The sequence below is a fragment of the Callospermophilus lateralis genome, chromosome 8, assembly GCF_048772815.1.
Source record: "Callospermophilus lateralis isolate mCalLat2 chromosome 8, mCalLat2.hap1, whole genome shotgun sequence".
Lineage (NCBI taxonomy): Eukaryota > Metazoa > Chordata > Mammalia > Rodentia > Sciuridae > Callospermophilus > Callospermophilus lateralis.
In genome coordinates this window covers 54,326,461-54,398,549 of record NC_135312.1, presented here as the reverse complement: position 1 = coordinate 54,398,549, position 72,089 = coordinate 54,326,461, and the positions used below count along the sequence as shown (strand labels likewise).

Below are 72,089 nucleotides of genomic sequence, written 5' to 3'. Positions count from 1 at the left end.
TCATCATTATACAAAATACATGTATGAAGATGTGAATTTGGTATCAACATACCTTATATACAATCAGAGATATGATAAATTGTGGTATAAAGGTGTATTAAGAATTATAATGCAAAATAATAATAATAATAATTAGAGCTCATGTATAATGGCATAATTTGGAGTGAACCTACTTTATATACAGAGTTATGAAAAATGCTGTTGTGAATGGATAATTATGATTGTAATGCATTCACTATTGTCATGTATGTAAGAAATTTTAAAAAAAGAATACACTTCCCTGAGAATAGCCCCAATGCAAAACTGAAATTTTTAAAAATAAATATAAATATCTAAATATAACATGTCATTAGTTTATGTTTTATGATAGAAATAATTTCCATTTCACTCTAAAAATGTACATAAAAACTAACATATTACACATATAGAGCATGAATTTTTAATATCTCTGGTTATATACACAGTATATTCACACCAGTCGTGTCTTCGTACATGTACTTTGGATAATGATGTCCATCATACTCCACCATCATTTCTAACCCTAGGCCCCCTCCCCTTCCCTCCCTTCCCACCCCTCTACCCTATCTGGAGTTTGTCTATTCCTCCCATGCTCCCTCTCTCCCTACCCCATATGAATCAGCCTCCTTATATCAGAGAAAACATTTAGCATTTGGTCTTTGGGGATTGGCTAACTTCACTTAGCATTATCTTCTCTAACTCCATCCATTTATCTGCAAATGCCATGATTTTGTTATTTTTAGTGCTGAGTAATATTTCATTGTGTATATATGCCACATTTTTTTATCCATTCATCTATTTAAGGGCATCTAGGTTGGTTCCACAGCTTAGCTATTGTGAATTGTGCTGCTGTAAAATTTGTGCTGTATATGTGTAATATGAATTAAAATACATTCTGCTGTCTTCTATAAATAAAAAAAATTAAAAATTAACGTGTAATAACATATTGCTATGTGATGAGATAATCATATATGTAAATAAATATCCCATTTTATAGAATGCCTAATTTTTGAATAATTATTTAAAATAAAGTAGATTTTATAAATATAAGTTGAGTGCAAAGTATGGGAAATATTAAAAAGACAGAATAATTATATCTCTGTCTTCTCTGCTGGCCTCTCCTCCTGTCCTATTTTCAGAGATAAGTCTTCAGTATCAAAATTAACTCCTTTACCAATGTCAGATCATCCTGTGGCTTTAAATATACTCTCTATACATATAATGCCTAACTTTATATTTCAATCCACTTATCTAACTTGAACTCTGGGCTCCACCTAATCATGAGGATACAAGGTTGGCAGACTTCACAGTAGAGACAAAAAAGAAAACAGGTGCACACAGAGAGAGCTCTTGAGATCAGCAGAGGGTCCCCCTTGATTCCTCAGCTGAGTACTGATCAACATATAGATCCAAGGAAACCACATAAAGGCAGGGAAAATTCCTGGAGTCAAATGATTTGGAAAAAATTCCATTCCTACTAGTTACCATAGAAAACTTTATTGCACATAAGATATCCAATAGGATACTCTGAAAGACTTAGCCTCAACAGTAGGGTAAAATTAGCCCAAAAGTAAATATTTCTTATCCCTTATAATAAATAAAATCAAGATGTAAAAGGGTCAAACTGTTCACTAGTAAAAGAGTATGTCCTCTATAAAACTCAAAATTACTTACAAAAATATAAATATATCCACAGCCAATAAGATAAAATTCACTGTTGCTGGAAGCAGTGGTAAAAGCCTATAATCCCAGTGACTTGGGAGGCTGAGGCAGGAGGATCCAAGTTTGAAGCCAGCCTCAGCCACTTAGAAAGACCCTATCTCAAAGTAAAAAATAAACAAAAAGAGTTGGTGTGTAGCTCAGTGGTAAAGTACCACTAGGTTCAATTCCCAGTACCAAAACAAAAACAAAACCAAAAAGTTACTATGTATGCAAAGAAACATAAAAGTCTGACTCATAATTAGAAACATCAATCAAACCCAACCTAAAAATTATATAGATGATATGATTATAGATAAGGACATTAAAAAACATTATAATTCATATGTTGATGAAGGTAGGATTAAGATGGACTGGATTAAGATAGAATATATTTTAAAGATCCAAATCAAAGTTCTAGAAATGAAAATTGAAGTATTTAAAATGAAAAGCATATACATTGGATTCACAGCATCATAAACACCATAGAAGAAATGAGTATTAAAGTTGAAGACTTATAGAAGGAAAAAATAAATGCAGTATCAATCAACTGCAGGACAACTTCAAGCAGAATCGAAAATTGGACACGGATACAAATATTTGAAGACATAATAACTAAAATTTTTCCAAATTTGAAGGAAACTATAAACTCATATGCCAAAAGTCTCACTGAACCCCCAAAATAATGAAAGTGATAAAACCACACCAAGGCACATTGCAATTAAATTTCTTATAACCTATGACAAAGGACCCAATATTACATATAGCAAGAGAATAAAGACATATACAGAGGGTCAAATATAAGAATGGTTAAAAAAAAATAAGAATGGTAAATAACTTCACATCAGAAATAATGTAAGATGAAGAACATGGAGAAAATTCTTAAAGTACTGAATAAAAAATATCAACCTAAATTTTTATGTCCAATGACAAATTCTGATATCAGAAAAAAATTCTCAAATAAATTACATCAGCTTTTATCTTAAGAAAAAAAATAGAAAATTAGGGGCTGGGGCTGTGGTTCAGTGGTAGAGCACTTGCCTGGTGCATGTGAGGCACTGGGTTTGATCCTCAGCACTACATAAAAATAAATAAATAAAGGTATTGTGTCCATCTGTAACAAAAAAATATGTACACACACACACACACACACACACACACACATTTTAAGAATAGAAAATTAAACCAAAACTAAGAATGAAAGGGAAGAAGCAAGACAGGGCAGAAATCAGTGATTTAGGAAATCACTGACTATCAAGAAAGAAAACAGAAGGTGGTTCTTGGAGAAAACAAAAGTCAATGAAATTAAAAAGTCTTTAGTCAAAATAAGGATAAAAAGAAAGAAGATACACATCAGCAATATCAGAAATGGAAGAGTTGATATAATTACTGATACTACAGGTATTAAAATGATTTTAAAAAGAAACAACATTTATAGAATGAATCTGATAACCAAGATTAAATGAACAGCCAGGCGTGGTGGTGCACACCTGTATTATCAGCAGTTCGAGAGGCTGAGGCAGGAGGATCCTGAGTTCAAAGCCAGCCTCAGCCACAATGAGGTGCTAAGCAACTCAATGAGACCTTTTCTCTGAATAAAATACAAAATAGGGCTGGGGATGTGGCTCAGTGGGTAAGTGCCCTTGAGTTCAATCCCCAGTCCAAAGAAAAAGAAAGTTTTTCAGATAGGAAAAAATAAACTTTCTTTATTTATACACAGAATAATCATCTAAATAGAAAATTCCATAGAATATTCAAAAATGCTATACTGTTTAATAAGTTTTCAGGATATATGATAAATATTTTAAATCCTTTTTAAATTTTATATATTAACAATTGAATAGAGACATTAAAATAGAAATGCCAATTAATGATAGCTTTGCAGCTTCAAAAGAATAAAATACAGATGAACTTATCAAAAGATATGTAAGACCCTACATATTTAAAATCACAAAACATTAAAATAATTAAAGAGCTCTATAAATCAAAAGATATTTTATATTTGTAGCTTGAAAGACACAACATTTGATCAGTTCTCTGAATGTAGGCGGTGAGAGGATGGAAATAAACAAACACAAATATAGAGAAAAGCAGGATTCGGTGGACCAACCCAACTTCTGATGGGAGAAAGACTGGCCATGAACAGGCTCTACACATTTGTTATATAGGTTTAAACATCAAAAGCATATTCAAGAAAAACAAAAATGTGGTTGTACGCAGGACCAGCCCAACTAACAGCTTATCAACTTGCGTCCAAATCTCTTCTACTTCAGGCAGCTGGCATTTGAACCTAAGGCTACTGAACCAATAAATTCTGTGACAAGTACAGAAGTTTTCCTCTTAGCAGGGGCCACTCCAAATGGACAAGTTTCTCAGCACCTTCACACCAGAATTTCCCAAGGGGAGCGTCCAATGTCCAGGACAGTTCAAAGCAATGATTCATTCACCATTCCTGACAAAATCCCACTGTCAGCCCTCCATTATTAAATATAGAGGAGAATTTTCACATAAAATAAAACAAAAAGCACAATAAATAAGGTGACACAAATGAGCTTTTCCACTCTAAAAAATCTGGTGTTCTCTAGCAAGGAAAAGGTAAATGACTCATTGTTGAATTAGGAAGCCCATATCACTAGCTTTTGTGGCAGCTACATAGTATTCTTAATAGAAATTTAAGAAAATCCAAGAATTGACTAATGAAGACAAATGAGCTAGCATAAGCTACTTCTTAGAAAGGCTCAAGAGATAGCTAACAGTTGCCATGTGTAAGGAGGCCATCTTGGCAGGAGTCCATCCAACTCCAAAAAGACTCAAACCTAAAGTGTTAGCTTCTCCACTGACAATGTGGGCACCTGAACAGGACCTCTACTCTGAGCCTTAGATATATCCTATGTAAAGAAGAGAAAACTGAGAACCCACCAGTGCTAGAAACTTCATATTTTATCTTATTTATTCTCATTTTACTCTCACAACAGAAATGATAATAATAACATTATTATTTCCACAAATGAAATTTTTTACCCAGAACTTGAATGTTAATTAATAGCAGAGATGTCATTCAAACCTTCATATTACATCCTCCTCTAAGCCAAGGATGGGCAAATTACAGTCTATGGGTAGTAAAATCTGGCCTGTTTTTGATGTGAAAATTAAGAAGAGTTGAAAAATCATAAAATGTCATGACTTGGGAAAGATTATATGAAATTAAAATCTGGATCACCTGATAAAAGTTCTAATATTTTCATTTGCTGGATCGCATTTCCTCATGTGTTAGAGCCCCCTTTAATTATTTTAACTCCTCTTTGGAGACAGAGGACAATGAAGTCTTCCATTAAATGTCAAGAATAAATACAGTCAAATTAGGCCATTGTTAGATGTACATTTTTTTCTTTTAAAAAAGATGGAACAAAATGCAAAGTGGTTTTGGTAGCATCTAAATGGATGGAATTGATTGCTCCATAGCCAAATTAGTTGGCCTCAAAGTTGTCCTCTGACAATCTTTTGAGACATTAACAGGTACCCTCATTAAGATTTTAATAAATAATTGTTCTATAAAATGATTCTTAGCCATCTTCCTTCTATAATATCTTTATTATATTCATTTGAAATATACTTATGAAAAAATAGCTGTCATATTGATTAAGGCATTTGTAACATTTACATTGGACGGTAAATTAGTTACCATATACTGTAGGCATTAACAGGCTAGAAAAATGATACATTTTTTTGCTCACTAAAGCAGGTAAGAGTTCACAATATTGATAACTCAGTATCAGCTCTCTACATGGCTGAATTTCTGTTACATTTTTAATTTCCCTTTTGAAAATTTTCCTTCTACCATTCTGATATTTCTTAACCTGTGCAGAAAGTAAATCCTCAGAAGCAATTCAAGTCAATTAGCTCAGATTACAATACAGTTCTCTTAACTCAGGCTACTGTTTTCTAAATGACCCTATTTTATTTTTTTGAAGATGTTAACTTATGTGCTATACTTTCCTGGCTCATCTCCATATTACCAGAGAGTAGACTCAAACATTTTGGTTAGTTCAGCTACTTGAACTGTGATTATATCTGTGACAAAAGTGTTGCAAAAGACTCAATTTGGAGGGGATATGTTTACAGATTTGGCTTTGATAGGCTGAGCTTGAGATTCCTTTAACAAATCCAGATATGTGGGTTGGATAATTCTTCACATCAGGCAAATTGGTTGACCATAGAGAGGCTTGGGTGGTAGATGTGCACTTGTGAGTCTTCAGCATACTTGCAAAAGAAGAATTGAGCATGAATGAAGTCACTTGGAGTCATAATTCAAAGTGAGAACACAGAGAACCAAGGCTGAGGTTTAAGTACCTCTAATATTTAATAGCCTGATAGAAGAGAATAAGTCTGCAAAAGAGTCAGAGAAGAGCAACAAGATTAAATGAGCAGTGCTGTGCTGTGTAGTGCTGTCAGTTGAGAAAAGTATGTCAGGAAAAAGGAAGTGCCAAAAGAATCAAGAGTCAAGTGTGTATACGTGTGTGTGTGTGTGTGTGTGTGTGTACATACATATATGTTGTAAAGACCGGGTTCCAAGCACATTTTCTCTGTAATATCCTTGACTTAGTCCACCATCAAATGTAAGGTTCTTATAACATATATACATACATATATATGTATGTACACACACACACACACACACACACACACACACATATACACATATATCAAGCATCATGAGCAATAAGGAATGCACATTTTTTAAATAACCAAGGAATTCATTGGTTGAGAGGGAAAAGGAGGTAAAGAAATGGATATAGCAAAGTATAGTCATTCCATAAAAGAAATTGACTTTCAGAGGAGAGGAGAGTAGGTAACAATTGCTGAACAATGAGTTACCGGCTGAGATTGTGTTTTGATTTGTTTAAATGGGAGATACTGAGTACAAAGTCACTGGGATAAACTGTTGAGGAGAAGAACATGCATCTACAAGAAAGGATGAATGTAAATTCTGTACAAAATCTGAGAAAGTCAAGGACATAAGTAAAAAGATTAGCCTCTACAATGTTGATTACATGACATAGGCAAGGGATATTGCCTACAATGTCTAGCACACTGGAGGGTAGCTATTTTACCAGGAAGGGTTCTTTTGGTTACAAATAATCAAATCTAATTTCAAACTGGTTAAAGCAAAAGAAATTTATTAGTACATATAACAAAAAGTATAGATTGAACAGCCTTCAAGCTTGTTGTAAAGACTGGGTTCCAAGCACATTTTCTCTGTAATATCCTTGACTTAGTCCACCATCAAATGTAAGGTTCATATAACAAAGACTGAAATACTTTCTAGGTTTGACATCCATAAATCTCTTAGGACCATCTCCCCATGGCTCTCACTCTGATTGGTTCAAATTAGGTTACATGCCTTCTCCTGAAACGATCACTGTGGGCAGGAGATTATTTTAACTATGGCAAACGCAGAATTAATTATGCTGGGTGACTGTTTTCAGGCAGGATTTACTAGACAAGGGACCATCTCACCTGATCATAATGATTGCTGCACAATTAATGGGAGTGTGGGGAGGGAACCAGAGCTAAGAAGAAAACCAAATTGTCTACTTTATGCCATGTAATGAACCATCAAAATAGAACTAACTGATCTTTTCTCAAAATAGTGGTATATCATTAGAAGACTTACTTTCCATTTTTAGTGTTGAGAGCCACAGCCAAGTAGGAACGGCCCCTGGCATTTTGCCAGAAGTAATGGTTGAGAGGCGAACCATTAAGATGATGATATTAAGTTAAGCTGTGGGTGGCATTCGGGAGAGTTCCCGGGGAGTGTTCGTGGAGTGCTGTTGGAGTTCAGGCGATAAAGTTTCCTGTTTGAACATACAAGTGCTTTGTGGCGGCTCGGTGATTTGTGCCCAGCCAGACTGTGGCATTTTAGTTCCTCTAAGACAGATTGAAGAAGAAAAAAGAAGGTCTTGTACTTTGACTGAGGTAATGGAGCTGGTAATGTAAAGAATTGAAGTTTTCACTACCAGGAGTCACCATCGCTATTAAAGTTGATGGCTAGAGGCAGCTTTAACAAGACTGTTATTAAAAACCAAAATTAGCATTTGCTACATGAAATTTACTCAGAAAATCTTATGGAAGTGGAACACAATGTCCACATTGGTTATATTTATGTGTTTTTCCCACTAATAAACTTGATAATAATTAGATTCCCAGGGCTTTCAATTCAGTTATTGTTGTTTTAAACACAGTGCATTGCCTCCTGTAACAGTTACTGTTCCAAGATGTTTTCCAAGAAAACATGAGTGATTAATGAAGCTCAGAAGACTGCGGGATCACAGAGTTCAAAGTCAGCCTCAGCAAAGGCGAGGTGCTAAACAACTCAATGAGATCCTGTCTCTAAATAAAATACAAAATAGGCCTGGGGATGTGGCTCAATGGGTGAGTGCCCCTGTGTTCAATCCAAAGTATCCCCCAAAAGATAGTAGCAAGTTGCAAAAGAGTTCAATCTCTTCATTGACTACACAGAGGAAATATATCTATTCTGATCATTGTAATATAGTTGAGCTAGGTTCTGCTATTCTTTTGTTATTCTGCCCAAATTTAAGAGTCTATTCAAAAATCAATTGAGCCTTAAGTTAAGATTAAAAGGGGGTTTAATATATTCCCTCATAGGATTAATCATTTTATTACTTTATCTTTCTGTCTAAAACTCTTACCAAGCTATAAGGACTCATGAATATTTTTTTCAGTTCTTGTTCTTTATTTATTAGCTGACTTGTCTTTTGGCTTGCAGTTCTTTGCATTTCAATATGCATACAGACTGTGCAATCCACAGCACAAACAGGTTACAGAAAGAGTTCTGTTATTCCCTTTAGATCACAAACTACCCCTTTTGTAGCCACACTGCCCACCCAAGCATGATCCCTGGCACACATGATCTATTGTTCACCACTATACTTTTCAGCTTTGTGGAAATCATAAATGAAAACAGAGAGGAATCAAATGTATGATGTATGATATGTCAAGATCATTGTAATGTTTTGAGCAACTAATAAAAAAAGTTTACATCCACTCATGAATATTTTTTAACAGCAACATTTGAATTTCTAATATTCTCAGACATTATTTATTTATATTCTTTATATTTGTTCTATTGACCATCAGGTTTTTTCTTTTCCTATCCTAGCTAAGTGTTTCTCAACTCCGCTGCATATTAGACTCACTTGGAGAATTTTAACCAAAGGAAAGGGAACAGAAAGGGGAATCCCAAATGGGAAAGTAAAGGGAAGGCAGGAAAAAAACAAAAAAACTAGAACCTGGGCCCCAGCCCTGCAGAGACTGATTTATAGATGTGGAGTGAGATGTGGGCATAACAGGAGGTACTGTGCAGTCAGCACTGAGAATCACTGTCCCAGAAGATGGGTCATGAATTGCATTTTCAGACTTTATACTTTGGCCAGTTATTTTTGTTCACCCTATCCTGACTTCTCTCTCATACAGTATATTCTTACAGAAGAATAAACCTCAGATCCTTACTTACAACCTCATCTGACTTTGGAGCCTATTACTGAGTGATATCTAGAAACAGTGTTACCCAAATTAGATTTAGTTGCCTTTGGCATTCATTCACACCAATAACAAATGTAGCCAATACACTGCATCTTCTCTGCTATATATAGAATGATATTTACTGCTCGTTTTATAATCAATGAAATAGTCATTTTATAATTGAAATTCATATTTAAATTTATTCTGACTCCAGGAAAATGGAAAAAGTTTATATAAAATTAAATACTAACAATTTCTACAGAAATAATGTAGCTTTAATACTCTAACATTAGACAAAAATATGGTGCTATAGATAGATAAAATATCTACATTAGGGAAAAACATTAAAGCCTATTTCTAATATAAAAGAATTTCAATGAATTTAAAAAAAATTGCTAGGAAAATGAAGGTTAGAATGTGTAAATAGGAAAGGTACATTGAAGTAGGCCCTAATCTCCATCATGTGGGATTAGGCCCCAACTTCCTTAATAAGACTCCTGTGGCACAAGAATTAAAATCAAGAATCAATAAATGGGATGGACTCAAGCTAAAAAGTTTCTTCTCAGCAAAAGAAATAATCTGTGAGGTGAATAGAGAGCCTACATCTGGGGAGCAAATCTTTACCCCACACACATCAGATAGAGCACTAATCTCTAGGGTAAATAAAGAACTTCAAAAAGCATACACACACACACACACACACACACACACACACCAAGAAAAAAAAATAAGCCCAATCAATAAATGGACCAAGGACCTAAAGAGAGACAATTCTCAGAAGATGATACATAATCAATCAACAAATATATGAAGAAATGTCCATCATCACTAGCACTTAGAGAAATGCAAATCAAAACCACTCTAAGATTTCATCTCACTATAGTCAGAATGGCAGCTATTATGAAGACAAACAACAGTAAGTGTTGGCGAGGATGTGGGGAAAAAGGTACACCCATACACTGCTGGTGGGATTGCAAATTGGTGCAGCCAATATGGAAAACAATATGGAGATTTCTTAGAAAATTAGGAATGGGACCACCATTTGACGGAGCTATCCCTCTCCTCGTTCTATAGCCCAAAGACTTAAAAAACAGCATACTACAGGGACACAGCCACATCAATGTTTATAGCAGCACAATTCACAATAGCTAAACTGTGGATCCAACCTAGGTGCCCTTAAATAGATGAATGGATAAAAAAAAATGTGGCATGTATACCCAATGGAATATTACTCAGCAATAAAAGAAAATAAAATCATGGCATTTACAGGTAAATGGGTGGAGTTAGAGAAGATAATGCTAAGTGAAGTTAGCCAATCCCCAAAACCCAAATGCCGAATGTTTTCTCTGATATAAGGAGGCTGATTCATAGTGGGGTAGGCAGGGGGAGCATGGGAGGAATAGACAAACTCCAGATAGGACAGAAGGATGGGAGGGGAGGGAAGAGGGTCTGGGGTTATTCATGATGGTGGAATGTGATGATCATTATTATCCAAAGTGCAGGTAGGAAGACATGAATTGGTGTGAATATACTGTGTATACAACCAGAGATATGAATAATTGTGCTGTATACGTGTAATAAGAATTGTCATGCATTCTGCTGTCATATATAAATAAAAAAATAAAATGCAAAAAAATAAAAAAGTTACATTGAATTTAGGATGGTAATACAAAAAATTCAAATTGAAACCAGTCACTATTTCTTTATATGACTGTGGTCATGGCCTATGGAAACCACCAAGTGCCACAAAGCTTTATGTCAAAATGAATGAAAGAACTTAGTGAAAGTCTTCTTGAAGGGAGTGTCAGAGACTTCTCTTGAGGGCTCTAGCTCATGTACACAGTGCTGGTTGTATGGTAAATATTCAATTTTTGCTCAGTGTCAGATTGCTCAAGGTCCATGGTTCAACTGAGATGTTCTGTTTGCCTTCAGGTACTGGGAGGGCAAATACAAATTAAAAAGAAGAGGCTAATACTCCCTGTTGAAAATAAGGGAAGAGTCTCCCTACAAACTCTTAGAGCATTTTAGAAAACTTTCAATTTCATTATATGACTCTAAAATATCTGTAAAACTTTAAAAAAAAAAAAAAAGAAGCTTTTAAAGTTAAATTAGTCACTTGCCACTTTACAACTCAGGAATGTACTTCTCTCGAACACCTGGAAATCATCTCTTTGAAATGACTCATCCTAAAAGCACTTCTACCTCCCAGTTTCTGTGAAAGGGTCATGGCCCATTTTCACCGGTGCCTTGCTCCAAAATGACTTCCTGCCATAAAAGTGAGAAGTTTTTATTTTTCTTTAGATAAAGCCACTACTTTATATCAATGGCCATCCCAGTTACCAAGGAAAGCTGAACTATGTGTGACAAATAGTGAGGTCACATCTTACTGGAGGAGTATTTATTTTGAGAACATTCATGTAATGGGTTATCAGCTTGACTGTGTCCAGGGCTAAGATTTCTGTCTTTTGGGTCACTGAAGTGACTGAAGCACATGGCCTCATGTAGGTCACATTCTAGTTTAACACCCATTCAATAATAAAATTGCTTTCTTTCTCTTCTTCCTTTGTGGAGAGGTCTTTTGGACTTGGAGGAGATATTCTTCTATAAGTTTTCCCAACAGTGTCCACTCCAGTCCTTCTCATTGTATCTTTTGTGCTCAAGCATAATAAGGAGACCTTCCTTTGAAGAGCATTTGTATTTTAAGAAAAATTCTGAGGCTATTCCATGATTGAACCAGGATTTTGTGCCCTCTGCCCTTCATCAGGAAAAACTTAAATTGCCAGAGTAAATAATAGCCTTTCATTATTTTCAACAAATCTGATATTTATTTGGCAAAAAATAAAATGCTCTGTACAATTTTCCCAGTACTATAGATACAATAATGAGTAAAGCAAAGCCTCCATTTCCAAAATGTATGTATTTTTCCAAGGAACAAAAAGCAATGATAATCAGGTACCTCATCTTTCATATTTCCAAAACTGGGAGGTCCTGGCTGCAATGGATCTCACTATTAGCCAGGTAGAAGGTAATCATTGCCTGCACATGTTCCAAACTCATCACATCTGGCCATATTGCCATCATTATTGCCATTATACCAAACGAGTCAGGTGTGGTCCTCATAGTGCATGGGGCAAGTTTAATTGCCATTTAAAGTGTCTTTTTAAAAGATTAAACTTGAATTGTCTCTATGAAAAGTCAGGCCCAAAACATAGAAACAAAGTAGAATGGAATAAATTTGTAGTAGTGAAGGAAATATTCATAATGATTAGTATAACCTTGTTTTGGTTTTGCTAAATAATAACCAAATGATTTCTCTCACAGCCTAGTATGGCTTTGAGATTAAGCTCTAGCATTTGGCGGGTTGTAAGCAGAACTATCTTTGGGCAATGTCTAGAACCTTCTTTAAGTGACCTCAGAACATGCCCTCTCCTGTCTCTTCATTCATCTTGCTACGAGGAACATGGATGAGGCCACCTTGGATGATGACAGGAGACCATATAGAGAGTAACAAGAGAAGAAACCTTGGTTCTGATCCATGGGAGCTGTTGACCACCAGAAAAGAATTCATAGGAGAGAAATATACTTTATCTAGATTAAGCTACTATTAGTTGGAGCATGTTGTCATTTGCAGCTGAACATAATCTTAGTGTTACACTTTAGATATGAGGTGTCCCCCAAAAGCTCATGTGTGAGACAATTCCGGATGATGAGATGTAAAGGTGTAACCTAATCAGTGCATTAACCCACTGATACTGATTAACTGGGTGGTAGCTTTATAGGCAGGTAGCTTGTGGCTGGAGATAGTAGGTCCCTGGGGGGTATGACTCTGGGGTTTGTATTTTGTCTCTGGTGAGCTGAGTCTCTACTGCCTCGTTGCCAAGTCCTTGGCTGCTTTTTTCCCACCACTCCCTTCCCCTATGATGTTCTGCCTCACCTGGGACTCAGAGCAATGGCATTACTGACCATAGAATCAATCTCTGAAAACATGAGCCAAAACAAACTTTCCCTCCTCTAAAATGTTCTTGTTCAGGTATTTTGGTGACAGTGATGCAAAAGCTGACTAAAACAACTGGCCAGAACGGGAAGATAGACTGAAACAACAGTATATGTGCAAAGGTCCTGTGGCATAGTTTCCAGAATTAAAAAAAAAAAAAAAAGAATACCAATTTAGGTGAAAGTTAACAAGCAAAGAAAGAAGGGTCCAGAAGAGTGCAGACCACCATGTGACAAGAAGGCAAAAAAAAAAAAAAAAAAAAAAAAAAGTCCCTGAAGAATTAGGAAAGAAATAGACTAAAATGCCCTTTCTAAAAATTAGTCTGGGTGTCCAGTGGGAAATGAAGAGAAGGCAAGTAAGAGGATATACAGGGAAGCTACTAGGAGACTCTTGTAGAAATTAAAGTAAAAAATGACAGGGGCCCAGATTAAGGTCATAGCAAAGAACATTGAGGGAAGTGAATGAATTAGAAATAGGCAAGTTTTTTATCTTCTCAAAGCCTCAATTTTCTTTTCCAGCAAGATTGGGATATATAATACATTCTTCCTCATAATACTTCTGTGAAAATTAAATGAGATTATAAGCATCTTTGGCATAGAAAAAGAGAATAGTGTTAGCTACTGCCATTACTATTACAATGACCTGGCAGTAAAATTATAAGACTTGCTGATGGATTTTATTAAATATGAACTTTACTGTGAGCTGGGTACTGTTCTCATCAGAGGTTCTGCCAACCCATTGATCAGCTAGAGTCCAGGGGAGATAAGCCCATTTTTTTGTACCCATGTTTTGAGCTTCAGAGTGCCCATGCAGCTTTTTTCTGAGATGCTTACTACATTCACCTTTTACAAATAGAGCAGGTATGAATGTTATTCCACTTTCAAAGACAAAAATTTACATAATTCTTTATTTCTCTAGATCCAATCAAATCTGCTGTGGTTCTCTACACTCTGAATCAACCGAAAGTTTATTTTGGAGGGCCCTTCTCTAAGGTTATGTAAATGCTCCAGGGTCTGATTTATCTAAAGCATTCCCAAGGACTGCTAATCAGCCCACAAGGAACAAGCTCTGTGGTCACAGTAGGGAACATGGCTATTTCATTGAGCACTTGGGGCACCATGCTCTTTCCAAGTAGGGGAGTCAGGTCCATGATAAACAGCTATTAATCCCTTCTGAACTTGTGCTACCTCCCTGGGGTACTGAACAAAAACAAACAGCTGAACCCCACAAGTCCAAGCCCAAAGAATTTGAGAATTTCTCAGCTTCTCCGGGGAAAGTACCTAGTAACATCCCTTTCTATCTCCTCTCTAATAATCACCACAACCTAGTTCCTCCCACCACACCCCTGCCCTCACCATACCAAATGCATTACTATTCTGTTTCATTTATTTTTAGCTCAGATGTAAAGGAAACAGTCCGTTTTATGTTCCCCTGGGACTTGGGACCATACTGTGGGGATGGGAAGATTTTTGGCTTGCCATTTGACAAATAGCTTCATCTATGAAGTTACGGGCTTGGTAAACTAGGACTGCTCATTCCAGCATGAGTCCCTTTTATTCCCAGGAGTTCATTCATGTTGTTGAAGCAAAGAAAAAGGAGGAAAGCATATGAAGTAGTCTCCACTTTTTGTATGTTGCAAGAGCCCACCAGAACTTCTTAATCTTGTTTCATGGCAACTTTGTACCCCTGAAACTGTGTGCCTTATGAAAACAAGCAGAGGGGAGCAGCTCCTGAAGTTTGGCCAAAGATTCTCCTAAACATGTATCCATTTTCAAACTCCTCAAACCTGCAACTCTGATTTTTCTCATTCTGCTAAGCCATTCACCTTTCCTTGCCTTCTGCTCACCTCACCCAGACTCAGATTCAAACAGTGGTTTGGCCTTTACCCCCAATAATTCCTGGAAGCAGCTAAGTGAGTTTGCCTCACTTAGGTAAACAAAGATTGAATCCTCCCTTACCGGCATAAACCACAAAACTCCTTACTTTCCTCAGGAGCAGGAGAGGAAGGTAAAATAGCTCAGAACTTGGTTCAATCTTCAAACAATGTAAATGTCTGAACAGAAGAATGGGTACATAAAATGTGGCATATCCATGCAATTAAGTGTTTAAAAGCTGTGAAAAGGAATAAACCAGATTGATTAGTATCAACGTAAGTGAATCTCAAAACACATTGTTTCCAGGGAAGGAAAGTGGTCACTAAAGATAGTGCACAGTGCTGATATTTAGATAGGGTATAGAAGCAGGCAAAACAATAGGAAAATATGACATTAATTGGAGTAAAGAGAGAAGCAAAAATAGATAATAGATAGATACATAGAGAGATAGATAAATGAATTGGTTACCTCAAAAGTAGGAGGATACAATCAACAGAAGTGCTTTAAAAGGATTTTTATGTTACATGTTTATGAATTTTAAATATGTTAACCTCTGAAACTTTTCAACATGTTTGGAATAAATTATAATACAAGGAAAAATTAAGGAAACAAAATCTAGACTTCTCTATCCTATAGATAGGCCCAAGAATGGGGAAATGTGCTAACACATTTCTGCTTCATATTGCACCATTTCACCAGTGGATATTTAAACCATGTTACCTAGCGTGAGCAAGGTTGTACCACATTAACAAACTCACAGATAACGAAACACAAGTTTAAATTGTTGTTCTTGCTTCCTTGTGGTGTTTCTATATTCCACTTGGCTCCAGTCAATATTCATTAATACAATCATAGAACTAAAGAAGAGAGCAGGCATAATTACACAAGCAAATCTCAAGTATTCCCAAGCATGATTATATATGTCACATGGTCATCCCTAACTTTGAGAGGCTGTGTCTTGGAGTGCAGTATCCTCCAAAATTTTTTTTTTTTAAATTAAAAACACTAAAGCAGAACCTGAGTCAAGTGCATTCCTGCCAGTTGTCAATATTGTCAAGTAATCCTAAAAACAGGAATAGTGGGAAGAGTAATAGAAGGAGTAAAAGGCAGTCCCAGGTTTTATGAAGCTATTTCTGAGACTCAATCATGCTCGAACTGCCTCAGAGGAGCCATGTAAAATGTATTCTGAAGGATAAATTTTAAAAAAGTATTTATGTACTTTCCAGCCTCACTGGCCAAGAGTTGACTCAGAGCAATAACTCTCTCATACTTCCTTATTGGTGCACGTATCAGAATTCTTCCACTAATGCCCTACACTTGTTCATAAAGAATCGCCAGAGCAGAAGGCAAGAAACATACAGTGCAGTTGGGGCAAGTCTATCAAGTTGCACCTGTAAGTAGCAGATTGCTACTGTAATTGCTAATATAAAATGGAGAACTGGAGCATGAAGCAGAGCAGAGGAGCTGTCCAATACAGTCTATGGCTTGTACCTCTCAGATCCATTTGTGCCCTACATTAAATACAATATAAGAAGACATAGTGGCCACTACTGTAAACCTGAAAAATAATAAATTACAAGGCTGTAATTTATTATTTTTCTCCTCCATTACACATTTTAGATTCCCCTAATCCTTGAGCAAAATCTCAGTTGCTGCAGATTTCTTGCTTAAGGAGATTATATAGATTTCCAAGAGGAGGCAAAACCTTAGATACTTCACTGTGGTCTACTATGTTGCTACATATACATATCTATATTAATGTCTGAGTGTGGAAGCACCAAGATATTCTGAATTCCAGATGTATTCCTTCTTGTCCCTGTTGTGTAGCATCTCGGCCACAGGTAATCAGGATCAATCATTCCTATTCATATTAACTACTTTATTTGTCTAATGGCTCAGCAGTATGAGAAATTAAAATGAGGTAGTATGGGACACAGAATCCTTATTATACCCTCTGGTAGAAGTATTTCCTGAGGAGAACTAGGAAAAACCAAGGGAAGGAAAAGACAATTCCAAAGACAGTCACTTGGAGTAATGGTGAGCAGGCTTATCTTCACTGCTAACTGTGGTTCCCATAGACACATTTTAATTATTGAGGACAACATTTATCATGGTGTGCCAATATAGAATATTGTTTACACTGTATTCTGAAGGACAATTTCAAAATCACTGGTGTCAGTTAACTGACTTCTTTTCAAGGTCTTCTCTCATTCCTGGTCATATTAAAATCTGGATAAAGGGACGAAAAGTTATCCCAAGTACATTGTATACCACCTCTGAAGAAACTGAGAACTGCGAGTTTTTTTGTGTTAAACTCCAAAAAAATTTACCTATATTACAGTTCTATGAAATGCTTAAGAATTATCCCTCACCCTTTACCACTCATATACCCTTCCAGGAAACCATAGGACATACTAATTTTTATTCAGCATGTTCTGTTAGACTGATGAAATAATATAGTAAAAATTATGATATTCTGAAGAATGTCAAAAAATTCAGGGTCTCTGAAACCTATACTGTTACAAAGAACAGGGGAGTTAATATAACCCTGGGATGGGGCAGAAATTGTTCAGTGAATCCAGGAGATAGGGTCATCTTTAAACTCTGCCATGGAAGGTTTCTGAACTTCACAGAATGACATGAATTGGTAAAGTTTCTAAAGCACTTCACAAAACCCAGCCAAAGCCACAATTAACACTGACACAATAGTGTATGACACTACTGTATGCTGAGGGTTACCACCACCCTTTGGCCTTCCACTGCAGTGGGATTTGATCACTGTGTGGATTACCACTTGCAGGGTGCTGTCTTGAGGTCTATTAAAAATATATGACTAGATCTACTTCTAGTGTCCTGCCTGGTATTTTCCTAGAAGCAAAGCCTAAGGCATAGCTGATGTGTACTTTTTATTTGGTGACATGCTCACACTCTATGATACTTTCCTTAGAAGGATGATTGGGAACACCCAAATTCTCTACTTGTGGTAGAAAAGAATTGTATTAATCACCAACTCTTGTCCCCACTGTCTGTGTGCTTCTTATAGGTGTTATCTTCCTCATCATTCTAACTTGGAATGTGTACAAGTTCCAACAGCAATGTTTGGGGGTGGGAGGAGGAAGGCAGGATGATAGAATATGAGGAAAGGCAAGAGCAGTCTCCAGAGTAAGCTGGGTACTTATAAGGAAAGAAGTCTGAAAATCCTAGATATTATTAATCATAAAGACCCAGACTCCTTTGAATACATAATAAAGTCAGTCTATAAACTACCATGAAGCCATAAGTCTTTATTATAGTAAGCATCAAAAAAAATGAATGAGGGAACAAGTAAAAGATGAGAAATGACACGTTCAATTGAATTCTTAATGGAATAAAATTTAAATACATGTCATCTTACTAAATATGTAGATATATGTCTCCTCACATCAACTAATAGTGAACTAAAATATTTTGTCATGCTTTATAAAACACACATTGTACAGGCAATCAATTTCAGTCATGTCTCGATAATAGACAACCGAGATAAGATAGATTCATTTCGGCAACTTTAATAAACCAGAACAAATATGGGAGATTTAAATCATGAATCAGTTGTTTAGGCAAAGTGAACATGAAAAATATATTTGAAAGGAAGCAGAGTTGGAGGTAGACTCAAAAAATGTATTCAGCCAGCAAACCATGAACTGAGATCCCTGAAACCATGAGCCAAAATAAACTTTCCCTCTTCTACGTTGCTCTTGTCAGGTATTTTGGTCACAGTGATACAAAGCTGACTAACAGAAAATGGTACCAGGAAGTAGAGCTGTTGATGTGACTACCTGTTGCTGTTCAGAAGCCTCTAAGAGTTTGGAAAATTTTGGAAATGCATTCAAGAGAAGCTTTAGAATGTTGTAATGTTGAAATGCAGAATGTTGTAAGTAGAACTTAATGGGTGATTCTGGTGGGAACTCAGAAGACCAGAATGCCAATAGTGATGCAGACAGTAAAGACTATGCTCAAAGGTATCAGAGGAAAATGAAACTCTATTGGGAATTCAACTAGAGACTATTCATGTTACACTCTGGCAAAGAACTTGGCTACGTTTTATCCATATCCTGGTATTTTGTATGAGGCTAACTTTAAAGGTGACAGGCTAATTAATTTGGTGGAGAAATTTCAATGTAATACAGAATTCAGACATGAAATGAGTATTGCTGACTGTTTTTTAGCCAGGTTTACTGTGGGAATCAGGAATGGAAGGCAGAGAGAAAAAATTTGAAAACTTACAGTTTGGCCAGAGATTAAGTACATGTATGATTGGGGCTAAGGAAGGCATGGTTGCTGAAGAGATTTCTGCCACTAAAGAGAAGCTAATTTGTAGCTACAATAGAAAAGATGTCTACTGGGTATCTCAAGCATCATCAAGACCAGAGTCATCACAGTTTCAAGGGTACAAAAGTAAAAACTCATTTAAGAGAATTATGGGCTCTCTGTTTATTCAGGGGTGCCCAAAAAGGAAATTGTTTCCCCAGGATTCATTTCACTGTAATTAAGCTGTCCAGGCACTCAGAGACCATTACTGCTATGGCCCAAAAGGACCTGGATACTGCTCAAGCTAATGGTACAACGTGACATTGTCCACACCATGTTTCCTCTGCATGAATGCAAGATGCTAGAGTTAAAGGATAAAGTTTTCTTTGAGACTTCAAAGGAAGACCTGGGAGGTCATGGTAACATGTGGCCAAGCTCTAATCCTTTTAGGCTAAGCAGGTGCTGTTTGACACTCTAAGAATGAAGCTGAAGCTGGAATGGAGACCCCAGAGATTAATAGATGCCAGTAATGTGGAATGTCTGCTGAGGAAGATGGAAAATGGCTGGCTATGGACAAAGGAAGCCTAAGAGAAGGCCACATGGGCTTCTGTCAGAAAGGCTATAGGAGAAGGGCTGCCCAAAACCATTGGAGCTCAGATATCATGGCCATGTTCCCCAGATGGTGGGCATGGAGCTAAAGGACTTGTTTGCCCAGCTGGATTTTGGTCTCGCTTTGGTTCCATTCTTTCTTTCTATACCCTCATTTCCCCTTTTGTAATGGAAATACTTACTCTGCCATTACATGTTGAAAGTATATAACTTACTTTTGGTTTGTACAGAGGTTCACAACCAAGAGTTTCCCTGGACTCTCAGAGGAGACTTTGGACTTGGACTTTGGGGCATTGCTGGAACTGTTCAAACTATGAGGACTCTTGGAGATGGGCTAAATACATTTTGCATTGTGAAATGGACATGAGCTTTGGGAGACCAGTGAGAGAAAATCATGGTTTGGATATGAGGTATCCCCCCAAAGCTCCTGTGTTGATTCAAGAATACTCAGAGAAAAATTATTAGATTATGATAGCTATAATACAGTTTGTGGATTAATCCATTTGATGGATTAATAATTTGAAAGGACTACTATACTGGGTGGTAACTGTAGACTGGAGGGGCATGACTGGAGTGGGTCACTGGGACCATGCCCTTGGAGATTATGTCCTTTCCCCTTGGCTTCTCCCTTTCTCTCTCTGCTCCTGGCTGCAGTTTTGCTCCACCATGCTCTTCTGCCATGATATTCTGCCTCACCTTGGGTCTAGAGCAATGAAATCAGCCAACCATGGACTGAGACCTCTAAAATTGTAAGCCAAAATAACTTTTCCTCCTCTAGGCTATTCTCATCAGTTTTTTCAGTCAAGATGATACAAAGCTAACTAACACACATATTAAACAAAATTAGCCAGACACAGAAAGACAAGTATTGCATGTTCTCTCTCACATGTGGAAACTAAAGCATAAATAAATGCAGTTGAGCTGAAAGAAGAAGACTGATTGGTAGGTACTAGGAAGAATACAGGGTAGGGGCAAAGTTAGAACATGGGATAGACATAATCAATCACAGTGTATGTATATATGGAACTATCATAGTAATCTCACTGATCTGTAAAATAAATAATAAATATAAAATAAAAAGAATACCTGAAATCTTCACTGTTCTGTGTTCTTCTCTATATGTCAGCATTATGGGTAGTACTTTAAACTTTGCAACTGTTAGGATAGCTATCTAAAATATCAATGGTATCAAGTATTGGGGTGAGGATATAGAGACAGAAAACCCTTGAATAGTGCCGGTGGGAATGTAAATTAGTAAATCTATTAACAAAAATTGTATAGCTGTTTCTCAGAAAACTAAAGGTAGAATCACCATTTGATTCAACAACTCCACCTCTGGTTATATATCCAAAGAAATTGACATATTGGAAAGATATGTGCACTGCTATATTCATTGCAGCATTATTCATAGTAACCAAGATATGGAAACAACTTAAATAGCCACAAATAGATGAATGGATAACGAAAATGTGTTTTATATATACACATCAGAATACTATATGACCTTAAAAAGAAGGAAATTCTATCACTTGCAACAGCATGGATACCTAGAAAAATTGTGTTAAGGAAAACAAGTCAGGTACAAAAAGGCAAATATGATTTGATCTCAGTTATATGTAGAATCTAAAAAACATGCCAATCTCAAGGAAACAGAGTAGAAAAGTCATTAGTGGATGATGAGGATGGGGAGAAAAGGAGACATAGGGAAAGTCTGGAGGTATTATTAAAAGGTTATAAAATTTCAGGTAAATTTGAGGAATACGTTGAGTGATCTAGTGCACTGCACAATGACCACAGTTGATAATAATGCATTGTGTGTTTCAAAATGGCTCAAATGATAACTTGGTAAGGTAACACATTTTAAAAGGAAGGAAAATTACCTCAAGCCATTAACATCCATTTTATTATGTCATGTAGCAGGGAAAGATATTGATAATGCATTTAATAATATAAAGAGAATCTAGCTAAATACAACTTTCAATTAAATGAGGTCCATCTGAAAACAGTCATTTCTACTGCAGAACTGTAACAGAAGAGTTTTAAAGCAGCATGTAGCAGCATAAAAAAATAAAAAGAGACTGCTTTGGTAAAGAGTGTAAAACCTAAGAGCTACTAAAAGGGACAAACAATTCCTGTACAATTCCATGCTTTACATGCTTAAAGAATAATTTTTCTTAAGTATATACTTCTTTAAGAAATTTCCAAGTACCACTAACTGCTGCTGTAACAAACACTGCCAGGTTTGATTTGGTCATTTTACCTATTTCTCGAACTTACTAGATTAATCATTGTCACATGAGGCTTCTCGTTTATGCCAATTATGATTAATCATTTCTGCCCAGTTTTAGACAGTAAGCAATCAAAATCTGAAAGATAAAGAAAAGTCACATAAGTAAGACTGAAAATTAGACAAGTGAGTGCCAATTTTCAGTTAGAAAAAGACAAACAAAGCCAAGAGAATGCATTTGGCCGCTTGTGTGGAGATTTCTCAAGAGGTACCTAAATTAGATGTTGCAATTCTTGCAACATGTAGTTTATAATTAAACAAAAGTGGTGTTATTGCAAAAGCAGAGATAAAGTTACACATTTTAAAAATAAAAGAATGAGCAGGTCTTAAACTAATGAAAATTCATGAGAAATAATCTAAATGTATTTTTGAATGAACTAATCATCATAAAATGATTGAAATACCATTTTTAAAAGATGCAAAAGTATATTTAATATTATCTTTAAATAAAACACTAATATATTAATAGTTCAATGGGTTTCTGGAGTTCTCAGTACTTTTTAACCTTTTTGTACTCACCTAGAATGTATTCCCAAATAATTTCCAATAAAAGTAACATACATTTTTAATTGAATTGAAAAAAAAAACCTAGGAGTCAACCCAAAGGGAAAATTTAAAGATTTAGTCAAAACAATAATATAATCCTTTAATAGCATAAAATTGTTTATTCTCCCCATTAGTGTTGCAGAATCTTCTAAGCTTTACCATGTGGATTTCAATTGACTTTACAGAAATATTTCTTTAATCTTGCATTAGTACATTCTCCAACTAGCTGTACTCTATTTTATGAACCTAACGCTCATATCTTTTCTTTTCTTTTTTTATTAGAGCTTTATGGTTATACATAGTTGTTGGATTCATCCTGACAAACTCCAAACTCACACATGCATGGAAATCAGTTTCAGTCCATGATCTCCCTGTTCCTTCCCTCTTTTCCCTCCCAGTGTCCCTCCCCTCTCCCATTCTCCTTCCATTGTTTTATTAGACTTCCTTTCACTCATCAATGAATTTATATTTTATTGGTTCTTTATATTATCTTGTCCTTCCCTCACCCTTTCCTTTATTTTACTCTAGTTTCTGCATATGAGACAAAATATTTGACCTTTGCGATTCTGAGTCAGGCTAATTTCACTGAGAATGATATTCTCTATTTCCATCCATTTACTAGCAAATGTCATAATTTCAATCTTTCTAATGGCAGAGTAGAACTCCACTGTCTATGCATACCACAATTTCTTAATCCATTCACCTATTGACAGGCATCTGGTTGATGTATTTTGTATATAGTTGGAGGATCTGACTAAAAAATGTAAGTGGTTCCTATCATTAATTGAGATTTGGGGGAACTCTGCCTATATAGTTAATCCTCAGTTAATGAACTGATAATGGAATTCTAAATCACTTATCTGTGAGACCCAGGATACAGGACTGGATTTAAAATCTTCTACCAAGTTCCAAACTTCAATAGTTCCATTGACCTCCCCAATGGTTATAAACTTAGAGATGCAGAGGAGAAAATTGTAATAACAAGAATAAAGGTTAATATGTAAAATTAATGCGCATTACCATATGTTAGGTATTATGGAAAATTCTGCACAAGGATTATCCTAATCTCAAGCAATTATGTGATAGAGGGTACTATGAATCACCACAATGCATGTAAGGAGAATAAGGCTTAGGGAGGTAAAATAAATTTCCCAAGATTAAATAGCAATAAGATCTGGGTAAAGATTTGGTTCCAAAAACCTGTGTATCTAACCTGAACCTAAGCCCTTCCTGACAAGAGGACTAGGGGTTGACCCCATTCCCATAAATGATCACTATCTGTGTCTCTCTGTGCCAGTTACAAAATTTTCCTGGGAGTCAATTCTCTCTTCTATGAAATAAAATTATTGGATTCCATGACCTGTAATACCACTATGAACTCCTAAGTTATATTATCATAAACATATCAGTTGTGAAATATTAGAAAGAACTATCTAGAGGAAATCTACTAATTCATTGATTTGGGACAAGTTACTTACCCTCTTTAGTTATTTTCCTCACTTCGTATGTATACCAGTGCTTCAAAAAGTATGTAATTAACATATAAAGTGCTATACCATCATTTCAAAATTGTTTTACAGCATTGAAATTAGGGATTTAAGGAATTGTACTAAATTGTCTTCTCATTCTTTCTTTCCCTTTTTATTTACAACCTTAGAACTGTGGTATTTGAAGGCAATGATTATTTGTAGTAGATTTAAATAGAGTGAAATAGAAATCACACTTCCAATTTTCCATTAATACATGAGAAAGGTGGAAATGCGCAAAGAAGATAAATAGCACTATGAAGAGGGAAAAAAATGTGTCCCTTACTAATACTGTAAACCAATTCTAGTGAAAAACAACAGTGGAAAATAATCTATATACCTTGGCTCTTTTCAATTTGGACAAGTTAATGATTAAAATCTCCCAGATTTTCCACTACATTATGCCCAGAGTGTCTATTTGCCTGGATTGATGATAATTTTATGTCTTTTGGGCCAAGGATAACTGTCCCTTGCTTCTGTGTAGAGATTAATAATTGATTAGCTCATAGTCAGAAGTCTTAGTAAAGGGAACAGGTAACTTTTGGCTATTGTCTTTTACATAGAAGCCTACCAGGGACAGGAGGTGCTGCAGGACTCCCAGGTGGGAAAATGAAGAGAGTCTTGGTTTTCCTGCTTGCTGTAGCATTTGGACATGCTCTTGAAAGAGGTAAAATTTCTCTTGTTGTGATTAATAAGTATGACGAGTTAAATTTTCTATTACCCCTTTAATAATTATACAAAAGGTGAGAAACAGAAGAATTGGTGAACATGTTGGGGGAGAGAAGAACCAATTAATGAGGGATTTATGCGAGTTCAACTATGCCATATACTATTGAATTGGAATAGCAAAAAAAAGAAAAAATAAGAGTCTCATGAAAGAAAGAAAAATGAAATTATATAATTTATTAACTATCCCTTCACTCTTTTTGATAAATAAGATCTGAAGAGAATGGTTTGAAATTAGAAATGTGTTAACTGTTAAAAGATAATGCAACTGGAGACAGATTCATGACTAGGCATTTCAGACCTCAATATTGATCCCTATTGACAGCATAATATACTATGTCAATAATGCATAAAGTCAGCTAAGAGATTTCTTTGATCCTCCTCAAAGAATCATATACATGCAGTATTTGAAAATGCATTACTATTTTTCAAATACCTCCCACATAAAAATTTTCTGACTATGAAAGAGAACCATAAACAAGATAATTGAAATGTTTTTCATTGAAATCTTTCAATAGTGTCTTCATTTTCAAGCAATCTTTAAAATATTTTGTTAATGATGCAAACATAGATTGTGTGATGTACACAACTTCTTGATTTTCACAGCTTGGGAAACTTCCATATCAGTTTCAACTTACTTTTCTTTCTAGATTTTAATATTTATAAGAAAATTTGAATTCATCCTGCTTTGTAAAATAAAAATTTCATTTAGTCTTTCAGTTAACAGCCTCACCCAAGTCATATATTCATATTAATTTTAGTAATTTATTTAACCAGTGGAATAAAAGGTGTTTCACCAGAAATTATCATTTTTTACCTGTAATATGTATAATCTCTATTTGATTCTTATGCTCACTTTTCCTTGATGTTGCAACTTTCATACAAATTATTTTGAATTTTGTCATATTCATCTACAGATCCTTAAGTAAGTTATAAGTACGTAGGTGATAAAAACAGAATATAATATAAGAAGGTAAAATAAATTGTGTGGGTAATTTCCAAGGAACTCTGAAGACTTCTTCCTTTGCCCCAGAGTTCCCTGGGGAAGATTTGAGCCTGAAAAATCCTGCAGAGGCTGGTTCAGATCAGAATGTATGAACACAATGGTCCAGTAATGGGACAAGTCTTGGAAATACACATGAAGACTAAACCTGGTATGTGAGTTACCATCTTGGACTGCTGACTCAGTATGTGTGCATAGGCTTCATATCAGAATTACAAGTTCTTTGGGTATTTACAGAACATTCTGCAATCTCTATTTTGACATTCTCAGCAGACCTAGTCCCAGATGAGATGGATACTCAACTAAGTTCCATTAACTATCTGAACTTCAGTCTTACCAAGGTCAGATGATATTCTGAGACACATAAAATACATTTGTAAGTAACAAATACAAAGTATTTAGGAGAAGTTCTACTCACCAGTTCTCTGAGTTGACCCAAAGACAAGGTCAGTGATGTACCTGGAAGTTATATGTACTCTTTCCTAGCAGGAAGTTACAAAGTGGACAGATAAAGAGGTTCAGCAGACTCCTGGGTTCCAAGCAGCCTTATAGGGTGAGATCAGTTTGAGTTGCAGTTTTTCTCTGCCTGTTACCATTCTAGAGAGCTGATATCTCATGGGTGTTCCTTTGAATTTCTCATAGCCCATATGGCTTAAGTATCAGATCCCAGTGAAATTGGAATATAATACCTAGTACATATCTTGGGGAAACTGGCATTTTCTACCTAAATGATACTGGCAAAAGGTCATTATTAATTTATTTGTCCAAAAGCCTCTATTTAACCTTACTAAGATAAATGGAGTGCTATTGAGCACTTAATACAATCTAAATCACAAAGCTTAGTACAAAATATCACTGAATGCTTAATACTTATGAAATGTCCCATTTAAATTACAGTTTTTATACATGGCTGATAATGAACTCCTAGTTTCTCAATGGGATTTAGAAAGAAACTTAGAAAATTGTATCCCACTCAGGAAATACGAATCTTGCTGGTACTTTAATATACCAGATAATTGCTATATAATTGTTTAGGCCTTTTTAAAATTTTTTGAGTTTTTAACATAAAGAAATGATAAATGTTGGAGGAGATGGATATGTTTAATTTGATTTAAACATTGTACAATATATATATGTATCAACACCATACCCCACTAGAAAAATTAAAATAAGGTAAAAAAATTCACAAATCTAGTTTTTGTAATTATAAGAAGAATGATTATTAATCTTTAAAGGAATGTCTACCTAAACCCTATCATGCCATGTTTAGTCTGCTGCAATTAAAAGACATTTAAATGGTTCAGGGGTTCTGCTTGACAAAAATCAGGCATGATAATAGAAATATAAATGACTCCTTGCCACTAGATTGCATAATTTATTTTCAGGTTATATAGGTATAACTTTAACAACTATTTAGCTACACACAAATTAATAGGAAACAGTGAAAGAAAATTATTTGTGTGCATTATTTTCTTTTTCTTTTTTTTTTACAAAAACAAATAAATTTAGTGAGCTCAATATGTAATATGATAGTGATAAGTGCTACAGGAAAAAAAAAGCAAGGAAGACAGAGAATAGATTTGTCTTTTTTCTCCCTCCATTCAATTTTTTTTGATATATCATATTTCACACTTTGATTCAAGTGGGATATGAACTCCCATTTTTACCCTGTATACAGATTGCAGAATCACATCAGTTACACATCCATTGATTTACATATTGCCATACTAGTGTCTGTTGTATTCTGCTGCCTGTGTGCATTATTTTCTAAAGATTTTTTAAAGTTATTTTTGATTGATAAATCCATTAATGGAGCATAATGTGACTTTGTTTGTTTGTTTAGTACCAGAAATTGAACCCAGGAGTGCTTAACTACTGAGCCACATTCCTGGCCCTTTTTATTTTTTATTGTGAGACAGGGTCTCACTAAATTCCTTAGACCCTCACTAAGTTACTGAGATTGGCCTTGAACTTGTAATTCTCCTGCCTCAGCATCCTGAGTCACTGGGATCACAGGTGTGTACCACCCCACCCAGCTAAAATGGGATATTTTTTAGGCATGTGCATATACACAATGTAGAAAAATTACATCAAGGCAATGAATACATGCATCATCTCACTTGCTTATCACTTTTTATGCTGAGACATTTGCAATTTACTCTGTTATTTTTAAACATATAATACATTGTTGAGTATAGGTACCCTACTTCCCAAAATATCTCAAAACTTATTCCTCTTATCTAACTGAAACTTTGCACCTTTTGACCAATAATTTTCCATTCCTTCCTGCCCGCCCCCACCATTCTACAGTAGTTACTGTCCACTAGTAACCATCATTCTACTCTTCTATGACCTTGGTTTTTTTAGATTCCACATATAAGATCATGCATTTTTCTTACTGTTCCTGGCTTACTGTAACTGTCTGTTTAGCACAGTGTCTTCCAGGATCATCTACATTATTGTAAATGCCAGAATTACCTTCATTCAGAGAGCTGAACAGTATTCCATTGTATATGCTTAATACATTTTCTTTATCCATTCATCCACTGTGGATGCTGAGGTTATTTTCATATCTTAGCTATTGTGAATAATATTACAGTGAACGTGGGAATACAGAAATCCTTTCAATATATTGATGACAGTTTCTTTCAATTTATACCACAAATGTTAATACTGGATCATATGACAGTTCTATTTTTTATTTATTTTTTTTGAGAGAGAAAGAGAGAGAGAGAGAGAGAGAGAGAGAGAGAGAGAGAGAATTTTTTTAATATTTATTTTTTAGTTTTCGGTGGACACAACATCTTTATTTTTTTTTAATTTTTATGTGGTGCTGAGGATCAAACCCAGTGCCCCATGCATGCCAGGTGAGCGAGGTACTGCTTGAGCCATATCCCCAGCCCAGTTCTATATTTTTTTTTTGAGAAACCTCCATACTATTTTCCATAATAGCTGTTTTAATTTACATTCTCACCAACAAATTACCAAGGTTCCCTTTTCTGTGTATTTTCCCAAACACTTCTCCTTCATATTTTTGATAATAGCCATTCAAACAAATAAAGGTGATATCTCATTGTAGTTTTCGTTTGCATTTCCCTGATGATTAGTGGTATTGAGAACATTTTTCTTATGCCTATTAGTCAAATATACCTATTCTTTTGAGAAGTATTTATTCAAGTCATTTGCCCATTTTTTAATTTGGGGTGTGTGTGTGTTTTATTGAGTTTCATTCTTATTTAGAATTTTTTTGGTTGTTTTGATTGAACCCAAGGGCACTTCAACACTGAGCCACATCCCCAGCCATTTTTTGTATTTTATTTAGAGACAGGGTCTCACTGAGTTGCTTAGGCCTCACTATGTTGCCTCAGCCTCCTTAGCCACTGGGATTACAGGGCTTACCCCATAGCACCCAGATTATATTGGGGTTATTAACCTCTTATCAGATATATGGTTTGCAAATATTTTCTCCCACACTGTAGGTTGTTGCTTTCTTTCCGTTTACTGTACAGAAGATTTTTAATATAATGTAATTGTCTGTTTTTTGCTTTTGTTGCCTGTGCCTTTGAAGTCACATGAAAATAATCATTGCCTAGACAATGTTGTATAATTTTCCCTTGCTCTTTCTTTTATAAGTTAAGCAGTTTCAGGCCTTACACTTAACTCTTTAATTCATTTTGAATTAATATTTTCTGAAGTTTTAATTGAGCTAGATAGTGTATGGCTAGCCATAAAAACAGAATCACCACCAATTCCTATTTATATCACCTCATCACAGGAGTACAATACAGAAATACAACTTTGTCCTCCCTTATTGAATGACAATTTCTTAAGATTTTATAATACATCCTTGATATAGCTTTTAAAAAACTACACGTTGTGTCTAAAACTGTACCAGGCATCAAGAACCTCTAAATTAAATATGACCTTTTACCAGAAAGAACTTGAATAAAAAATAAGAAGTTTTGCTTAAGGGAAACATAATTAGTATTGACTTTCTTTACAAGATCTATCAGTAAATGCCTAGCAAGTATTACTTCATGTCCCTGTCTCTACTGAGACCCAAGAACTTGACTGAGACTTTCAGTCAAACTACTTGCCTTTCCCTATACCAAATCCTTTAAGTTTTTTTTTTCTTTTAATGAGGTGGGGTGGTAATAAAGAGTAACCATCATTATGATTGCTATATGTATAATATAGGTGACTGTATGACCAATATGATTCTGCAATCTGTACAATCAGAAAAATGAGAAATCATACCCCAATTGATTCAAATGTATGAATTGCCAAGATCATTGTAATGTCACGTGTAGCTAATAAAAAATAAAATAAAAGAGTAACCATCAACTTTTCCAGTACTGGTAGTTCATAAATTAAAAGTTCAGAAAAGCATGAATAATGACTCTTGAACACCATGAATAGAATAGTGAGAAATTCCAATAGAATAATTCTCTAACTCAAAGACAAAACATGTTCAAAAAGTTAAGGTTGATTATTTAAAAGTTAAAACACATTTTTCATAAAATTAATTGTACACAAAGATTAAGTTATTAAAGTGCTCAGTGATTGAATGCCTCTGAGTTCAATTCCCAGTACCTCCCATAAAAAAATTTAAAAAAAAAAAGTGAAAGCACCCAAGATACCTATTATTTTTTTTTTTTTTGGTACTACAACTTCAGGATGAAAGTTCCATAAAGGCAGAGATATGTTTCTCCTGGTCTCCATTATATACGCAGGTTTAATACTGAACCCAATTTTTGCTGTGCTGTACATTGGAGGTGAACTGTGATAACGACAAACTTAAAACTGTTTTTGTCAGGATTAAAGGAAAATGTGTGTCAAATATGCAGACTGGTACTCACCAAATTATTGATGCTCAAATGTTAACTGTAATTATATTATTATTTACCTTTATAAGGAACAAGAATTCCTAATCCAAAAATCTGAGCATTTTAGATTCATATTTTCAGATTAGGTATACTCAAATGGCAAAGTCTATATAAATATTCTAAAATTTAAAACACCTTGAAATCTAAAACACATCTGGTCTCAGATAAGAGATACTCAAAAAGTGCTGCTTTACAATCTAAGTACAGCAATGCATTTTAAGTTTCCAAGTCAAGATGCAGCAGAGATTGCGTTCACCCATCCCAATGCAAGAGAGAAAATTCCTCTCCTATCTGTACTCCTGCAAAAGAAATTGTAAATGAGGTTACATAATTGATGAAGAGAAGGAGAGTTAGGACACATATATGAAAAAAATGCTTCTTTGGGGACTTTAATGAGTATCTAAAAGGCAGGATGCTACTTGGTACAAACCCAAGGATGTTAGTTTGAATGAGTCTGTGAGGCTGCTTCTGTTGCAGCTGTAGTTTGGGGGTCACTAACTCATTGACCTTAAGTCTCCTACTGTTTTCAAATTTTCAAAATCTAAAATGAAGTTCAGTTTTTTCCACTGATATAATCCTAAAAGGTAATTTAATTTCCTCTAGATTAGTGAATCTATAAATGTTATATAGGTCTTAAATTTAATCTCAAAAGATTAAATTTCTTTCCACTGAGTCAAACTCAAAAACCTGCACACCTGCTTGTAGCCATCAGTATTAATATGAAACCTCAAATCGATGCTCAACATAAAAATGTCAATGGAGATTTAAAAACTGAAAATTGTAATAAAAAGTGTTAATTCAATTCCCTATTCTTCATTGACAATATTTCTAGTGATATATCAGTCTCCAATAACCAGGGAAGATTTTAAACCAGACCAATGTTTAATTTGTCAAGTAAAATTATTACTCTGAAATCAATAGTATCTAGCCTGATTAGTTTGAATAACAGTGCAAGCTATATTCTTAATAGGTAAATATTCTTTAAAATAAACACTAACATATGTACCTACCTTTTCTAAAAGAGATGAGCATGTCAATGCAGAATAGAAATGCCAAAAAAATGAAATTGCAAAAAGATAGAATACATAACAGAACTTCAAAATCCTGTGATTCTCCAGAACACAAAAGGAAAATAGCAACTTGAGACAATGTGTTAGTCAGCTTTGCATTCTTGTGACCAAAATACGGGACAAGAACAACTTAAAAGAGTGAAAGGATAAATTTGTTCGTGGTTTCAGAGGCTTAGCCTATAGTTTGCAGAATCCATTGCTCTGGGCCCAAGGTGAGGCAGAAACTCATGGCAGAAGAACATGGCAAAAGGAAGCTTCTCCATTTGTGGGGTCTGGAAGCAGAGCTGAAAAGGAAAAAAGGGCACAGGGAAGATGCACCCTTCCAGGATACGCCCCACTGAGCTACCTCCTCTAGCAACATTCCACCTACCTATAATTACTGCTTAGTAAGTCAATTCAAACTAGGATAGACTGATCGGGTTATGGCTCTCACAATCCAATCATTTCATCTCTGAACATTCCTGGATTAACACAGGAGCTTTGGGGGGACACCTCATATCCAAAATATATCTGTTTCTAGCATCCTGTATAAGTATCAACTCAAGTCAATGTTATTTAGGATCCATTTATTGCACCTGATATACAAAAGGCTTTCCTAGAAGACCAGATTAGGTATTAGTGAAAGATTATAATAGTGAATGCAGGGCATGGTGGCACATAACCTGTAATCCCAGCAGTTTGGGAGGCTGAGGCAGGAGGATCACAAGTTAAAAGCTAGCCTCAGCAAAAGCGAGGTGCTAAGCAATTCAGTGAGACCCTGTCTCTAAATAAAAATATACAAAATAGGGCTAGGGATGTGGCTCAGTGGTTGAGTGCCCCTGAGTTCAATCCCTGGTACCTCCCCCCAAAAAAAGAGTGAAAGCACTCAAGATACCTTTTTTTTTCCTTCCGGTACCACGTCTTTAGGATAAAAATTCCATAAGGGCAGAGGTATGTCTCTCTTGGTCTCCATTATATATGCAGATTCAATAGTGAACCCAACACCTGGCTCAGAGCAAGTCCTCAAAAATCATCTATTCCACATATGGGTGAATGCTGTCTGGTTTGTTGGGAAAGGTAAAGTGCATGAAGCAATAAATATTTCCCCAGAGTAAATCAAATTTGTTTTCAAAAGTCCAGAATTAGATATGACTTACCAGAATATTTCACAATACAGATAAAAATTGTTATGATGTTACAAAAAGTAAAACTTTGTGTTAATGAAATTTGTAAACATTTAATTAAATACTGAGTCATGGTAAAAAATGATTTCACAAGAGTCACTAAGATCATGCCAATATTTATTGGTACCATATCAAGATCCAAATCATTTTCTTTATGACTAAATTGTAAAGGACAGAGTATGTCATTTACAATTCACTTGAGACATATTTTAACTATATGAATCAGAGTGAGGTAACTGGTGTAGAAAACATTTACTAAGCAGTATTCAATTGCTGTGGAGAGTCAATATGCAATATTCACATTACAAATTAAGTTCAGTATTTATTTACTGGGTTTTATTGATGTTGCTTTGTTTTTGTTTTGTTTTGTTGTTTTGTTTTTGTTTTTTTTTTGCAAAATGAGAGCATGATTAACATATTTCCCTAGCCTTGTAAGCGAAATATCTTCTCTTTGGATAAATGAATAAAAGGAATTTTTATCAGAAATATGTTTGAGGGATAGTTCATCTGAAATATCAAGATTCAATAGCTTATTTTATGAGCCATTTTTCAATAAGAGCAGTTTATCCTTATATTTGAATTCTGAACTTTCTCATGGCCTCCCTTTTGAGCCTTCCTTCCTTGCTTCCTCTCATGTCCAAGGCTGAATGTTCAGCAAAAATGGTTCTCAAACCACTTTAAGCCTTCTGCAGTCCATCTGATTTCTCACTTTTCTCCCATCAATATGCATTCTAACTAAAGCTGTGCATATGGATATGAATTCTAAAGCACTTGTATGCAAACAAGCAGATGATTTAATTAAAACTACTTAATGAGATAATCTATAGTGCTCATTTATACTCCTTTCTCAGGCACATTGCATTCTCATATCATATGTATGATACAAAAAAACTTCAGGAGAAATGAGAAATCTGAAATCAGAAGGCTAAAAATATTTTTCAAAGTGTTCATTGGCAATAACCCATTTGAATGCAGGGGTTCACTTTGAATGTAATTGAATTGTCCCAATACAAATACCCACAAAAATAATCTCTTCAGTTTTATAGGGAGAGTTTATTAAGCAGTAATCTCATATGCATTAAAAGAAAAAATTCCATTAGAACCATATTTTATAGCTTAAAACACTATAAACTTTTGGGGGAAATTCATAAGTACTGATATATAATCCCTGGGAAATGATCTTAAGGATCATGAGGATACAATCTTCTATTAAATTCAAGAATCATCTTCTTTTTTTTTTTTTTTTTTTTTGGTACTGGGGATTGAACCCAGGGGAACTTAACCACTAAGCCACATTCCAGCCCTTAGCCCTTTCTTATATTTTATTTAGAGACAAGGTCTCACTTAGTTGCTGAGTGCCTTGCTATTCTGCTAAGGCTGGCTTTGAACTTTATTTTATCTAGTTATTTAAATTAATTTTTGTGGGGGGATTGAAAGCTTTTAATAAATCCAGTGACAAACTTTCTTCTTCAAAATGTTGCTATCATTTCAGCTACTCATTAGTCATATTTGTAACAAAGTTTTCTTACATTGACCTAAAAGCTGTTGCTCTGCAACTGCCGGCTATTTTTCCTATTTCTAGTTTAATAACAACATAAAATGTCTCTCCTGACATTCTAAAGTATAGCTCTTCATTAAACAAGGGTAGTTCTAACCTATATTATTTCTATGCTCTAATCTTTGGCCTTTTAGGATACCATCAATGATTAATGAAAAATGTCTGCCTTACCTTTTGAATTCATTACAATATCCAATCTTCTAAACTTATCAATTAATTTTTTTAGAGTACTAGATGCTAATGTTCTCAGACAAACAGGGGTTGGTTTTGAGTGGCCTTTGGATTCTATGGACCATTATCTCTATCAATCCTATTGCCTTGTCCTAGTTTCCAGAATAATGTCAGATTTGAACATGTGGGTCTTTTCTATCTTGCATGGAATATTTTTTAATGTGTGCTAAATTCCCCAAAACTGCAGAACTTAAAGTTTTCTTAAATAATAATAGCATAACCATAGCACTTAGGAAAGACTTAAATCATTATTCTAAGAGCCTGTTATTGTGTTTATTTCATTTTAAAAATTTAAAAATTATTGATGCTTTATAATTGTATATAATTCTGGGATTCTTTATGTCATATTTGTGCATACACATAACATAATTTAGTCAAACTCATTCCCCAGTACCTTCCCTTTCTCTCATCCCTCACTGATCCACCTACTCTCTTCTACTGAACTCTTCCCCTGCACTATTGTTAATTAGTGTAGTACATGACTCATTGTGGTATACTCCTACATGAACATAGCCTAATTTGGTAGATTTCATTCCCCAGTACTTTCCCATTCCCTGATCTCTTACTCCCTCTCCATCTATTTCTTCTACACTGTTAGTCTTCCTTCTATTTTTTGTGAGATCCCCCTTGGGATTTTGATGGTATCCATTGCAGTTGGTCACTAATTATAAAATGCTGCTTAACCACTGTAGGGATGTGACCCAGCAGGAAGCTGAGTGCTACACTGCATGCAATATGGGCCAGTGGGGCAGAGGGGCTGTGGGGCCAGAGTGCAGTAGCCTCCCTAGTGTCTCTAGCCCTCGCACTGGACCACAGCAACAAGACCATGTGGCCAAGCCTCTCTACAACTAAAAGCCAATGTCAGGGGACAGAACCAAATCCTATGAGCTTAACCAAGAGAAATTCCATGCTGATGACAACCTGAAGATCATCTGCTTGGGGCCCAAGGCAGTGGGCAAGCCTAAACTCATGGAGAGATTCCTCATGAATGGATTTCAACTACAGCAGCTGTCCACATAAGCCCTGACCCTGCATAAACACAGGGCCACATCGGACTGCAAGATCATCCTCATGGACTTTTTGCCAAGAACAGTTCCAAGGCATGCACGCCTTCTACTACCACAAGGCCCATGCCTGCATCATCGTGTTCAATATGCAGAGTAAAGTCACTTATAAAAACCTGAACTTCTGGTATACAGAGCTTGAGAAGTTCAGGCCAGAGATTCCATGCATTGTATGACCAGCAAAACTGATATAGACATACATGTGACCCTATAAAGCTTCAATTTTGCCAGGAAGTTCTCCATGCCTCTGTACTTTGTCTCAGCAGCTGATGTTCCCAACGTCCTGAAGCTCTTAAATGGTAGAACTCAATTAGCTGTGTCTTACAAACAGAATTCCAGGACTTCATGATCAAAGTTTTACAGGAGCCTGAGAAATTCAAGTTGGACAGGAAAGAGGAGAATGCGCCTGACCAATATCAATGTGGCAGGATCCAGAGCCAAACCTCCTCCTGATCAGAAGGCTGCCTCCAATGGCTGACTTGAGAGTGTTGGGGGAGGGGGCTTTTGGAATGCCCCTCCAGCTCTGAAAGGAGAACCTTCCAGGCCACCCCTGCTCAGCACCCCCCAACACCTCCACCCCATGATACAGGATGAGGTAGCAAGGCCCACAACTCTGGACAGGTGTGAGGTCCCCCAAACCTGCTTATGACAGAATTATGGAATGGTGTCCTTCACACCCCTCATCCCCACCCCCAGCTTGGCAGCAGAAAGAACCAGGAAACACATTTGTGTGTCTGTTCAGTAAATGGGCATTTAGGTGGTTGTTTTTTTTGGTTTGGAGGATTATTTTTCTTCCCCAAACGGACTTCAGGGACTATTCCTTGCATTTCTTCCAGGAGAATAATTGCTAATCGCTGATTTCTCCCCCACCCCATTGCAGAATGTGTAAGGCCTCTCTCTGTCTTTTTCCCCCTTTAGTCTCCTAGCTGATTTTTTAAAAGATGTTTTTGAGCAGACAGCTTATTCCAAGTTTTTGAGCATGTAAAAATTTCAGGAGCTCTTCTATGTCAGTCAAGATCACAGGAAGAAGTTGGTCATTAAAATTAAGTAAAAGCAGGTGACAAGTCTAACTGTACTTAGTGTTACAAATACACAGAACAAAGTAACAGTACTGTTCATAAAAAATGGGTCACAAAGCCTTGCCACAAGGACGACGATTTGGATTATAAGAAATCAGTTTTTAGAACTGCTGCTTTCAGGCCTCTGTCAGCTCAGGGGTTTTGCTTTCTTTCTCTAGGACATGTGGAACACTGTACCTCCTGGGGGTGATCAAGGACTTTGAAGAAAGAGCTGTCTTGCCACCTTTGTGCCCTGTCTGGTGTCTGGTTTGCCAATGTGCATTTATGATCATCTTGGGCATCAATGCATTGTGGTCCTTAATTTGTTTGGATTGTTTCTGTTTTTTCAGTAAAGATTGAATTACAAAAATACAGCTGAAGAAGGTGTATTTGTTTCTCAATTCTGACTATTGTCACCCTAAAAATATATTCTGGGTTGTCAATCTGAAAAATACGTAGTCGACAGGTTTTATCATAAATCTACTAATTCTACAAAGAATCTTTTACCACAACAAACACAAACAAAAACTCCTAGTTTGTACCCAATCATCACCATCTACACTCCCAACCACAAAGCAAAAATTTCTACCCAGGATTATTCAGAATTCCCAGAACTATAATTGTTCAACAAGCAAGGACATCTTGGGGATAAAATAAATGATAGTGGTTACCAGTATAATCTCTGAGATGACTTTCCCGATGTTTAAGCCAAGAGGATAAAGACTAAAAGTTAAAGACACTTAGAGACAGGTCATTCATATACTTAAAATTTTTCAAAGATGCTGCCTCAAAGGGTGTTGGGAATGTATTTGTATGAATGATGGATTAGGAAAGGAGAATGCTGACTTCCACGTGGCTGCCCTATGACATGTAGTAGGCATATTGAACAAGCAGGACTCATGATCAGTAAAGAACTCATCATTTCCCACTGTGGGAATGTTACTCCCTGGTAATAAGACCGTCATCTTGAATGGACTGATCAGATGTCATGAGTTTTCTGATCATTCCCACTAACAAAAAGGTCCTTCAGTTTTACTTCAGGAAGTAACCGCCTCATTGGCTGCTCCAGTCCTGTGGTAGAAATGGTAGAAGTGGACTTTTGAATCTCTTTTTCTCTGCCTATTCCCCTCTTCTCCTTCTGCCTACTCTCTAGGTTGCTCCTAGCTCCTCTAGGGCTAACACAGGGGAGGGAGAAGTTATCAGGAGAGGCAAAAGCCGGGAAAAGTAACTCAGTGGGCAGCTGGGGAGTGACTGACCTTCCCTCTGGGTATGGACAGGTATGATGCTGATGTGTTCTCTTAGGCAAACTCTCTCCCCTCACACCCGGAGATGTGTCACACCCAGCTGGCATCTTAAGATTTCCTCTTGGGCCCTGATTTTCAAGTCATCTGCTTCTGCACAGAGGTGCCTCAGTGGTGGCAGCCTGCTGCCCTCCAGATAGCATTTGGAGGGGCGGTAATATTTAAGTTGACTCCAGGCCATCTTGCTCGCTTGCTTGGTTTACATCAGATCTACTTTCCATCCATGGCCCTCTCCTTTGTTCCTCAGGTTGCCCAACCAGCTCTCACCCTTTAGATTTCTCTGGCCTTAATTAGACACGGGTCCACTGTAGTCCAAACTTCAAGGGTCACCTAACATGGTATCTGAGCAGTTTCCTTGAAGTCTCTTTTTACACTTGACACAAGTGGAAATACTCTGCAGTGTTCCCAGACTTACCACACTGAAGACTTTCTCCAAAAAGCATTTTGCCTAATTTTCATCTTATTACCAGAGGAATTCTTAGCATTTCCTTAGAGACCCTGGAGGTGGTAATAGACCCAGTGTGGCCATGCTCACTCTCATACACCTCCTTTAAAGTCCTGCATTAGTGGGGCTGTCCCTTCACTTTGGAATTTAAGAACTTTCTGCATTTATTTTTTGTTGTTTCTTCCTTTGAAGCCTTCAGTGAAACTGAGACAACAACACAAAGATGGGAAGGAAGAGATGGGGATAATGGAGTGAGCGAAGAAGGGAGGGGGAGAGAGAGAGAGAAAGAGGAAGCAATCCCATTTTAGCATTGTTATAAAGATGGAATCTGAGAGAATAATTTTCATGTTAATAAATTCTGACTCACTATTTGACACTTACCATTTGAATTATCTGCTTAACATTAGTTTCTTTTATTTCCTGCTGTCTATTAAAATATAACAGCATGCCATAAAATGGTGGCCTATGTTGAGGAAACAGCTAGAAAGTCGTTCCAAAAATGAAACTGCAAATAGATATTGATAAAATGCTACTCTACTATAAACCATGTGGATTATCACTTTACTCAGGTATGTTTAATTTAATATTCATTAAAAGAGAAAAGATACAAATTTTCTATTTCTGGTCCTAGGCCGAGATTATGAAAAGGATAAAGTCTGCCAGGAACTGGCTAGTCTGGGAAAAGATGACTTCAGATCTCTGTAAGTGTGCAGTATGCATTCAGTTCACCCTGGTGGCTTGGTCTAGAACAAAACTGAAGGAGGGTTGAAATGATCTCTGAGAAGACAAAGGACAGAGTCCTAGGCCAATGTAGGCAGGGATGTCAGGCAAATGGAAAAAATTCAAAGATCCCAGTTGAACTGTGATTACTGTGATCTAAGAATTTGTCATCAGTAAGTTTATGAAAGTGATTACAGTGAATAGGTAAGCATAGTTATCTAAGGGAAATTAAAATATATATTTATAACACTTTCTAGGACTCTGCAAACAGAGGCAAAAAGGAACAGAACAGATTCTTTTGGGGGTGCTCAAAGATATAATATCAGGATGACTTAATGGAACTTCCAAGTCCAATTTCTACTGCTTACAAGATACATTTTTTAGAACAAAAACCACTTTTTTAAAAAATTAAATGTTATATTCTTTTCATTACCAAAATATAAAAGTAAATGTATAAAATATTCCATTTAAAACACAAATATACAGACCTCATGTTAATATGTGTCTAAATGCAAAAGAAAATTAAATGCTAACTATATATCGACTTACTATTTTCCTCAGGTCACTAGTCCTATATAGCAGAAAATTTTCCAGTGGCACATTTGAACAGGTCAGCCAACTTGTGAAAGAAGTTGTCTCCTTGACTGAAGATTGTTGTGCGGAGGGGGCTGACCCTGACTGCTATGACACCAGGGTAAGCTTATGTGGCTGGCCCTCCCTACAGTGGCCCAGGGAAGGAAGCCATGGTGGGTCCCTCTGCCATGTCTTAAGGAAACTTCAGGCAGCAAGTTTACCTACACTAAGTCTGGAGGTGGTGGTGGAATATGAAGCCTACTATCTTTAGATCCCAGGTTTATTCTAGCAGAGTTTGTCCATTTTACTCATTCCTACATAGTCCAAATGAGAAAACTGGGCTAAAGTAACTTAAGGACTTACTAAATATACACCATTGGTGAGAAGTAGTTAAAGAATATGAATTCAGATCTTACTCTAAAGCCAGTTTTTTAAATAATTATAAATTTGCACCTTACAAATATCAACTCATGAATCTCTTAAAATAATTTTAGTACATGCTATGCAGCTTAAAAGCCTGCCTATACCTTTATCATCATGTAAGCACTGGTACCACATGCCACAGAATACTTTCATGATGGCCTCAAATGATAGGGGGGTTCAAAAATTGCATACATGCACTTGGTTACAAGTTAACTTTCTCTATAGTATATATGCAGAAATTAAACTTCTGAAATGACAGAGTACAAACTATAAACAATTGAAAAATGTGAAGCCTGGGTAGTTTTAGCAAGTTACTAATAGAGTAATCAGGCCCAACGCAAATTACATTTAGAGGCATTTTCATAAAGGCCTCCACAGACACATTAGTCTCTCTGCTAAGGCCTATTAGCTTGCAGAAACAGTGCTCAAAGATCTGATTGGAACAGATTCTGTACAATAAATATTCTTACTCACAGATGGCTTTATCTGGCTATTTACTTTCTCTGAATTCTACAATAATTTTCTTCCACCACCATGCTCGTAAATAATTGTCACTTCAACCTCACCTCTGTATCGTCTCAAACTAAACAAGCATCAAACTGTCAACCATGGTCAAAACATCACAGCACATTTTAAATTTTATTTCATCTATTTGTTAATGCATCCAAAATTGTGACCTGTCTCTATAGTCCTGGAGCTTAAGAAAACAAGGGTAAGGTTGGCATTTTTTTTGCATGACACCTTTCTTCCTCCTGCTCACTCAAGATATTTAGAAAAATGGGGGGCAGCGGGTGGAAGTGTTGATACTTTTTTACATTCTAATTTTATTTGAAAGGGAATAACTTTTAAAAGGCAAAAGAGAAAAGTTGCCAGGGAAATAAATAAAAAGGAAAAGGAAATGATCTAATAGGAGATATAAAATTTAAAGAGAACCTGATTCTTAAGTTCTGAGAAGCTGATACGGTAGATAAGGATGAGGATGAAGAGTTGGTTAACAAAACTCATTCATCACATTGTTCTTCTTCACTGATAGGAAAGGTCTTTAGAAGTTTTACCTTAAAAAGATGAGCAACATATAAAATAATTATAAAAACATCAAATTATTTTTCCACATAAGTAATTTTTCCATAAAACTATTTCTAATTCTTCTTTTTTCTATGATGTCTAACACTTTTCTATCATTTTAAGTATTAAATTATTTCTAAAAAGAACATGTTCTGTTGTTACAATTGCTTTGATGGTGCTTCAAGCATCAGTTTGGCCATGTTGAGTCAATTACAGAGCTCCCAGAGGTTCTTAACCCATGCTGCACTTGAGAACAAATCTTGAAACTTTGAGAAAACCAGATTTTCAAGTCCTATCTTTGACCTACTGAATCAGAATTTCTGGGTTGTGTAAGCCAGGCACTTCTGACTTTTCCATACCCTACAAATAATTCTGATGCAGAAGCATGCTCCAGAACCATTAGATAAAATATAAACCAACACAGAACTCTAAAGCAGTCAAGTGTCAAGAGTCTGTTCATGTAATAAAGGAATGGAAGGGGGCAGGGGAAAGTCTTCATTTTTAGGGGCATAACCGCAACAGAATACACATGGAGAATCATCAATGGAACTTTTCCAGAATCATCAGTGGAACTTTTCCAAATGACCCTCTCCTCCTCAGAGATGTTAAAATCCCCATGGAGGAACACTGGGCCAAAGGATAAAATTCTAATGACTGCAGTAGAACATATATCCATTTGTTAATGAAGGTTCTGCCTTTTGTTCTACTCTGAGGAGACTCGCTTATTAACATAAATAAGACCCCATACTTCCCTAAAACTATACTTGTGCAACTTTTCATGGTTTGAAATAATCTCTGGAGTTTTTGTATAAACACTTGATTACTGATAACAATTTTTTAAAAATAGACTAAGATGTCATACTGAATGGAGAACTACGAGCCTGTAAGTCTGCACATATTGTGTAAGTTTCTCTTTTTTTCTTCTCTCTTTGCAGACCTCAGCACTATCTGCCAAGTCCTGTGAAAGTGACTCTCCATTCCCAGTACACCCAGGAACTCCTGAATGCTGTACCAAAGAGGGGCTTGAACGGAAGCTCTGTATGGCTGCCCTGAAACACCAACCACAAGAATTTCCTACCTATGTGGAGCCAACAAATGATGAAGTCTGTGAAGCATTCAGAAAAGATCCAAAGGGATTTGCTGACCAGTAAGTTGTTTTCATTATAAAAAGAACTTTGGGTCATAAAAACATCTGAAATGAATTGAATCTAACCAGATACTCTATGCAAACACCTCTTCTAGGAACCCAGACAACTACCAATGATGGAAACTTGACTCTCACCCAAGACAGCTCATCTCCTTGTCAGTGCTGACTATTGTTTATGTCTGTCCCAGAGATGAAATCAACTCTCCCAAACTCCCACCCACAAACCCTAGTTATATTATCTGAAGCAGAATCCTTTGGATCCCCTGTCCAAACATGACATATTTTCCAGCCCCTATTGTGGCTACCCTTATCCTAGAGGTAATCCATACAATCAAAGCAGCTTTATTGCTGTGTCCTTTCTAGATACTTTCCAAGAAAGCATATGAGAGGAACAGCTTTATTTCCCCCTCACTCCTATACATTTCCAGAAACAGCTCACAACAGCAGTTACAGAATACAAGTGGCAGGAAGATTTCTGAGGTTGGTTTATACTGATGTCATAAGAGAGAATGAGAGCTCCCAGTGTCCCTTTCAAGCATCAAGCTCAAATTCTTCATTTAAAGCTCCCCAGGTCCTATGTTCCTAATACCAATTATGTTGATCATGTGGCCCTTTTAAAAAGCTTTTAACAGCAGTGATAAAATGAAAGGTTCCTGGTTTATCCTGAATTCATACAAAGGGCATTGGGAACACGACACATGCACTACAAAAGTAAACATGTGACTTTGACCCTCTCATTGCTTAACATTCATGAGGAGCCAAACTATACTTGATTATGTTAGTTTTAGAAAGTCATAAAAATGTACAAAAAATGCAAAAGACAATTTATGGAAATGAGAAAAATAATATATTGCACAAATCAAAAGCAATGTCATTCAAATTGGTAATAATTTTATAACTTGCTTGCCCATTCCTATAAATTTTCAAAAAGGATTTTGCCGAAGACTTCAGTTTCTTTTTAATCCATGGATTTGTGCTCCTTAAAATTGAAATGATTTCTCTCAACAATTAAGTATGCTTATACATAGCAGTTATCCAGAATAATAAACTGAGGTGAATAAGAATAAATTCGAGTAAACCTGATAAGTACATTCATTGTAATTAATTCAATAAATGGCTTAATAAACACCTAGTATGGATGGGTGATGCACTTGGCTAAGTGAACAAAGTGAACAAAGGGACAAACAGCTCTTTGCTTCAAGCATATCTCATAGGAACTAAGGCAACTAGTTTTTTAAAAATATATATTTATTAAAAGACTAGTGTCTTTTAATAAATATATATTTTTAAAAAACTAGTTGCTTAGTTCCTATGAGCATATGCTTGAAGCAAAGAGACTGTTCTGGTCCCTTTGTTCACTTTGTTCACTTAGCAAAGTGCATCACCCATCCTATTTTCCTCCCATAGGTTTTTGTATGAATATTCCAGTAATTATGGACAAGCTCCTCTGCCACTTTTAATTGGTCACACCAAGAGTTATCTCTCTATGGTAGGAACCTGCTGTACCTCCGCAAGCCCAACTGTATGCTTTTTGAAAGAGGTAGGTTCTGTTTTGCTTATTACATAGTCATGTGCTATTTTTCTTCTTGTAATGATGTTCTTTTAAACCATGGTAGATGTTGAGGTTTTGCACTTATTAAGAGTTCCCAGATGTCTTCTTCACATGCAGTTAATTGGAAAATAAATATGCCACCTCAGGAAAGGAGATATCACTGTTACTTTTGTCAATTTTCAGCTTTCTAGTCATCAAAAAAAATCATAAAATTAACACCTCTGTTTTTGCTATTTGTGCACACTGTTTTCAATGGATCCTGACCATCTGATGAGATTTTGTCACTTTTTTTTTTCTAGAGACTTCATATGAAACAGTTCTCTCTTCTTACCACTATGTCAAATAGAGTCTGTTCACAATATGCTGCTTATGGAAAGGAGAAATCAAGGCTCAGGTAAAGATTAAGTATCATCATCACATTTAGAACATTACTTCTGCACTATCCCTAATGATAGAATTCTCCCAGATGTTGGTGAAATATAGAAACTAGACTACCACAGAACTATGCACATATTCAATGATCTCCAGTATTTCCTTTAGTTTTCCTTTTACATTAAGATAGTGAGTTTGGCATGTAGAACATAGGAATTTATAATATAAAGTCACCAAATAGACATTACTTTATTTACCTTTATTTTATTTTTTTTAATATTTATTTTTTAGTTTTAGGTGGACACAATATCTTTATTTTATTTTTATATGGTCATGAGGATCGAACCCAGCGCCCTGCACATGTCAGGCGAGCGCGCTACCGCTTGAGCCACATCCCCAGCCCATATTTACCTTTATTTTATACATGCATCAGTGTCTAGGAATTTACGCCAAAGAAGTAACATTCAGTCTAAACAAAGATTAAGCTACAAAATATTGCTGCCATATTTTAATAAGAAAAATATTAGTGAATTCATAAATGTCCCTAGAATAAAAAATGTTTGAATTAACTTTGTCAAAATTATATTGTAAAAATTATTTTATGAAAAGTACCAAATAATGGTCAAAGAAATAAAAAAAAGATACAATAAATAGAAAGAAATTCCACATTTGTGGTTTGGTAGTCTTAATACTATTAAAATGCCCTTAGTATTCAAAGCAATCTCTCTCTAAATTATAATGAAATGTTTTTTGAAGAAATAGAAAAAAAAACTTAGTTAACTCTCCATTACAATAATAAATACTTGGAATAACTAACTTATAAAGAGGAAAGTCTTATTTTAGCCAACAATTTTAGAGGTCATAGTCCATGATCAATTGGACCCATTGCTTTGGTTCTGTACTAATATATCATGGTAGGCATACATAGCACAGTAAATTTCTCACTTCAGAGCCAGAAGACAAAAGAGAAATGGTTGGTTGAGGTTCCATTACCCCAAGGAGGGCATATTCCCAATGACATAAAGACCTCCCACTAAACCCCACCTCTTAAGGGTTCCACCATCTCCAGTTGCCACAACCCTGGGATCAAGCATTTAACCCATGGGCCTTTGCGAGACATTCAAGTTCCAAACCACAGCACCATCCTAAAATTAATAGGGAGACTTCAGAAGATCTTAAGAGACTTCAAACAGTCAAAACAATCTTGAAAAAGAACAAAGTTGGAAACTAAAAATTTCCTGATTTCACCAGGCACAGTGGCATACACCTGTAATCCCAGAAACTCAGGATGCTGTAGCAGGAAGATCAAAAGTTCAAAATCAGTCTCTAACATAGCAAGACCCTGTCTTAAAATAAAAAATAGAAAAGGAGGACTATGAATGTGACTCAGTGGTTAAGCACCCCTCAGTTCAATCCCTGGTACCAACAACAACTACAACAAAATAAGTCCTTATTTCAAAACCCACTACAAAGCAACAATAATCAAGATGGTGTGGTACTAGCCTTAAAACAGATATATAGACCAATGGGACAAAACAGAAGACCTGAAAATACACTCTTTTATATATGGCCAAATGATTTTCAATAAAGGTCCCAAGACTACACAATAAAGAAAAGGGTTTCTTCATTGAATAGTGTTGAGAAAACTGGATATTCACATGCAAAATAAAGAAGTTTTATTCTGACCTTATATTATATACAAATACAAAAATGAATTAAATATCTAAATGTAAGAGCTAAAACTATAAAACTCCTGGAAGAAAATAAAATGGAAAATTTCAGGGTATGGGATTTGGCAATGATTCCTTGGATATGACACCAATACATGGACAAGAAAAGCAAAAATAAATAAATGGAACTATACCAAATCTTAAAACTTCTGTTCAAAGAACATAACAAAGAGAGTGAAATGGCAACCTACAAAATGAGAAAAAATATTTGCAAGTCACATCTTATATTGAATATTATCTTATAATACTCAGAATACATAAGGAAATACTATACCACGCCAACAAAAAACAATTAAACATGAATAAACAGTTCTCCAAAGCAAAATATAAAAATGGTCAACAGTATATGAAAAGATGCTAAGCATCATTAATCATAAGAGAATTGCAAATCAAAACCACAATGAGATATTGCCTATACCCATTAAGATTGTTACAATCAAAAAAGCAGAAAATAGAAAATGTTAGAGAGGGTGCAGAGAAGTCAGAATACTTGTGCATTGTTGATGGGAATTTAAAATGGTGCATCCATGAAAGAAAATGGAGTGGAAATTCCTTAAAACCTAAAAATGGAATTACCTGTATGTACAAGGCCCTAGGTTCAATCCCCAGCACCAAAAAAAAAAAAAAAAAAAAAAAAAAAAAAATAGAATTACCATATGATCTAGAAATTCTGGTTCAAGTTATATATTTATTTAAAAGAATTCCAGGAAAGATCTCTAAATGCTATTTGCCCACCCACGTTCATTGCAGCATTATTTACAATAGCCAAGAGATGAAAACAAACCAAATGTTCATTGACAGATGACTTGCTAAAGAAAATGTTAAATATGCATACAATGGAATATTATAGTCTTTTAAAAGTCTTATCACGTGCTACAACATGGATAAATCTTGAGGACATGATGCTAGGTGAAATAAGTCAGTCACTAAAAGATAGTATACAATTTCACTAATATGAACTATGTAAAGTAGTTAAAATCATACAAAATAAAGAAAGGTAATTGCCAGGGACTAGGACCAGAGAGAGATGAAACAGTGTTTAATGGATATAAAGTTTCAGTTTTGCAAGGTTAAGTTGTGGAGATACAGTGCAATGCAATGTGAATATGATTAACACTACTGAAATATAAAAATGATTAGGGTGTTAACTTTTTTTTAGAGAGAGAGAGAATTTTTTAATATTTATTTTTTAGTTTTCAGTGGACACAACATCTTTATTTTATTTTTATGTGGTGCTGAGGATCAAACCCAGCGCCCCATGCATGCCAGGGGAGCGTGCTACCGCTTGAGCCACATCCCCAGCCCCAGGATGCTAAATTTAATGTTGCATTTCATCACAATTCTAAAAAAGAAGTCTTAATGATATCCTTGTCTGTGAAGAATTTTTTTTCTTAGACATCCAACCCCTCATAATACCACTTCACTCCTAAATGTTTTGGTGTGTATTTCCCTGTTTTCTAATAATAAGGAAATCCACTTACTTAATCACCCAATACAATTGCCAAAATCAGGAATGTTGACTTCTATATGATATAATATTATCTCATCTATGAATTTTACTCTGATTTTTACCACCTGTCTCAATGATCTAATATGTTTCTCCTCCTTAGTTCAAAATTCAATTCAGGATCACTAGTTGAATTTGAGTTTTACTACTTTTCAGTCTATTAATCCAAAATAATTCTTCAGCTTTTATTTACTCATTTTTTCATGTTTATGACATTTTTAAGAGTAGAGACCATTTGTTTTATGGAATGTCTCTCAATTTAGATTCTTTCAGTGTTTCTTAAAGATTAAATTCAAGTGATGTTGTTAACAGGAATACTAAATAAGTGATATGTGTCCTTAGTACATAACATTATGAAGCACACAATGTCATTTTAATGGATGCTTTTAACTGTAATAATTTTTATTATTTATTCTAATTTGTTACACATGATGAACAGAATGTAATTCATTTCATATTACACAAATAGAGCATAATTTTTCAAGTCACTGGTTGTACACAAAGTATTTTCACACCATTCATGTCTTCATACATGTACTTCAGGTAATGATGTCTAACTCATTCCCGTATCATTCCTACTGCCTTACTCTCTCCTTTCCCTTCCCTCCCTCCCCTTTGCCCTATCTAAAGTTCCTTCACTCCTCCCATGCTCCCCCACCATCAACATTATGAGTCAGCATCCTCATCAAAGAAAACATTTGGCCTTTGGTTTTTTGGGATTGGCTTGCTTTACTTAAGATTATATTCTCAAACTCCATCCATTTACCTGCAAATGCCATGATTTTATTCTCTTTTAATGCTGAGTAATGCTCCATTGTGTGTGTATGTATGTGTGTGTGTTTATATACAAAGTATATATATATATATATATATATATATACAAAGTTTCCCTATCCATTCATATACTGAAGGGCATCTAGGTTGGTTCCATAATTTAGCTATTGTGATTGTGCTGCTATAAACATTAATGTGTCTGTGTCCCTGAAGTATGCAATTTTTAAGTCCTTTGGGTATAAACCGAGGACTGGGGTAGCTGGATCAAATGGTGGTTCCATTCCAAGTTTTCCAAGGAATCTCCATACTGCTTTCTATGTTGGCTGCACCAATTTGCAGACCCACCAGCAATATATGAGTGTGCCTTTTCCCCCACCTCCTTGCCAACACTTATTGTTGTTTGTATTCTTAATGGCTGCCATTCTGACCAAAGTGTGATGAAATCTTAGTTTTGATTTGCATTTCTCTAATTGCTAGAGATGTTGAACATTTCTTCATGTTTGTTGATTTATTGAATATCCTGTTCTGAGAAGTGTCTGTTCAGTTCCTTGGCCCATTTATTGTTTGGGTTATTTGTTTTTCTGGTGTTAAGGTTTTTGAGTGCTTTATATACCCTAGAGATTAGTGCTCTATCTGATATGCTTGTGGTAAAGATTTGCTCCCATTCTGTAGGCTCTGTATTCACCTCACTGATTATTTCTTTTGCTGAGAAGAAGCTTTTTAGTTTGAATTCATCCAATTTATTGATTCTTGGCTTTAATTCTTACTCTATAAGAGTCTTATTAAGAAAGTTGGGGCCTAATCTGACATGATGGACATTTGGGCCTACTTTTTCTTCCATTAGGCTCAAGGTCTCTGGCTTAATTCCTAGGTCCTTGATCCACTTTGAATTGAGTTTTGTGTGTAGTGAGAGATAAGCTTTAATTTCATTTTGTTACATGTTGATTTCCAGTCTTTCCAGCACCATTTGTTGAAGAGGCTATCTTTTCTCCAAATGTATGGTTTTGACACCTTTGTCTAATATAAGATAACTGTAGTTATGTGGATTAGACTCTGTCCTGTATTCTGTACCATTGGTCTATAAGTCTATTTTGGTGCCAATACCATGCTGCTTTTGTTACTATTGCTCTGTACTATAGTTTAAGGTCTGGTATAGGAATGCCACCTGCTTCACTCTTCTTGCTAAGGATTGCTTTGGCTATTCTGGTTCTCTTATTTTTCCAGATGATTTCATGATTGCTTTTCCTATTTCTATAAGGAATGCCATTGGGATTTTGATTGTATTGCATTGAATCTGTATAGTGCCTTTGGTAGTATGGTCATTTTGATGATATTAATTCTGCCTATCCAAGAACAAGAGAGATCTTTCCATCTTCTAAGGTCTTCTTTAATTTCTTTCTTTAACGTGTTGTAGTTTTCATTGTAGAGGTCTTTCACCTCTTTTGTTAAGTTTATTCCCAAGTTTTTGTTGTTGTTGTTGTTGTGGTTGTTTGAGGGGGTGGTTTCCTAGTTTCTCTTTCAGCAGATTTGTCACTGATGTACAGAAATGCCTTTGATTTATGAGTCTTGATTTTATATCCAGCTGCTTTGCTGAATTCATTTGTTAGTTCTAGGAGATTTCTGGTGGAATGTTTCAGGTCTTCTAGGTATAGAATCATATCATCTGCAAATAGTGATAATTTCAGTTCTTCTTTCCCTATCTGTATCTCTTTAATTTCTTTTGTCTGTCTGATTGTCTGGCTAGGGTTTCAAAAACTATGTTAATTAGAAGTGGTAATAGAGGGCGTCCCTGTCTTGTTCCAGTTTTAAGAGGGAATTTTTCAATTTTTCTCCATTTAGAATGATGTTGGTGTGGGGCTTAGCATAGATAGCCATTACAATGTTGAGGTATGTTCCTGTTATCCCTAGTTTTTCTAGAATTTTTGAACATGAAGAGAGGCTGTATTTTATCAAATGCTTCCTCAGTATCTATTGAGATAATCATATGATTTTTATCTTTGAGTCTATTGATATGATGAATTACATTTATTGATTTCTGTATGTTGAACCAAACTTGCATTTCTGGGATGAACCCTACTTGATCATGATGCACTCTCTTTTTGAAATGTTTTTGTATTCAATTTGCCAGAATTTTATTGAGAATTTTTGCATCTATGTTCATTAGAGATATTGGTCTGAAGTTTTCTTTGATGTGTCTTTGTCTGGTTTTTGAATCAAGGTGATATTCACTTCATAGAATGTGTTTGGAAGTATTCCCTCTTTTTTTTAGTTCATAAAATAGTTTGAGAAGTATTGGTGTTAGTTCTTATTTACAGGTCTTATAGAACTAAGCTTTATATCCATCCAGTCCTGGGCTTTTCTTGGTTGATGGGCTTCTGAAGGAGACTTCTATTTCCTTGCTTGAAATTGATCTCTTTAAATTGTGTACATTATCATGGTTTAGTTTGGGCATATCATATGCCTCTATAAATTTGTTGATGCCTTCAGTATTTTCTATTTTATTGGAGTACAGATTTTCAAAATAATTTATAATTATCTTCTATATTTCTATAGTGTCTGTAGTAATATTTCCCTTTTCATCACGATGTTAGTAATTTGAGTTTTCTCTCTCCTTCTCTTCATTGGCATAGCTAATGGTTTATCAATTTTATTTAGTTTTTCAAAGAATCAACTTTTTGTTTTTTCAATTGTTTGTTTCAATTTCATTGATTTCTGCTCTGATTTTAATTATTTCCTGTTTCCTATTGCTTTGGGGGTTGATTTGTTCTTCTCTCTCTAGGGCTTTGAGATACAATGTTAGGTCATTTATTTGTTGACTTTTTCTTTTTTGAAGGAATGAACTCCATGCAATGAACTTTCCTCTTAGAACTGCCTTCATGGTGTCCCAGAGATTTTGATATTTTGTATCGGTGTTCTCATTTACCTCTAAAATTTTTTTACTCTCCTCCTTGATATCTTTTGCAACCCATTGTTCATTTATTTAGTCTCCAGGTGTTGGAGTAGCTTTTATTTTTTATTTTATTATGATATTCCTGATATGGAAGTGAAAAAATCAAATATAAAAAGAGTATAGAATAATCCCCTTCACACCCTTATAAAATGCTTAAGCACTGCACACCCCAAATATCAACATTTATTTACTCTTTAGTAAAGGGCCAAAGGTCTTTCTTTACTTCTTTTACCTACAATTTCTAAGTAAACTTATAAAACTTTTTGTAAATACTAAGAGGCTATAAAAACACAACATTGGCCTCATGAATAGAAAGATGTGCTTTCTTTACTGCCATTTTAGATCCAGCAGCTTAAAGCCATGCTTTTATTGTGTAGATTGGACCAGAAGAGAAGCTGCCTTTGAGCATTGAAAATCTGAAAAGACTCATGTGGGATAGTTTAATTTTGAGTGTGCAGCTTTGATATGTAGGCTCTAGCATGTACAGATGTGCTCCGTGCATCTGTTGAAATCAAAGAGTTGAAAGTACATTATTCCTCTAGGAAGTATGTACATAATGAAACCAAGAAAACTGAGGATGTGTTCAACTAACAGATTCATTTTCAACTATTTAGTCATCTCATCAAATTAGCCCAGAAAGTGCCTACTGCTGATCTGGAGGATGTTTTGCCACTAGCTGAAGATATTACTAGAATCCTCTCCAAATGCTGTGAGTCTACTTCTGAGGATTGCATGGCCAAAGAGGTAAGGCAATCCCTATTATCTCCATCATGTGCCTAGTAGGGAGTGCTGTGCTCTCCCTGGCAGGCTCTTTAAGCTGCTTTTCATGTGTATTATTTTAATGGATCTTCACATGTATCCTATGTGATATCAATATATTCTTCAGTTTATTTTCCAGATGATAAAACAAGATTAACAAGGGACAAAAATTTGAGACCATGCAACTAATACAAGACAAATTCAACATGAAAAGACATGAGACCTCAATCCCAAACCCTTTATCTGAAGTGTACAGTACAGTAACAGTTAGCTTCATAGGGATACTATATAACTTTAATTTTAACAAAAATTAAATGTATGTACATTGAACATAATTTAAAATTCAGTTCTTTAGTCACACAGCCACATTTCAACTGCACAACATTATAGGACAGAGCAGTTACAGATAAATGTCATTATTACATAAAATCCTATTAGTGCTGTAATCATTATACTATTAGAGGCTATTAATATTTTTACTAACACTTTTCATAACTTGATGGGCATTTCAAATTTTTTCACCACTTTCAAGTTCCATAATTGTCCTGAGCATATGTAAACTGGGATAATTGCTTTATGTGAAGTTCAGTGTTTTAATCAGCTTTTTCACTGCTGTGATTAAAGGATCAACCAGCACAACTGTAAGGTAGGAATAGTTTATTTGAGAGCTCATGGTTTCAGAGGTCTTAGTCCAGAGAAGGCTGGCTCCATTCCTTGGGGCTCGAGGTGAGGCAGAACATCATGGCGGAAGAGTGTGGCAGAGGAAAGTAGCTCACAATATGGTGATCATGAAATAGAGAGACTCCAGCTCCAATATATATACCCTATAGCCACACCCCCAATTAACCACTTCCTCCAGCCACACCCCACCTGCCTCTAGTTACTACCCAGTTAATCCCATCAGGGATTAATTCACTGATTTGGTTATTAAGACTCTCACAATCCAATAATTTCTCCTTTGAGCCTTCTTGCATTATCTCACATGTATGCTCTTGGGGGACACTTCACATCCAAACCACAACAATCAGTCTCCAAAATCTTATCAACCTCTTCAGCAATAGATGCATTGTGTTGTCTTTTTCCATCAAAATGCATGATTGTTTCTAGATGTTTTCTATAATGACATATAATGGCTATATAGGACTCTATTACATATACTTATTATATGTATTACATCTATCTCCCCAGACATACCATATTTCAATTTAACTCTATTATTGTATTTAAGTTATGTTTATTTTCCAATATTTTAAGTAGAGCTGTATTATGTAGCCTTATTTTAAGTCTTCCCTTTGTCCATAATTATTTTCTAAGTATGAATTCTTAAAGACGAAGTTGTACAATTTTTAAAGCTTTTAGTATATATTGATAAATTGCCTTCCCATGTGTTGTGACCAATTTACTTTCTAAGAGCATCACACTTACTTTCCTAAACACGAGGCCTGGACTTGTAAGCCTAAGCCTTATTTGACCAACAAAGAAGCTAACAATTCACAAACTCACCATTACTTTCGTAGCTGCCTGAACACACAGTAAAAATATGTGACAACTTATCCACAAAGAATTCTAAGTTTGAAGACTGTTGTCAAGAAAAAACACCCATGGACATTTTTATGTGCACTTACTTCATGCCAGCTGCCCAACCACCCCAACTGCCAGATGTCCAGTTCCCCACAAAAAAAGATGTGTGTGATGCAGGAAACACCAAAGCCATGGATCAGTAAGTAGAGGTGATGTGAAATGTCTTTCTGTATCAACTTCTCCTGGACAAAATCTCACTGCGGCCAGACTGAGGGAAGGTATGCTATCACTCATTCAAACACAGGCAGTTTTTATGCTTTTTATGGACTTCAAGTATTTATTAATTGGTTTTAAATGACTCCAGAATTGGAAAACTGTATTTTAACAAAGAACAATTGAATTTAATAAAAAGAGTTTGGATAAAAGTTTGGCAAAAGGAACTTAGCGTTCCTAATTCTGCCTCTTCTGATTATCATGCACTGTCAAAAGACCTTTCTGAATCAAAGTCTCGTCTTAATTTGAGAATGGTAATACTTTCTTACTGCTGCACATATTACTTCTAGGAAACTCATCTAGAAAAATTAGTAAGTATGAAAACTTTTTATATAATAAAATATATACACATAAAATATGGCAGTGTAAATGTTTATATAATTATTGGCTAATTTTATCACATGGCATTTATTCGAAGTCACAGATCCAAAGTCTAAAGTTTATCCAATTTTTGGAGAATGATCATTTGATACAAATAAACAAATTTTTTTTTGATCATTTGATACAAATGCTCATTTGATACAAATAAACAAATTTTATTTTTCCCTAAAAGTATTGATATTCACTACCATCAAATGAAAAACAAGATTAAATGAAAAGAAATGGTGCACCTTGGCAGACGTGGTGGCACAGGCCTATAATCCCGTGGCTCAGGAGGCTGAGGAGGGAGGATCACAAATTCAAAGCCAGCCTCAGCAATTCAACAAGGCACTAAGCAACTCAGCGAGACCCTATCTCTAGATAAAATATAAAAAAGTACTGGGGACATGGCTCAGGGAGTAAGTGCCCCCGAGTTCAATCCCCAGTACCAAAAAAGAAAAAAGAAAAGGTAGACCTTTCTCTTGTTTTATCTAACAAAGGAACTAAGGTAAACATACCATGAGTTGCATATGCTATGAATACATGCCTACTAATTGCATGAAAGTATTTTGCAAATATCTTGAAAAGTCCCCATATCAGACAACAGATTTTAGATAGGACCAAAACTCTAATTTACAATTTTCTTATAAATACTGATGTTTTCATCAGTGTGAAGGCAGCAGTGGAATAAGATATACTGGAAGAATTTATACAGACTATTTTTACAAAAAAAGCTGCTTAACTGCCTTGATGTTACCGATAGGGTCAATTCCATTACTTATACAAAATTCCATATGTTTTACATATACTATATAAATACATATTACATGTTTCAAAGTATTATAGCATGTTTTCATGAATATATTTGAATACTTGCTTTGAATTTATTACAAGTATTAATAACTCACATTTTAATAAAAACACTGTACAACCCAAAACCTGTTGCTGTGGAGTTAGTTTGGGATAAATCTTTTATAATTAAGATGCAGAAACCAGGGACTCTGCCTTTATGATAGCTATGTCCTATTCAAAACAAGAACACATCCACACATATCCACATACATCTTAAAAAGTATCATCTTTCTCTCTCACACCAGGTATGCATTTGAACTAAGTAGAAGGACTCACATTCCAGAAGTATTCCTCAGCAAAATACTCACACTAACCCTGAAAACCCTTAGTGAATGCTGTGACTCTCAAAATCCTGCTGCTTGTTTTGTTTCTAAGGTATGATTTTCTGGGTTTTCTTAATCAACCATGAAAATCAAGAGTTGGGAAACTACAACCCCTGGGCCAAACCTGGCCCACTACCTACCTTTGTATAGCTTATAAGTTAAAAATGGAAAAATGGTTCTACATTTTTTAATTGCTTGGGAGAAAATATTAATATTTCATGATGCATAAAAATTCAAATTCAGTGTTTAACATAAATTTTCATTGGAATACAGCCATCCTCATTGTTTACATATTGTTTATGACTGCTTTGTGGAGAGCAGAGTGGTTATAAGTCCATAAATGGCCTGCAAAGCCTAAAATATTTACAATCTGGCTTTACACTAAAAATATTTGCTGATTTCTGGCACATGTCACAGGAGATAGAATTTTGGTATAATGACCTATGGGGCAGTGTTTCAAGATAAGTTTTTCATGCGAATATTGCTTATCTTACAGGGTTCTCTAATGAAGAGGAAACAATCTCTTTTCCTTGACAAGGGACAAGAAATGTGTGCAGATTATTCAGAAAACACATTCACTGAGTACAAGAAAAAGTAAGTGATTTGTTCTGGCTGTGTTCACCAAATGTTTCAATAATACTTTTCTAATATTGTGATTTGAAAGTAAAATTGAAAACTCAGAATGTGTTAAGTGAACAGCAAAACACAAAGGTAAAATTGTTTTAAAAAGGAATTAGATCTAATATTTGTATAAGAAGCAGACGAGTTATTTTCTGGGAGGAAAATATCATATTATCAATTGAGTGACCAATTAAAACATAGACACAAAAATATAAATTATAAAATCCTCCTGCAAGAACTTGAGTCAAAATGGCAACATTAGCACATTCTTGCCCCAGAGCTCTCTGTAGATATTGCTGTTCATATTGAGGAACTATAGAACTATTGAAAAGTACTATCTAACGTCACCACATATTGCCTGAAAAGATGACCCTAGCAATCAATCTGCCATCATTAGCATATGTTCCCTATAAACTGGAAATACAAATGCTAATTATCAATAATATTCAAGCACTTTTTCTCAATTAAGGGGAGTAAAAGGCATTTTTTAAAATAAATAGGCATTAGCACTAAATAATGAAAGAAGTGGTACTGATTTCTTGGGGAAAATTTTCCATTTAGAAGACTTTCTCAGCTTTATGTAGTGAATTTCTCACATCCATTTCAAATCATTTTGATCAGCCCAGGCTTCAAATAAGTACAAACAGAAATCCCAAAGAATCACAAAGGCCATCTCCATCAGTGACCCCCATGAAGTCTACTTTAGCAAAATTCAAGAAGTAAATGGAAATCAATGAAAGCTTCAAGTTTAAAGTGGTTATTTCTCATTTATCAGAAAATTAATTAATTGTATAACCTAAAAGAATATTACAGAGGCAGTTGGATGTTAAACAGATAACTCTAAGTTCTCTGCAAACAGTTACGAATTCCAGGAATGCAAGGAGGCAATTGAGTAATCATTGTTTACATAGTCATGATTCCAGATGAACATGTAGCAGAATTAACATCTAGGGTTATGAAATCAGAGAATACAGAGATGGCTGGGTTTTGATATTTGAAGTCTCCTCCCCCAAATCCAGGCTGAGCTATCCATTATGAGGGTGGAGAGGCTCCAAGACCACAGATTGACCAAACTGAAAGAATCCAGAGGTATGAAGTCCTATCTCCATCTTAAAAGTGAGATGGAAGATTCATTAGTCAAACAGCTAAAAAGAAGGGCCAAAGTGCTTGATTCACATCAGTGAGCATAGTGTGTTGAGACATAGACAAACTGAGGGGTGAAATATGAGAGAAAAGAAAAGGCATAAAGGTAGTATCAAATCGTGTAAGGAAATATTCTTTAAGAGCTTGAATTAACTGGAGAGAAGGTAAAAATGTCAGAGAACATACAAAAGGAAGTCATTTGTGTTGAAATAATGAGCAAATAAATGTGGAAAGATTGGCATTTAAATTCAGCAGCAGTTTCTGTTTCATGATCTTGAAAGAGGTATAGATTTCACCTTCTAATTTCAAATTGACTCACTGAAAATCATTCCACATACATAGAATTTTCTTGAGACAGACAAGTATTTTTCTTTTTTTATTGTATAAGATTTGAAATGACTATCATTTTGCATTAGAAACGTTTACAAAATATATCTAATAAAACCTTGCATAATAAAAATGGTCTTTTAGACTAGAAGAGAGACTAAGAGCAAAAATGCCTAACGCCACACCCATGGAGCTGACAGGAGTGGTTGACAAGATTTCAGACTTTGCCTCCAAGTGCTGTTCCATAAATTCACCTCCTCTCTACTGTGGCTCACAGGTAAGAGAGCACAGCCCTCGTTTATCACTGCAGAGTATGTCAAGAACTTGAGCCCTCAGATTTCTTCAGTATTTTGTTAGTAAAATGTCATCATATGACAGACTTTTCCTGGTGCTATATTATAACTTTGTTGTCTTAGTGAGGAACTAGGACAAATGACTGTTTCCATGTGATGCCCACTTGAAAGCAAATTAAGGCAAAATATAGGAAATTGCATGTTTTAAGAAACAAAAAGGTTTGTGAATACAGGAATGAAAGTACAGTATAGTGTCTTTCAACTGGTAAGTTGTAACCTGGTAGCCACTTATCAAAAGGAAAGAAAAATACAGTACAAATATCAGAGCCCACCTCACACAGTGATGGTAAATATAATTTCATGAAAATTTTATCTTATAATTTCTACTGAACCTACCCTGGCTTTCTCTAAAATAGAAAATGCCTCCTCTGTTCCCAATAGCCGTTCTTTAATATTTTGAAATGGCCTTTTTTTTTTTCCAGTTACTCCTTTTTCTTTTAAAGTCTTGGACTATGAGTGCAATTCTCTTAATGTTTTTGTGAAGTCTTATTTTTTTACTGCCTGATCAACATAGTCTTTTATCAGTTTGACAACTGAAACTACATATTGGATTGTTGAGTTTTTTTCTAACTTTAGAGATTATGATTTCTCATTTCTAAATTTATAACCTACTTGCAAAACTATTTGATAATCTTATTTGTAATGATTTATAAAGTTGGAATTTCAAAATGAGAAGAATATAATAAAAGCTCACTCTTTAAATTCCACTAACAAACTATGTCATCTTCATCTTTCATTAAAATTCAAACCACATAAGATTTGAACATAAACACTAAAAAAGTTTGACTTTCTAGGTTGTCTTTTCCCAGAAAAGTAAAATTACCTTACCTAAAAGTTGTTTTCTATCAGCAAAATTTGCTGTGAGGATCTTAGCCATTTAAAATGGGGGGGGGGGGGGCGCTAAATAATCTTCTAGATTCTATGATAAGAAATATCAGTGCTTAAACCTTCCCCTGTCACCTTTATCTGTTTTTCAAGATGCACATTTCCCTTTTTAACATCACACATGACAAACTGAACTGGATGAACAAAATCCATGCTTCCTCCAGCCCCTTATTTTTCATATCTTTGGAAAAATAACTAATTTTCAGTTTATTATTCATTATAACATAATCCATTCTAAAACTCATTTGGTTTCAATGGCAATGATGAGATGGTAGGTTTATAGTGTTTTGTTTTCTTTCTTTGTCACCAGGAAACTTTATAATAGTGCTGTTCTTAAGTAACCAAGAGAGTTGTTGAGGTGTTTGTAACACATTTGAGTATTTAGAGCACTCAGATTCATTCTGGTGTTTCTCTGGTCTTTCTGGCTGTCCTTCTAAACTGACCTCATAGCTAGGTAAGCTAGGCCAATTAGCTTGGGCTCCAGTAACACCTGTCAGAACATCACTGCCCTTAACTCCCAGCACTTAGTGTGACTTTTTATCTACTTACCCTTATTTGAATCATAATTTGTTAGACCGCCTGCTGTATTTGCGTGACAGTTTTGTTTCCTTTAAAGCAATGTCTATCTGTTCTTTTACTTCAAGCCACTTAGATCTAAGGATCAGGCTGTGTTTGCCATTGTAAATGTACTTGGCACAGTGCTGGAAGAGTGGCAAAAGGGGCTTCTGAATCACACCACAGCAGCATCTCACTATGTGGAAAGCCACCCCTACTATTGTCCTAATGTTGACATGACCAAGAAACAGAACTACCAGTGAGATTATCAATTGGCTTCACCATGGCACTCTCAGAACCAGTTGATTTGTTTATACCACAGAGAACTCTTTGCCTACAGAAAAACATGCAGTTTTAAAAATCAAACTTAAAATGCTTTTTCTCTCTTTGCCATCATTCTGACAGGGCATCCTGTGCACTTTTCTGAGAACTCATTACTGTGCTTCCTCTGAGATGTCCCAACAGACAACTAGTCACACAACTATGAACTGCCCATAGTATTTAGAGGGCCACTGTCATATGCTGGAGTTGATAAGTAAAATCTGGGAAACAGGGACAAATACAAATAGAGAAGTGGAAACTGGGCTGACAAGAAGGGTGACATACTCTGTCTCCTCTCCTGCCTACCTCATAACTTCAGGAAACCCTCACGTAGCCACTTCAGTTCTCCTCTCTCTCTCTCTCTCTCTCTCTCTCTCTCACTCTCTCTCTCTCGATATTTTATGATATGTTAAGCAGAGTATGATTTAGCCTTACAAATTTATGTTTACAGAATAATAAAAACGACTCTAAATGTTAAGTACCATTTTAATTTCCCTCCTTTAGATGGGTTAAGATTTATAGAGGTTATGTAATGTTAGGAAAATCACAAGCTTATTCTTCATGAGACTTTACTCTCACTTCATATCATTGTTATAAACTTAAGCCCTAAGTTAGCAGTGAGAAAAGCAAAATCTTGACACCAAAAAGACTATTAACTATTGGCTGAAAAATTATTGTTGTTTAAATGGCAAAAAAAATTATGCCAGGTTGGTAGTATCACTCTGAATTTTATCCGCCTCCCTTCCTGGGTTATATCCATTAGTTATATGCTCTGCTTTTGCTCCAACAATTCCTTTTTACTACCTTTGCCCAATTTGTTTTAAAGTTGCTCTTCTCCTTATCTAAAAACATAATAAACACAACACTGTAGACACCTCCCTGTGGTCTTTCTCCTCCCCTTACGAGATCCATGAAAGAACAGGACATTCTGTGATTCCTCCTGCCTCCTTTAACTACTCAGCCTTTGCAATCCGGCTCTGATGGTACTCTGCCACTATCAACAAGGTCACACCAAGAGTCTCCTTGGTAATTCTAACTTTTTCCAGTCCTTAATAGACTTCTCTGCTTTAGTAGACAACTATAACTATTCCTTCCTTCCTAAAACAATTTCTTCAGCATCTATTACTACTTTAATCCTTCAGTTCTATGAGTCTTACTTTCTTATTCTAATTTCATATTTTCCTCTTCCTCTACCCATTCCTTAAATTTCTATTTTCCCAGTGTTTTATCCTTGGTCTTCAACTCTATGACACCTTTTCCTGAGTGTTCTCATCTGTGCACATTTTATCTCCAAATGTCTACCTCCAGCCCAGATCTTTCCCCTTAGCACCAGGTTTTCTTGTCTCACAAGAAATTTAAGATAATCAACAATCAAATCATCTCTCTAAACCTTCCTCTTGTTTTTCCTAATTCTATGAATTTCACCATTATTCACCTGTTATCCAAAAAGTAAAAACATAGTGTTACTTAATTTCTCCTTTTCTTTTTTCATACCTATCCAACCAAATCCCAAACCCTATCAACTCTAATTTCTCAACATTTCTGTCTCCTACCCATCCTCTTCAACATTCTCAGTACCTGACCCTAGGTCACCTTTCACCTGGAATACAACCTCCCCTTTAGTCTCCTTCTCCACCCTGTCACCAGTGCCTCATCCTCAATCCCATCTTATATTGAGATCAAAATAACCTTTTTAAAGAAAAAAAAAATGGCTAGATGTTCCTCCAGTAGCTCTCCATCACTTCCAAACTGAAATCCATTGTTTTTCTTGAGGTTTTTTTGTTTGTTGGTTGTTGTTTTTTTTCTTTTTTACATTCTATATCTAGGATCTGGTTTCCTCCCATCACTGTGTCTTATGCCCCTGGTGTTCTCCTGAACTATAGGCAGTTTTCCAAACACATTAAAGTTGCTGTTAACTCAACAACGTTGCATAAAACGATGCAGCCTAATTTCCCTAGCTTTCACTGGGCTTCAGGATTTACTCTAGACACCACCTCCTCCAGGAATTCCCTAGCACTCAAAAATTCCTTGATATCACATCACATGGTGTTTCACTCACCAATCAGCACTTACTAAATGCTTGCTTGCTTTTCCCTGTTCTGGTGCTGGGGATGGGACCAGGGCCTTGCCCATGCTGGCAAGCATTCTACCACTGAGTTGCATCTTCAGCCTTATTTTATTCTGAGAAGGGACTCACTAATTTACCCAGGCTGGCCTTGAATTTGCAACCACCCTTTCTCAGCCTCCAGAATCACTGGGATTACAAGTGGGTGCCAACACCACACCCAACTCAGGACTTAAGTTCAATTCTCATTTCTTTGTCTATTTTCCCAGCAGATTGTAAAATATTTAAGAGGGGTGAGAATGTTAAATAAAGTTTTAAATAAAGTTAAATAAATGTGAAGCTTGGCAAATAAAAATGACAATTTACATAGCATTCTGTCAAGAATCATTTCCTCAAATAAGATTTCAAAGTTTTGTACATTTCTTATCTGCTCTAGTCGTCTATAAGTACAGTGTTTCATAAATTATATATTTTCTGTCTTATCAGATTGATGCTGAAATGAAAGATATACTGGAGGCCGATGCGTTTATCTTATCTTAGGTGAGTACATTTTTTAAAAAATAGAACAGTAAAGAATCCAACATTGAACATATACTTTAAAAACCACAGTTTTGGAAGACTATCATTTAGATTATTCTATTTATTATCTACTCAAATTCATTTTACAATTGGGAATATGAAGCATCTAAAAAAAAAATAAAGTGCTTACACAAGTACACACAGCCAATTTCTGACATAGTTAAAACCAACTCCAGATCTATTGACCCCAGCCTGGTGCTACATCCATCATAATGTCACATCTAAGATAATAACACCATAAAGATCATGTAAAGGAGTTTGATGCACTTCAATAGGAAAAACAGTTTAAAGACAGGGCTCATCAAGTCTTAAAAATAACACAGCAGGGTTCGTAGGAGAAAAAGGCATTTTCCTCAAATTAAAGAAACACTGTTGAAATATTATCACTTGCTTCTTTCAGATATTATGCTTTCACTCCTTTAAAAATGTCTGATGGAGATATTAAGAACACAAAATAGTTTATTTTGACTTAATGCCACACCTCAAACTGAAGGTAACCTTAATTCTGCACATTTTAAAATATATATATTCTCTCCAGATCCAACTATATATTTTAAAGATATTACATCTGAGATTTTAAAATCATGCAAACAATATTTTGGGTTTATCTCAGATCTAAGTTGAACTGAGGGTTTTCGATGCTATCAAATTTTTATTTTGCTATCTCGTTCACAATGTTGCCCCAACTGATGTGAAAACAAAAGTATCCCAATCCAGTGACTAGAAAAAATGGATCACTTTACCGTATTATGATTTTCAACTATCAGGAATTTGAAATAGGAGCTGGAGTTGTAACTCAATGGTAGAGTGCTTGCCTAGTATGTGCGAGGTACTAGGTTCCATCCTCAGTACTGCATAAAATATCAACAAATTAAATAAAGGTATTATGTTCATCTACCATTAAAAATGAAAATTTTAAAAGAATTTGAATTATCTGAAGCAGTAAATAAAATACTCTCTAAGAAGTAGTACAGTGTCAGGCATGTATTTCTTTTTCAATGAATACCTGGACCCACTCCTTTCACGTTAGAGATTTAAACAGCTCTTATAAGTCAATTCGTTTTATCTCTCAAGGTATTATGATCCCTAGGTACACCTCCAATTCATACCTTATGATCAACCATGTAATGCTATTTCACTTTTAACTAAAGTGTTATTATAAACTAGTCCCCCTGATCAATTACTTTCTTCAAGCCCTCAAACTGAATTGCAGTCATATTTACATGCCCCATGGGATAGAGAGTAACTGTATCAGTCTCACAAAGGCAAAGCAAGCGAATGTTTTGCCCTTTTGCTTTGGCAGTAACTAGTGTTTTAGGGCTCCCCGGGTTTCCAAAAGAGAAATGATTTTCCTTACACCATACTATTAATCTGGGTAAAAAATATTTTAGAATCACAGCCAGCACATATATCTCATACTATGAGAGAAACATAAGAACTTGTACTAAATGAGGGAAGTACATATTTATATCTCATATTTCATTTTCATTCCAAGGCACAAATTCATTGAAGACAATAAAAGATGAGATTTCTTGTACTGTACAAATAGAATTCTATTAGATTGTCTTGAAAGAGAAAAATTAAGAGGGCACTATATTTGTTACAATACAAAGAAGAAGGTAATTATATTTTTTTAAAAACTCATACTATAAGTGTTTTACTAAAATAAAAACTACAGATCTATTATCTCAATTCCATAATCAGAACCTGTATTGATTAGCTTACTGTCACTGTAACAAAATACCTGAAATAACTAACTTATAAAGAAAAAAAGGTTTATTTCAGCAACTAACTTATAAAGAAAAAAAGGTTTATTTCAGCTTACAGTGATAAAGGTTCTAGTCCATGACCAGACAGACCCATTGTTCCAGGCCCTGGGCTAGGGTGCTAGATGACAGTGGCCAAGAGCATGCTGCAGAACATACTGATCATTTCATGACCAGAAAGCAAAGAGGAAGAGGCCAGGATCCTGCAATTCCCTTGATGGTTACACCCTCCCCAATGATTGCCCACTAGGCACCCCCTCTTAAGTTTCCATCACCTCCCAAGAGCACCACCCTTGGAACCAAGCCTTGAACACCCAGGTCTTTTGGGACATTCATCATCCAAACTATAGCAAACAGCCTCACTGCCACCAGTTTACTTTTTTGCTCTGGCAATGATCATTCATTCTCAGAGCAAAAAGTCAAATCCATCATTAGTTTATAGAAAAAGAAAAAAAACACTGTGCAACAAGTTTTGTAGCTTGGCATAATAACAGTGATGCCTTTTTCTCTTTGGTACTGGGAATTTCTGACTTTTCTTTTTTCTGGACCCATGAGGTGGGCCATATTGGATATATAGATCATGCTGGACAGGGTTATTTTTGTCCGAACCACAAAAATAACATGCATCTGATTAACAGTATTAAGGATAATGCCCATTAGTGGTTTTCCTAACGTGTTCATTTCCATTGTTCACATAGACCTACCACAGGAACCACCCTGAAGGATGACCTCAGATGGCCAAACCTAAGCAAACCACCAAGCTCCTAGGGGGAACACGAGGATACTCCTTTAACCAGCCATAGTGTCTTCATACAAATGATAAACATGATGATTTGCTATCAGAATAAATCGAAATATAATGCAAACCAAAAATGCAACTGAGAATGAACTGTTGTGCAATGAACAGAACTGTTCCTGTGTCTTTCACAATGATGCTGTGGTAGGCAGCCTCAACCTCACAAGCCCTCACTTTTTACTAGATCTCTGCTGTGTCTCTCTAAAAGACTCACAATATAAATCATCCACTTACAATTCCCAACACACTGAACTCCACTCCCTGATTGCTTCTTGGGCTTAGTAGGTGCCATTAAAGCCAACTTTCTACTGAAAACAGCTTTGGGTTATTTCACTTCTTAAAAACAAATCATCTCCTGAGACCACCTTCTTGCTCACAGCTGTGTGGCATTAATTACGTAGTTCTGCCTTTTGAAAAGAAAATCTTTGTGGTCTGAATAAGATTTTGTTTTTGTTTTCTGTCTTTGCTAAAGACTCCTGAGGGCAATTTGCAGAAACAAAGTTTCAGAACATGACAATTTTTCAGCTTAATTTACTTTACATATGAAAATACATGCGATTTTTCTATATGCCTTTTTTTGCCCATGGAAAATGAAGGTACTTTATTCTATATTTCTGTTTTGGAAGAACAAGGAAAACCTTTTCTATGTAGAGTAAATAGCATCAGGGAATTTGAATTCACCTGTTGGCAAAAGGAAGGTTATATGGTAATGGTCATATATATTTCATGGTGAATATACTCAGAGTCAATTTAACCAGAATCATCACTTGTCACTTCCAAGAGACAAAGTCCCAGCAAGGAGCATTTCATTAACAGAGCCAAAGTCAAGGGCCCAAGGCAATAGTGTTCGGGGGCAGGCCCCAAATGGTTGTAGTTAGGCTCCCTCCTACAGGCTTCCAGGGAGCTACGTTATGCATTTAGTGTGTGATAAAGCTATGAATCCACTGTGTTATGGTCAGTGTGTAGTGAAGATCAGAAATCTTGATTCAGGGTATATACTCCAGGTCATCAACACTAACTTGTGAGTACCCATCCTTATGTAAACTGTTGGCAATGTCCTTCTTTGTTTGGCCTGCGTATAGAGCAGGGCCTATGGAAAAGACTCAGGGCTAAATGGGGGCAAATAAGGGGCAAAAAATTGAAACTGGCTGGGGGCTAAAGCAGAAGCTAGAGACTGGAGACTACTACTTCCTCTGAATAAGACATGTCGACTATCCCAACTGCAATTTTCATCTTCTTCCACCTGTTGAACCCTGAACTTTGTTTCCTGGGTCTGAGACCCCACACAACAAATGACTAGGAAATAAAAAACCTGCTCATTTGCAGCTTCTATAGTAAAAGGCGCAGCTCTGCCTCCTACAATGATCCCAAACTGGGAAATTAACCTCAACTAGAGAAATTCTGCAGATGCCATGGAGTTCAAAAGCAACAAACTGTCCACACATAATGAGGCAGCCCTTTTGATATATTTTTTTAATTATCTTTTACTGAAAAAATTACAACACTGAAGCTTCTAGCAATTCTGAGGAGTAGATACCATTGATAAAATATGAGAAAACAGACTCCAAAAAGGTGAAATCATACCAAAGTTACCAAAGAACAAAACAGGAATTTACCTTTCAATTCCAGCAATTCGTGGAAGGTTAGTAGGCATAACTGAAGAAAGAGTTCTTTAATTGAATAATTTTGGAAACATAACATTGTATTTCACTCATTCAGAGAGTCCCAATTTACTTTATATAAATTTAGTGTTTTTAAATTTATTTAACCACTAACCTCCCTTGTGTTAGTACTTTCCAAAAATCATTCCCTTTTGAAATCAATTTTGGAAAATTCTGCTCTGTTCTTACCTGAGAAATCACAATAACAAATCATTCATCAATGTATTAGTTTTCACTCCTGTGACTAAAGACCCAATAAGAACAATTTTAGAGGAGGAAACGTTTATTTAGGGGCTCAGGGTTTCAGAGGTCTCAGTCCATAGACAGTTGGTCTTGTACTTCGGGGCTTGAGATAAGGCAGAACACCATGGCTGAGGAGTGGGAAAGCAGCTCACATGATTATCAGGAGAGGGGGGAGGGGGAGAGGGGGGAGAGGGAGGGGGGAGGGGGGAGAGGGAGAGAGGGAGAGAGGGAGGGGGAGAGAGGGGGAGGGGGAGGGAGAGGAAGAGAGGGAGAGAGGAAGAGGGAGAGGCAGAGGGAGAGGGTGAGAGAGAGGGAGAGGGAGAGAGAGGGAGGCAGAGGGAGAGGGAGGCAGAAGGAGAGGGAGGGAGAGGGAGGGAGAGGGAGGGAGAGGGAGGGAGAGGGAGGGAGAGGGAGGGAGAGAGGGAGAGGGGGAGAGAGAGAGACTCCACTTTCCAGATAGAAAATATATACCCCCAGTTAACCACCTCCTCCAGTCACACTCTTCCTGCCCACAGTTACCACTTAGTTAATAATCAGGGGATTAATTCATTGATTGGTTGAGGCTCTCATAATCAAATCATTTCTCCTCTAAACTTTCTTGCCTTGTCTCACACATGAGTTTTGGGGGGACACCTAGTAGCTAAATCATAATGATCAACTACTACAAACTGGTCCATCTTTGTCAATTATTTTTATTCTTGATCAGGCAGAATTGGCTGGTACTGTTACTAAGTAGCCAATGAATTTTACATCATTGACCAAAGTAGCATCACCCAAGAACCATCAACTTTAATTGGTCTTCACAGTATTATATCTCACCTGGAAATTCTTGAGAAACAAAGCTACCTTTGTGGAGATTTTGATTTAAAAATATAACAAGGGAAAAGCCATTCTATTGTGTCACTTACTTTAACAGCAATAAGCCCTAGTACAGAAAGAATTTGATCAGTTTGACTATTCACCCAATTTCAGTGGAAGATGAATAACTAAAAATAAATAAGAAGTCTTAGAAGGTTGCCATCCATATCTCTGGTCACTTTTTTGTGCATTTGTCTTCACTACTGAGCTTTCTCCCCTAACCAACCTATGGACCAGTGATTCACAATCTTGCTACACATTAGAATCATATGGAAAATATTGAGGGGGGAAAAAAAATATCAGTGCCCCAGCATTCTTTCAGAGTTTCGATTTAATCAGTCTTGAGTAAAATCTGCTGTTTAACCAAGCTTGAAAAATCACTGCTTCAGGAACTACATGCCTTCACCCAAATTTCTAACACTGCATTTTCTTAATCCAGCATTGTATTTTGAGTTTTTTGTCCTTACTTATAGAATGAAACTTTGATCTTTCAACAGTCCATTTCATCTTTGTCCATTTTTTCCAGGATCTGAAATATTTGTTTCCCCACCAGGTCAAGAAAGCACCTACTAGTTTATTCCACCAGAATCACCACCAAGAGCCTCCTGGTGTCATACTTAGGTTTTGGGGCAAGTTTTAGGTTGCAATTAGTGACTCATAGATCAGTGGCTGGGCATTCCTATATTGCTTCTACCTCAGTAAGAAAGTGTCTATGAATCTAGTGTTTGCAATCTTCAGTGTCAGAATGTATCTCTGTATCTGTTGTGTGCTGCACTTGAAGTGTGTGTATGCCTGATTCAAATGAGAACGTTTGCCGCCACCTTGTGGATGACATAGCTAAATGCAAAAAGATTCTGAAATCAGATCTTAATAAAACTGCAAATACAAAATCGTCTGGAATAGGCTTTGTGCTAAGCCCCATTTAGAACATGAAAAGCCACTAGTAAGACATGTAATTTTCAATTTTTATTCCCAGAAATTAATTTTAATAATTGTGTAAAATTGGCGACTTTGTACACAGAGACCTGAGAATGTTTAAAATTTGAGGGGGAAAAAGATCCATTTTCTCTCTTAAAAGCACTGGTAATGGAGTGTGAATACCTTCTCTATATTAAACTCCTATCACATTTAAGATAAGAAAAAATGTAAAACATAGTATGCCTTGTTTTTTATAGACTTTATTACTTTTCAAAGGTCTTTCTGGCCTATGATCTTATCAAATCTTCATCTCAATTGCACGAAGCAGATTATCCTGGTACTATTACATCTAATTTTCAGATAAAGTAGGTTCAGTGGGATAAACACACTAAACAATGTGACACACTGACAAACAACAAAGACCAATGTGACAATAGAGAGCACTTAGTACTTTCCCTAGGTGAGGTATAGCACTTAGTACATTGTAACTATGACATTGATCTATTGCTTAGCAACATACCACTCTGAAAGAGCAACTCAAGGCAATAATAATCATAAAATGTGCTTAGAAATCTGGGTTTGATGGCCAGTGTTTCTCATGTAGTGGCAGGGGCTGGGTCAATCTTGAAAGCTTTTCTATTACCATATGTGGCACTTGGGCTTCAAAGAATGATACAGTGAGGGTCTGGAATAAGTGGGCTACTTGAGCAGCTCTCTCTTTGGGTGGTCTTTCCATATAAGAGCCTCCCAGTCACCAGGATCTTCACATGGTGGCTGAAGGCTCCCAGAGTTTCCCACAGGACAATAGCACAAGTTTCTCTTTCTAATTGACACTCAGAAGTGAGGTTGCACACTTCCTGCTACATTGTATCAATCAAAAAGTCCAAAGACTCATATATGCTAAGGGAAGGAGAAATAGAGGGTAATTTTAGATGAATGAAGTAACAAAGAATTTGTAGATATTTCAAAATCACCATATATACATTATCTCCATTAACATTCGTGAGTTAGGTACTCCTAGCATCCCCATTTATAGATGAGAATGCTGAGGCATGATGTGGCTAACTAATGTCCCCAAGGTAAACAGATAACAAGAGTAGCAATAGAATGTGATTCCAGAGAGCTGGACTCCAGACTCTAGTATACTCTTAACCTCTGTACATACTCTTGTGACATTGAAACTGAAAGCTGGATACACATTGACAATTGTGAAGAGTATTTTGCTTTCAACTACAATTATCAGTAAAAAAGGAAAAATTAAAATAAAAAATATATATTTATAGTTCCCTTTATCCCCGTTGCACAAGAAAGTGAGGGCTAGTAAAACTGTGTTTTGCAGAATGCATATGTTTTAAATAAACATTTATGAAATATCCAGTTAGCACGGTCCCTTTATTAGAGGATCTTCCACTCTACTAGAGAAGACTAATACACTAGGAAGTGAATGACACAAGCAGAGAGAAGAGAATCACTAAAGATGAACTGAGAAGGACACTGGCCAATGGTGTGTTTTCAGATATGAATATTGGTGCAGGCTCTTTGGGGTGAAATGATGTTCTCTGCTATTCGGTCAGTTCCAGTGCAGTCATCTTGTAAGGCTTCTTTTCTGTGCAAGGATCATATCATCTGTCATTTCTCCTCCTGCCTCTCAACAGCCAAGTCAGTTCTTTTGAAATGCCATCTAGGAGTTGAAGCTGAGGAGAACATTGAGCATAGCACACCATTCATTGGTCTCTTATTGAAAAGTCACTCAAAGTTGGCTTTATGCTTTTTGTTTACTTTAGTGATGGGTTGGAGTGACTCATTATACAATTAAAATAAATCATGCTGCCACCATCTACACATTCAGGCTTTGTAAAACCTACCTGAGCAAATAGGGAGGAGGGAGGTATCTTCCAAGAATTTTAGCAACCAGCTCCTTTTTGTACTTTGAGAAATCCTCCTTTGACTCAGACTCTCGTCAAGACCTTCAATGTTCTGATAACAACAATGATGATATTTCAATTCTTTATGATACATTTGTGTTATTACTATATTCCATGTTTATTCAGTCCCCAAATTGCATGAATAACCTAAAGTGATTTAAATTTATTATTCTCTTTCCAGAAATATTTGATTTTTTTTACAAAAACATATTGGCTGAAAGTAAAAGGCAAAGGACTCAATATGTTACAAGTTTTAGAAACACATGGAGAGGAGAAAATAATTTAGGACAGTAGACTCTCCAGGAAGCCACATCATAGCTCAAATGAACTTAGAAGAACTGGATGTGTCCACTATTTGTGAAGCCAACCAGCCCTGTAGTGATCTTACCCTTCTTACAATGCCTCTAAGCTTAAATAAAATTGTCTCAACTATTTTCCAATGCAGTGACCTTGGCAATGTAAAACATAGAACCCCAAATCAACAAAATATGTAAATAAATGAGACCATAGATAAATTTCTTAAAAGCCAATTTGGTTGGGAAAGGACTAGGACTAAAGACCATTTACCAGGGTGACATTCAAAACATTTAATAATCAGTATGTCATATGTTCTGACTAATTAGAGTAGACACTGGCCAATAAGAAAACATGATTGAAAGGAACCACTGGTAACTGGTTCAGCTATAAGGGGAGGGGGCACATTCAAATATTTTCTGCCATTAGGAAATGGAATAACTGAGCTAGTTGAGGAAAGCTGTGGAGAAGAAGGGGTACAAAAACAAAGCAAGAGAGTCAAAGATACATTTGATTCACTTGGAAAGTTCTTACGTTGTTGATATTTTTGCCATGAAGAACATAACAAAGCACTCTGAAGACAGGGGAAATAATTTAAATAGAAGTCTAAGTCAAATGAAAACATCCTAAACAGAAATAAAGTCACCAAATGTTTTTTAAATAATTACTTTCTATATCAGCAATCTGTGGGGGGGAGTTCATAAAATAAACTAAAATATTATAAAGTTAATCAAATGAAAATTTTAAAAACTAGTATAAAATCAGAACAAGGGTAAATAAACTTAACACAGATGGGGGGGGGGAACAATTTTAATCCGCAACCAGTTTTTCTTATTCAGTTTAATTTATATATGATTCATTGTCATTTGTAAGTGCCCAACGATGATATTTAAAGCTAATCAAAAATTACACTTAACTGTTACTCTAATTTCTAATGGATTGTTTCCTTGTAACATGCAGAGAATTGCATTGTAAAGAATCATCAGTTATTG

The 72,089-nt window shown here is 35.8% G+C and overlaps 1 protein-coding gene and 1 pseudogene across 1 annotated transcript; both read left to right on the top strand.

Annotated features, from left to right (window-relative positions):
- Window positions 1-19,050: 19,050 nt before the first annotated feature.
- Gc (GC vitamin D binding protein) lies at window positions 19,051-62,597 on the top strand. Its single transcript, XM_076864035.1, has 13 exons — window positions 19,051-19,124; window positions 24,945-25,048; window positions 39,518-39,587; window positions 40,168-40,300; window positions 42,603-42,814; window positions 44,222-44,354; window positions 44,666-44,760; window positions 52,314-52,443; window positions 53,976-54,178; window positions 55,710-55,839; window positions 56,284-56,381; window positions 58,023-58,155; window positions 62,544-62,597. The coding sequence occupies exons 1-13, from the start codon at window positions 19,051-19,053 to the stop codon at window positions 62,595-62,597; spliced, it is 1,569 nt and encodes a 522-aa protein (XP_076720150.1).
- Window positions 35,877-36,535, top strand: LOC143406379 (rab-like protein 2A pseudogene; annotated as a pseudogene).
- Window positions 62,598-72,089: the final 9,492 nt, after the last annotated feature.

Bases quoted from the DNA above. Each gene is read 5' to 3' on its own strand.
- Gc (XM_076864035.1), top strand. From the start codon at position 19,051: ATGGGTGATTCTGGTGGGAACTCAGAAGACCAGAATGCCAATAGTGAT. The intron at 44,355-44,665 runs GTAGGTTCTGTT...TTTTTTTTCTAG, and splicing joins CTGTATGCTTTTTGAAAGAG to AGACTTCATATGAAACAGTT. The intron at 44,761-52,313 runs GTAAAGATTAAG...TCAACTATTTAG, and splicing joins AAGGAGAAATCAAGGCTCAG to TCATCTCATCAAATTAGCCC.